A 72,089-nucleotide genomic window follows, 5' to 3' on the forward strand; every position below is an offset into this window, starting at 1 on the left:
GCGAAAAAGGCAGTCAAGGAGAAGTGTAATGAAATCTGGGTTCGGTGTCCTTCTTTTATGTATCCTCTTTTGTATTCTGACATGATGGAGAGGGCTCTCCCTCGTTTTGTGAGGCCCACGTAGTCTTTTTGTAATACATGCATATTATTATATTAAAAAAAAACTAAAATTTACTTTTTGTAAAACAAATTGTTTTTGCTGGAACTTTTTACTTGATAGCTTAGAAAAAGAAAATTTTTTTTTACTTGATATAGATGGAAAATAAGATGCAGATAGCTGGTTTGTAAGGATAAAGGAAAAACAATGGTTTGAGAAGTATTTATAGCATATGAGGATAAGATTTCAAAGCACAGACAATAGGTAGGTGGAGCTAAAAAGACAGTATTTCGATGATAGACATTGAAAGGTATTGAAATTAGAGAAGATGAGCAATATAATTTTGTACCAGGTGTTGAATCAACAATATAAAGTTTATGATACAAGTAGTTAAAGTGGGTAAAACCAATCTTGAAATCCCAGGTATCAAATAATAATAGAAACCCCATGATGGGGTAAAAAAGATGCACCACTGCATATAAGATAAGCCAACAGACCTGTAACCAATAAAACTTGAGCCAAAAGAGAGTAGGATACATTGTTGTAATCACTGATGCGGACAACACGTCTTCAATATTGCATAATTCTGTAAAAAATTGAGTCTGAAGTTAGCTTGGAGTAGGCTAGTGTCTGTAGCGGATTAATACAATGTGTATTCAATCTGGACTAAGTCCCGGGAGTTTTCAAATGCGCTGAGGAACATGGTTGGAAAATCAATTACGTCCTAGTTAAAGGTAGACAAATCCGAAAGGAGCGGGTTGAGATGATTTGTGAGAGAGTCGGGAAGAAAGTAATCAAGAAGAAAACATGTGCGGTGTATATTGGGAAGACCGGGAAAAAATATAAGACTAAAACAAGGAAGATAAATTGTCCCTTGAATATCGTCTTCAATTGGAACATAAATGAAAGAGTTTTCACAATGAATAAAGATATGGATTGTCGTCATAACCACCCACATCCAAAGGATCTTCATGGACATTATAGAGACGGAAGACTCAAAGCTCATGAATATGTGGAGGTAGATAAAATGACACGAGCACATATGCCACCCTCTAAAATTCTTAGCAAGTTGAAGGCGGATGATAAGAATAACAAGACTACGTTGCAACAAATCTATAACGCAAGAAGTACTTTGAGAAGAAAGGATTTGCAAGGTAGGTTGGTGATGCAACAATTATTGTGGTTGGCGCAAAAGAAGAACTATGCTTTCCAAAAGAAATTGGATGAATTCGGCCATGTAACTCACCTTTTTATTGCCCATCCAGGATGCGTAAAGTTGGCGTTATGCTTCCCACAAGTTCTCATATTGGATTGCACTTACAAGACCAATAAGTATGAGATGCCCTTGATGAACGTTGTTGGTCATACATCAACCAAGTCACCTTTCACCGTTGCTTTTTGTTTTTTGCATGATGAGTTGAAAGAAAGCTATGTTTGGGCATTGGAACAAGTGAAGTTAATATTCCGGGAGGATGCTCTTCCAAAGGTCATAGTAACCGACCAAGAGGCGGCATTGATGTTTTCTATACGGAAGGTATTTCCGAACGCGTAAAAATTTCTTTGTCCTTTCATGTATGGAATAATGTTAGGAAGAAATGCCAAGGGATAATTCAACCACTCAAGTTGAAAGAGCTAGAGAAGATTGCTAAATTACCGGATGGAGAACGAGAAATGGAGAAGAAAGAATTCAAGAAAGCATATGAGGTTAATGAAAGGATGTGGGCATGTTTCTCCAATGAATGGGATGCTTTGACTTGGTCAATCACCGAAGAAGTGTATGAAGAAAATGTTGCAAAACTCATTGTGAATTGGGGCGTCAAATACCCGGAAATCATTATATATTTACGCAAGCAATTCTTGGATACCAACAAACATAGATTTGTTAGTGCATTTAAAAACCACCACAAGCACTTCGACAACCAAGCTACAAGTATAGTAGAGTCGGCTCACTATCGTTTGAAGAGGAATCTATTTAGGTGTTTGGACACGTTCGTCACGGTGTTTGACGCAATGGAAGACTATTTCATGAGTGATGTTATAAGAATTAAAACGTTATTCGAAAAAAGTCTAATGATGAAGCATGATGATTTCCCGGATGATAAGTGGCTCCGGGGACTAACCCATAAGGTCTCTCATTTGTGCATTGAACTTATAATGAAGGAAGCAGATTTGATGGAAAAAATGGATGCTAACTCCAAAGAAGAGTGTGTTTGTAAAATGAGGGAAAGCATGGGACTTCCGTGTCGGCATGATCTACTTCGGTACAAGGATTGTCTTATACCTTTTGAGGATATTGATCCTCATTAGAAACAATTGGGTTGTGATCCTATGCCCGACGAGGACGATGATGTAGAGATTTGGGACACACTTTACGGGAAAAGGTTGGCCGAAATGTATCGTGGGATGTTACGACCTCAAAAACAAATCTTATGGCACAACATGATGCCAATTCTCTATCCTCACACCCAACAAGGTATACAAGAACCGGAAAAGGGGCCACAAAAAGGTAGGCCATCGTCAAAAGAAACCCGAAAAGAGCAAAGAGCAAAAGCGTATGCTCTTTCCAAAACAAGGGGTCCTACCACAAGGGATCCATCCTGGATCGAGTACCATAATGCAAAGTAGGAAGATGAGAAGAAGGCAATAGAGAAGTTAGACAAGATGGATGAAGTGAAACTCTCAAAGAAACGTGGTCGACCGAGTAAGGATAAAGGTGAAACAAGTAACAAAGAAGTTAAGAATAGTGGTTCTCTATGTCCCCCCCATTGGAAGGAGACGTCAAGCTTGAGGGTAAGATGTTTCCATCTCAACAAAAGGAAACAACAAAGACCACTCCACTTCCCAAGCAAAAGGAGAAAAAAACCATATATGCGGAACGGAAAATGAAAGGTCCTAAAAGAGATAGTTTGGGAAAGTATTTGAGACCTTCTAATATGATTTACAAGAACTACTTGGAGAACCTACCCGAAGCCATTCATGAGTTTATCATATCCATGGACGATGTCGAAGGGGATGGCAATTGTGGTTTCGATGTCACTGCGGAACAACTAGGACCTTTTAAAGATGGGAACCATCCGGTTGTCCAAGGGGACGAAGTAAATTATATTCGGCAAATATTGTTACAAACACTACGCCGAAACAAGGATTTCTACAAGTCAATGATGCGAGGCGGCAGAGATCACGGGGTCGCACCTGAGTTCATTAGTTTTGAACGGCGTTTGCATGGGGATGCCATCATCACAAGTGACCATTGGATGCAAATGCCGATATGTGGGTTTTTAATCGCGGAGACCTTTAACTGTGTTATTCATTCTTTTGCGAGGGCTGTAAGTTGTTACACCTACGCGCCGCCAACAAAACCTTTCCATGAGAGTGTGAAAGATAGAAGACTTGTTATTGCATTTGTTCAAGGCTGCCATTATATCGGTCTTAAGCTTAGACTCGGTTTGCCCAATACCTCCATTGTGTCCTTTAACCTTTTGGCCTCTTTTTAAAGAAAATTACTCGACAGATTGGTGTGCAAATTACGCTACGGATATGGAGCTTTGGAGAAATTTGCATCCACCGCTTCCACACGGATTGCGGAACTTCTCGGCCCGAGATTTTCTGCTGGAGTTCGTGTACTCCTTCCATGAGCTTAAGTCCGCGAACCCAGTCCGCGAACTTGAACAGGTTATATCTAAAGTCGTTTGTTCTTGAACTAATGTTTAAATAAACTAAGGAATGCTTTTGCAAACCGTGGCTATAAAGTTCATGAACCGACTCGAGTGAATCAAACCGATTTTTCTTCAATTGTGTCTTGTGTAGTTACATAAGATTTCATTACAATTGAACAACTCTCTAACTAGTTCATTTGAGTCATTTGAACTAGTTATGGTGGAGAAGGATAAGGTTGATAGTAACAGTTATAAGTGTTAGGAAAATATTTTGTTACAACAATATAATTGTAACAGATATAATTGTTAGTAAATTTTATGTATCAGCTATAATTATCACTAATATTTTAATTTTTCAAATCAATTACCAGTTTTTAGGGGCTTATCTTATGCCAAATAATAAGTTTACAGACCAAAATCTAGCTAAAAAAGCTGGAAAAAAAATTTGAGCGGCCATCGACCGCATAATTGGATCCAAATTATCATTTCGAATACATAATTTGTCTCCCTCTTAACTGAAATTCCAACTTTACCTTTGATTAGTCACCATAAAAAGCCCCATATATCATGTTCGCCTAGGGAACCCAAAAACTGTAAGACAGCCCTGTTCACAAGTACAAAAATTAAGTTTTATTAATGATTTTGAACACAACATACTTGAAAATTAATAAAAACATAAATTATGTTACCTACCAAGTCAGTTTGGAAGTGATCTTTAGTATCTTCATGAATGACATCAACAAGCGGTGGTTGATCCTCCATAGTTTCCATTTCAGGAACAATCTACAACAATATCACACAGGTTTTAGGATTAGGTTCGGCTAACCCGAAATAGTATTTGAAATCCGAGCTCAGAGTTCGGCTCATTCGTGTTTGACTTATAAAGCCGAACTACTTGTCATACATAGAATCGGCTTATTGGGCGCTGATATTATAAGCCGAACCATAAGACTTGAAATTTATGAAAACAAAAACTATATGTTCGACTGGATCACGTGTGAGCCGAACATTACATTGTAACTCATAATTTTTTTTGTATAAGGTTCGGCTGATATTAGCATATCTCATTCAAGCCGAACCATGAAAATTATTTGGCGCGAAAATAATTGAATGACAGTTCGGCGTATAAATATTTCAATCGCACAAACCGAACTGTTCTTATTTATCAAGGTTCGGCATACATTATATCTGCCGAACCTAACCCTGTTGCGCCGAACTGGATACAAAAATCCAACCTTTTGGTGAATTCAGGCTACAAAACGGACATTAAACAACGTCTACAACCATACTTGTGTATTATTAGCATTGGGTTCCTCATCCATGTACTCATATTCGGGATTTGGCTCAATAAAGTCATCATCTTGAGTTTGAGAAAAAAGTTGAGTTTGGGTAAAATCATTTTCATAATCCAACAAATAAGCCATCTCCGGATCTCCGTCGTAATTGATATGTATTTTGTTAGCTTTACGTGATGAAGATTCACCTTCCTCACTCGAATTTGTATCACACATCTCTCAATAATCACAAAAATCTCAAAGAAAAAAAAAGGTTTTTTCCTCCTCCTCTTCTTCTTCTTTTTCTAAAATAACTCACTAACTATCTTTAAAAAGAAAATTATTATTCTAAATTAACACTAAACTAACTACAATCATTAACAACTAATTAATCAAATTAACACTAATCAAACAAGGGTATTTTCGCATTTATTAAAATAGGTTGGATAAGGGATAGCCTAGAAATACTATTTCCAACCCTATTTTTGTCTTATTCTATATGCCCAAAATTATCTTGTATGCCCGAAATGATGGTTCTTCTACTAAATACTAATCTAGGAATTACTGATTGGTCCTATATACAGAACCCCGTTTAATGGGTGGTCCACCCACTGGATTGTTTTACTCGCTGGTCCGAAAATATGTTTTTGGATTAAAAATTTTATCTTCTAGTCATGTTCACGTGCGAGTGATATAAACCGTATTTTTTAAAAGGCGAAATTACCCTTTCGTAGAATTGCAACTAGCAAAAGCTGCGAACCAACCTATTTCATTTTCTCTCCCAATTTGAAGACTAAGTATGAAACCAGAAGAATTTATCACCGGCGAAATCAGGGAATCTCGTCATCAACATCAGTAAGAAAGCTAAGACTTCTTCTAATCTCTTTGATTTTGATTCTAGGTATATTTTTCTTTCAAAATAAATTGTTCTGGGAATTTCATTTTAGGGTTAATCAAAAAAATTTATTTCTTTTTCAATTCATAGAGCTAATTTGAAATTAGAGTGGAGATTCATAATCAATCTAACGTTATCATCGTTTTAATTTACAATTTTTTATTTTTTCCACAAAATTGTAAGATCGGGTCTTTGCTTATATTCGGCCTATCTCTTAATAGTATACACTGATCCTAAATGTGAATTTATAGTGATGCTTAGCATGATTTAGTCTACATACCCCTCTGAAATTTTCTGAAAATGATTAGATTAACATTATGACCTAATCTTCCTTGACATTATAAGACATCTTGAAGAGTTTCTTAATACATACCTTGATGAATTGGAAATTGTATTCCTAGAATTACCAAACAAAAAATGAAACTTTTTGTTGGTGGTATGCATTATTTGTCGGTATGAGGTCAAGGTTCCATATATTGCAGGAAAGTATACAATTTATTAAGTAACATTATTGATCACCATCACAAGTACGGGACATCTCTCAGTTGGATTGTCCTATATTGTAATTAGCATAACAGATTTTGAAGCTATTTAACATGTATTTGTTGTAATTTTTGATCTTCTTCAATTTTTATTTCTTAGAGTTCGTATTTTTTTGAAAATTTTTGTTACAAAATTACTAATTTCATTGTTACCGCTATGAATTTGGGTTTTTTGTCTGTGTAGTGGAATATTGGAAGTTTCACAAATTTTTTCAATTTTTGGATATATAAATTTAGGAGTTTTCACATTTTTTCTAAACCTTTAGTTCATGCTTGAATACATATAAATATGTAGTAAGGGAAAGAGTGATTAGTTGATGATATATATTGTATAAAATCCTAGCATTGTCTATGCTTGGATATATCGATATGTACTTAGGGAAAAGTGATTCGTTGATGTAATACATGTCAATATGTATCCTTGAATACCAAAGAAAAATATGCAGTATGTGTTAATACTATACATAGAAATACGTATTGTATTGTTGAATACAAGTAGAATTCATCAGCACTACATATCAATATGTATTATATAATGATGGATATGTAGTGTTGTCGAACAGATACTTTTGAAGTACACATACATAAGTACATATCACCATGTACTTGTTAATGTATTCTTGTTACTTTGTTTTCAACCAACTCTCATTACCTTAAAATGTCAATATGTACTGTTTGGATATATATGGATAGTTAAATTAGTGTTTTGTGTATAATCTAATAGTACATGTTGGCATGTACAACCCTCTTTTATGCTTGGATATGCATTAGTACATATCAATATGTAGATTAATGTTGTTTGTATGATTTAACATTACATGTCGACGTGTATTATGTAGAACATATTGACATGTATTGTGTAAGAAACCTCTTTATGCTTGAATAGGTATCAATACCTATTGACATTTACTGTGTAAAAAACCTCTTTTATGCATGAATAAACATCAATACATATTGATATTTTAGGTTTACTTAGATTTGTATTATCTTGTAAATATTAGTCACATATCCTATGTTTGAGTAATTGTTCTCACGTTATGATGTGTTCTTATTGGAAAAATTGGAAGTACGTATCATGCTTGAATTAAAGAAAAGATATAAACCTGTACACATTGACATGTACTGTTATGAAACACTATCTGTTGACATGTATTTTGCGAAAAACATCTACTTGCATAAGAATCAATACATATAATGATCTATATTGTTGGTACTTTATCTTACGCAGCTAATAGGCACGTATCAGTATGCGAGAACTTTACAATCCAGTGACTCGTGCCAATCCAGCAAAGAAGAAAGATCCATCAGTACATATTGATATGTACTACTGGATACTCAGATTACATATGTATTACCTTGCTAAAGAAAAATAAATAAATAAATAAAACGCTTTGTTATTTTGCTCAGGAAAAAAATTGTTGCATTAGAGTACTGTGCTTGTTGAACTATAATTTTATTATTTATATATGATCATGATGTTAGACTCTGACCACCTTTTTGAACTACAACACCTGCAAGAAGATGGCACCAAAGGAGATTTAGGAAGTTTATGCAAAATGCCATGGGAACGAAAGATGTGAGAGTAGATGTTTGTCGAACAAACACATCTGGGAAAAGATTTAGTGCAAAAGGAAGAGCTCTACTCACTTTTCACTGTAGCAGATATTCTCGCAAAAGGTTTGAAAGTTTTGGCACTTAGGTTTGGAAGAACTGATGATTGGACTTATTGTTGAAGAACTATGTTTATTTTTTCTAGCTACTAGGAGGACTGAAAGAAAGTTTTGAGAACATTAAGATTTTAGTACTTTTAGATTTATTTATTTTTTTGATTGGGTTCTTAGTTTTGTTTGCAGGAAGATTGACAATATCTTTTTGGATAAAATGTACGCACTATTTTGTCCATTATGTCTACAATGAAGTTTGCAGTTATGATGTCAAGTATTTGTCAAGAAATATCAGGTCTGTTTTATTGTATAACATACACTTTATCACTATCTACCAGGGATATAAACAGAAATATAAACGTAAATAGAACTCTCAAGAATGCTAGAAAATCAACACAATGAAAATATTGTATAGTTTAGCTATTAATTGGGATTGTTTACAGATATTGTACTCTCTCATGAATGAACAAGCAAGATATAGAGATATCATCCCTTTTGAGATGCGAAAATCAACTCCATCCAACTATTTCTGTTGATGTTTCTGGTTTTCTTCTTCTTTGCAATTCTAATATTTTGCATAATTCTGCAGTACATATCGATATGTACTGAGTAAAACCCTAGTGCATACCAATATTTACCGAGTATCAGAACTACTAAAAGACTGACACTAGAAACTATGGATCTCCATTTTCCAAGGACGTCATTGTGCAACTTCTGCAGGAATGATGAGAGTGCAATAAATTCCCCCATATTGTAAAGTGCACTATCAAAATGAGTCGCTCTTGCAAAGAAATGAGGGAGAATGTTGATGCAGTCCGGAGACTACTAGATAGAACAAATTCTGCAGTCGATATTTATGTCCACAGATTTTGCGAGTCTTTCATTCTTATAAATAGACTGTGCATTTATCTGATACATAACATGAGTTCTACGGGCAAATGACGACGGAACGACATCCACAATGCTTTCATATGTTATGACCACGGGTCGCAGATTCCTTGTTCTTACTACCACCAACATTCCTGCCACCCCCTACTTGGATATATTCAGAAAATTCGGCTGCAAAAACAAAACAATATCTAAATAAATTAACCAGGTAACTTTAAAAAATAGATGTCTTTCTAATAGTCACTCTCATAGAGGTTCATAGCTATTGTAAGATATAACCCATATAATAGGCAGAAATTCATATATTTGTAATCAATTTTTAAACAAAATCCCAAAAAAAATTAAAATCAAAACAGAAAATTGCAGCACGTATACACATGTACTGAAGATATTGAAATATACTGAGTAAAACTTAGTAGATAACAACTGCATGTTTAGTAAAAACATAATCAGTTTAGTGTTACTTATAGATACATAGAAACTACATGAAAACTCTAATTCAAGACAAGCATGATGCATAGAAACAAAGAGAGTTTCCAAAGTGTGACCAAACTAAAGGGTAAACTGAAACTATATTTAGTTCTGGAATCAAAACTGTCAAGTAGTGTGCAAGGGTTTATGCTAGAAACCCTTAGAGTTTGAGGTTAATGGTCAAAATACTCACGGTAGCACATGGAAGGATGTACATGGTATCACATCATTCTATTGAGAGAGCATACATTATTTTAGCAAAAATGGATACTTATAACATATCAGACAACACAATACTTAAGAGACAAAGAGTCAAAGCTTAGCATTCACCGGTACATATCGATATGTACTGGGTAAAACCTGATACATATTGATATATATCTTTTAGAGTCTACAACACCACCCTTTAGCTTTTTCTTCTATTAGTCTCTTTTGTTTTCTGCAATTACAAACTGCATTAGACCCAAATTTCTACCACATTATAAGCAACAATTTGCAAACTTCTTTAAGCGAGTGAATCTCGTATGATATAGCAGAATAAGTTTACAACGTTGAAAACTCAGGAAGGCTACTAAAAAACATGGTCGATCAGTTAAATCTCTTTAACAAGTGGTTTCAGTTCAATAACCTCCAACCTTATTATTTTTGAGAATAATCATTCTACCACTAATTCAAAATGAATATACCACTAATTCAAAATGAATATCCAAGTACATATATACATGTACTAAAGATAACAAGAATTGAAAACCTAACTAGTGGATATTGATATGTATTGAGTGAAAACCTAGTAGATATTGATATGTTAGTGAAAATCTAACCAATTTCTTAACCCACTTACTTCCTCTAATTTCCTGAACTATTTTTACTACCAACTTTCAAGATGACAACATTGCTATGACCACATGTTAAGACACCCATTAAAATGATAAAATAGGATTAATGAGCCTATAAATCTACGACATATCTCTCAACAAATAAGAAACAAGTGCACATTCACGGACCTTGGACTCAACGACAAACATGAATACATTACCTGCCATTTGAAAGCTTAGTAAAATCGACCTTTTCAAAAGACAACGATGTAATTGTGGTATACTTAATTCATGCATGAAACCAAATGAAAACTATCATGTTGTATGACGCAGGTGCTAATCCTAAAGACTTAAAAAGTACAAGAAAACATTTTAAAAAAAATCATCAAATTAATGAGCATGTCATTAGGAACAAAGCATAAAAGTCAAGTACAAAGAACGAAAAATGAAAAGAGCATCATGTTCCACTTATCTGACTTCATTGTAGTAGCATATGACGATCATCATCATAGGACAATCCAACTGAGAGATGTCCCATACTTGTGATGGTGATTATATTCATTTGCAAATGTTCTTCATGTAATACACTACAAACTTTTCATTTCATAATTGCTTTATTCCATTCGTAGTGTTTATAACAATGGTAAGTATTTAAGATTCTGATTGGATAGTTGGACTTCTGATCGTATTGAAAGTATATGTCTCATCTACAGTTGCTTCTAGGAGGCGGAGGATATAGTAGGCAAATGCGTACTGTAAGTGACACTATCAAAAACCATCCAGTTTTTCATGGTACAACCAAATATGTACTGCAATTTTTACCAGTACATATGGATTTTTCTTTCATATCACATGCATAATCAACAAGGGTATTCATAAGAAAACAAAGTAACAACATTACAACAACAAGTACATGGTGATATGTACTTCATTTTTCGCAATACAGACAAATACGTACTGGCAGTTGACACTATCAAAAACTACAGGCAAATACGTACTGGCAGTTGACACAATCAAAAACTATCCAGTTATTCACGGTACAACCAAATATCCATCAGTATTCGACAATACATATTGATATGTACCTGATGCATATGCAATCCAAGTATTCAATAATACAAATTGATATGTAGCGCTGATGAATTCTACTTATATTCAACAATACAAAACATATTGTTATGTATGTATTAACACATACTGCATATTATTTTTTTGGTATTCAAGGATACATATTGACATGTATTACATCAACGAATCACTTTTCCTTAAGTACATATCGATATGTTCAAGCATAAACTATGCTAGGATTTTATACAGTACATATCATCAACTAATCACTCTTTCCCTTACTACATATTTAAATGTATTCAAGCATGAACTAAGGGTTTAGCAAAAATCTGAAAACTTTTATATATCCAGAACTTGAAAAAAATTGTGAAACTTTCAATATTCCACTACACATACAAAAACCCCAAATTCATAGCAGTAACTATGAAATTAGTAATTTTGTAACAAAAATTCTCAAAAAAATACGAACCTAAGAAATAAAAATTGAAGAAGATCAAAAAAATTACAACAAATACCTGTTAAATAGCTTCAAAATCTGTTATGCTAATTACAGTATACATTGATATGTATTGCACCAACGAATTGATGTTAATAGGAGATTGAAAACATTAATTTTTCGATTAACATCAATTTCTTCAAGAAAAACTTGAAACTGAAAAAACCCCAGTTTTGATATAAAATTGAAATTGAAAAACTTAATACATACCTTAATTATATGTAAACCCATATCATCATCAGCATCAATAAAATCTTCTTCGTTAACATTAGTTTCTTCAAGAGTATCTGAGATTCACACGATTTTTCGAATTTTCTGTAACTTGTTTGATTTTTGATTTTTTTTTTTTTTTTTTGAATCTAGGGTTTTGATTTTCTTTTCTCTGATGAAGAAGAAGAATGAAATATCGATGAAAACAAGAAGAAAAGTGAAAACTGTTTTTTTGTACGCGTGTTTTCTTCTCTGCTTGTGACACGCGTGTTGTTAGGGTTACTTTGGTAATTTTACGCTTTTTGAAACTTTGTTGGACCAGCCAGCAAATATTTTATCTCGCTGGACTACACATTAACCCGGGTCGGGTTTTATGGACTAAATAACAAATTTCTCAATACTAATTGCACACTCAACCTTTCTATAATTCAGCACTTGCGTCGCTGAGCAAAGCACTAGCGTTTCCATGTGGGAGCCCCAGGCCCATCTACTCCAACATTCTTGTCAAAGTTTTTAATTTGGTTCGTTTGGGAGATTTTGTTGTCATCCCGCTGTTTTGATATTTGGTTGGTATTCCTTGATGAAATGGTTGACTAACCACTGAACCTAATTCCCCCAAACCCCATTAAAAATAAAACAATTACTATTATCCTATTCTGGTGTTTCGTGGGTGTTTGACTTGATATATACTCGGTTCATCAGCATCGACAGCATCACTGTCAAAGGCAACATTTTAATCGGCCTCATAAAATGCAGTCCAATAGTTTTAACACTGCAGAAGAACTTTTGCAGGAAATTTCCACGCTTGACGTGGAAATTATGCATTTGGAACGATATCTTCTATCAATGTACAGAGCAGCTTTTGATGATATAGTAGCAGAATACAACTTTGTCCCTGCTAACATGCCAAAGATCATGGAGAGTCAAGATGGCGGCGCTGCTAGTAGACCAAGTTTGCAGGATCTAATGGATAACGATCAAATTAATACATACATCAATCCTAGTGATACTCAGGGCTACTTAATGTCTCCTGATAAACTTTCTGAAGACATTGTCAGATGCATGATTTCCATTTACTGCAAGCTTGCCAGCAATTACTCCACTTCCACTCCTGCTGCTATCCCTGAAAGTACTAATAATAGTACTATTATAGGATTTTCGTCGTCGTCATCATCTATGTCGCCATCTATACTTACTCTTAGTCCACCTTTGGGAACCTCCTCAACTACACTTTTTTCTCCTCATCATCGACGCCATTTTAATCAGGATTACAGCTGGGAAATCGAAGAATATGCTTCCTCTTCCTCTTCGTCTGATTTCTTTCAAAATGGAGGAGCAGCAGCAAGTAGCTTAGCTAGTGGACCATGTACTTCTGATACGGTAGTGGTTTCAAGAGCATGTCTAGAATTAGCCGATGAAAGCAGGATTGGTCATGTTGTTCCCATGATGAAAAAGCTCAGGTACGAGTTATAATCCCAAGATTACCTCTTAATTAAGCGGTTTATCTATTAAGTACTAATTATTCGTTAATCAGGTCAATGCTTAAATATCTTGAAGACATTGACCCGAGGAAAATGAAACCAGAACAAAAACTTACCTTCTGGGTCAACATTCACAATGCCTTGGTTATGCATGTAAGTGCTCTTCTTCATCGCAAATTAATCAATTTTGCAGCATTAGTAGCAATGCTTAACTAATGTGTTCATTTGATACATACGAGGGAGGTTCTTCACAGATATTTCGACGCTAACTTTTGTGGCTAAACTAATACTCCCATTAGCATCCATGAAATCAAAAACATATTTCACCATTTGTATGCTCACACATCTAGCGATTTCAAACCAATAGCTGACGAGGTTACAAATTGCTGACTGTCTGTGGTAGTTTTTTCCTTGGAGTACACAGCTGTTTGGTAACCATTATTTTAATGGATTAGCTCATAATCCATTACGCAGATTATAATGGATTTTATATGCGTTTGGTAACCATCATAATAATTATTTATTTTAATCATAATTGAAAAAATCCATTATTTCCATAAACAGGAAAAAGTTGTTTTGAAAATTTATTATAATCAATTTTTTTTCTAGCAAACTCAAATTGAATTGTTTCTTCTTATTTTCTCTAAACTATCAAGAGAGAGGCAAAAAAACAATTAAGGACTAAAAAAAATCCTAGATCATTGTTCTTTCTTCTCCTTTTCGAGATCATCATTCTAAGATAATCGATTATTTTAAAAAAATGTTTGGAAAAATTTATTTTTAAAATGATTATACCAAAATCAATTATCTATTTATGATATAATCATAAATTTTACCAAACAAGGTCATTGAGAAGATGGTTCTAAAAAAGAGAGTAACTTCTAATTAAATTTCAATTGGACCTATAAAGAAATTAACATCAGAAATGTCATTCTGACGATGTCAAGGGGATGTACAGCTTTTATAATCAACTACAGTATGTGTATGATTAAAGACTGACTTTAACTATCATGATGCAGGCGCATTTAGACTATGAAATTCAGCATCAGAACCACCTACAAAGCAGTGGTATTACCTCCCTGCTTCTCCTGAATGTACTAACTGACCGCCAGCTAATTTTCTGGATCTTCACATGAATGAATTGTTGCTCTGCTTATTCTTGCAATCCTTATTGATATGATTCACTCTTTCAGGATGCCACTTACAATGTTGGGGGACATTTCACAACTGCCTATGAAATAAAGAGCTCCATTCTCGGGTGCTCACCCTCATCACCAGCTTCACACATTACAACTACTGTGACTACTTCCCCAACGGTATACCTGCATCATATACCTTTTTTTTATACCTACTTAAGCTTGCTAGTGTTTCATCCATCGATACTTCTCCTGAATTCTAAATAACAAAGTATGATACAGTGGCTGCAGACATTTTTCACACCAACAGGAGGAATAAAGCTCAAGAAAAATAACAATAAGAGGAACAGCGGCAGTCGTCACATCTATTCCCTTGATTACCTGGAGCCACTGGTTTATTTTGCCCTTTCTTCAGGAGCATACTCTGATCCTGCGGTATATATATTCATACTTTTTAACAAATAAATAAAGAATCTATATAATTATCAATCACCAGAAGGTGCTTCACCACTACCACATATAAACCTGTCTTCTGTAATCTGTCCATATGCAGGTTCGAGTATACACATCGAAGAATATATTTGCTGAGCTTAATATCGCCAAGCAAGAGTTCATTCGAGCTGCAACTAGTATTAATACTGCAAATGCTAATACCTTCTCATCATTATCTTCCTCATCATCCATTTACAACAATAACAACTACAAGCAAAAACATACAAAAGACGGGTGGGGAACAAGTGATGAATATAACAACAACAAGGTAATACTTCCCAAGGTTCTGTATTACTTTGCAAATGATGCTTGTCTAAATTTATATGGCCTCGCGGAGATGGTCCACGGATGCTTATCAGAGTCTCAACAGAAAGCTATGGAAATATGCCAGCAGCAGCTCTCTATCAACAGCAATAAGCGACTGATTACAAGGATGCTGCAGCCCGATAAGTACATACAATGGTCACCTTATAATTCAGCTTTCCGCTACATCATCCAAACTAAACAGCTATAAGTTCTCAGAACATATGATCTGTAAATTTGCATCATACATGAATCATTTAAACACACACACACAAAAATGTATAAAGACGACCGAGATCCCTAAATTCAAATAATGAAGTTTGCAGCATTTTTCTGTTTTCATTCTCTATGTCAACCATGGATCCTGCAGCTCCTCTCCAAGGCAGCTTTATGTGTATATGATGGACAGTGTGCTATCTAGCTGTGCATGCTCTGCTATCTATTATATATAGAAAGGCAGCAATAATAAATAATTAGATAAATGGTTGCACATGGCATGGGAATGAGGACAGTGAGATGAGAACATTAACCATTTGATTAAAAAGAAATATAAACGAGAGAAACAGAGAAGGCATCAAAGAATCTACATAAAAAACTGATTAAAAGATCTGGAGGGCATAAAATAATCTTAATTAATTGACAGACTCATCTTACTAGCATACATATATATGGGATCGCTATCAAGTTTGACTTTGCCCATCAACTCACCTGATAAACTATTTCTTCTCCAACTTCTGAACAATCAGAATTATTGAATGATAAGAGTGTCTACAACTCTGCCTAACTAAAATTTAAATAGTTGATACAATCTCATCACCCCTGGATCTATCTGTATCTATCAAAATCTATTTCCTAACTGATTAATCAGCCCATAGTAACGTAGCTATATATAGCTAAGCTAAAAATAAAATGAAGTCAATTTTCCACATAAAAATTTGAAATCCACGCCAGTAAAATCAGCTAGAATGCTAGATACTCATATACTATGAAATTCATCCGTGAATTTAGGAATTTGTGATTATTTTACTTATGATTTATTGTTGGTAAAAAAAATCAATTCATCAAAATTTCTATGTATAACTTACACTGTAAAAAGAAAAGGCAGAGAGAGAAAGAGAGAAAAAAGAAGATGAAAAAAAAAGAACACGACCTATGGAAGGAACACTAATAATACCACAGTGCTTAGCTAGAGCGAGTAGTACTATACTCGCCTATATATGTGTGCAGTGTAGTACTATATATACGGAACAACAGCCAGATTAATGGATGCTATCGCAAAAACGTGCACTACTCAGTACTGATACTAGAAGAACTGGAGCAGAAAACAGAGGACCTACAGAGTGGGCAGGTGAAGTGGTCAAGTTGCAGCCAACTCTTGATGCACCTTCCGTGAAACACATGCCCACATCCAGATAGCTTCAGTCTCACCACCTCTTCCTCAACTTCTTCATCCCTCCCACTTATGGTTTTGCTTCTGCTTAGGAATAACTCTCCCAAACAAACTGAGCATAATTCATCCTCATCATGATGATGATCTTCACCATTGATTCTGCCATCTACAACTACTACTAAATCATGAAGATATCCTTCCAAGTACTCCTGCTGCTGTCGATAATGGTCCAGCTGCCAAGTCATCTCCTCCAGGCATTCTGCTGTCACTACGATGGGTGATGATGATGAACTCATCAGCATCTCCATCTGATGTTCATGATGACGATGAAGATAACCACTGCTAATACTAGCAGTACTAGTACTGTTACTATAGGATGACCATCCAGCTGCTGAGTAGACATGCAGGGTTGCATAGAGAAACATGCTACTGACAGATTGTTTCATACGTTGGAATGGGATCCAAATGCAGGTATAGAAAATAATAGTAGCAGCACATAAATGGGACTGGCCTGAGAACAACTCAAGACAAAACATCTTAGCGATTTCTGATACTGGGTTGGCTGGTTTTTGTTGAAAGTTATCAACTATGTCTTTGTGGAGCTGAGTTGAAGTTGAATGAATAAATGAAAGATGGAAGTGAGGGGATCCATCGTTTATATAGTACAAAGGAAACCGAGTTAAAATGGAAGTAATGCTGGTATATGTTTATTTAATCAGACAAGGATTAACGTAATAATTAAGCTGTTTAATATATTTATTAAAATTAATTAATTGTTGTTGTTTAACTAGTTCGATAATATGCCAAGGTGTTTAGTGGCTTGACTTTTTTCGGGAGATGGATCATGGATAGATGGATTTGGGTGGTGTGGGGGCGGGGAAGACTTACAGAGAAAGATTTTAACATTAAGAACTTCAAGAAAACAGAGAAGATGATGGCTAATAATAAATCATCGATCCGTCCCCATTTTGAAATTGAATTGACTTTCTATTATGAATATGAAGAGGGTCGTCCTAATTAGTATTACTGATATTACTCTATGAATGATTGATCAATGATCCATCATTATCATCATTCAGCGTTACTAGTTCTACTTGGCTGCTAGCTAGCTAAGATATTCAGAAGGACGGCGCCTACCCCACAATTACGTATCTTACTTAAAATATAATAATGCTGATGATGATAATAAAAGATATAAATTTTACCACTAGCAACATATTATTTTCCATTGAAATTAATTGAACTTCTTAGAGAGTTATCAATTTGAAATTTCAATTTCAATACACATGTATGATGAATTGATGCATCCCCTGTACCAATCAAAAAAAGTATCTGATGCATCTCCCTTCTCCTACTCCTACACACCTCCTAGGTCATCCAGTTTGTCAAAAGTCAGCGCTTATACGATTTGTACACGTGATATCATCAAGACAGGTGGCTTCTATTACATCTCTACTTATGTTTTGTTTTTCCAAAAAGGTTTAGCTGGAACGCATATATTTTGTTATGTTTGTACCAGATATTACCTATTTCACCAATAATTTACTAGATATTACCTTAATGGCTTAATCTATCTCTGTAAAATTACTAATAGGAACTTATCGTACCTTAATCTATCTCTATACAGATTTATATCAACAGATGCACATTTTATACCAACTCACTGAAATTCACATACATGCAAACAGATCAAAAACTTCGACTCACATAAAAGAATTAAAGTCCAGCAGCTTATTACCTCATTCCATCCCATCCTGGTAGATGATGCTGAATTAATTCATGATGGCATTCACTATCTTTCATTATTTATTTGCTTATTGAATGAGAGTATATCATACATGGCCATGTAGGAGCAAAGAAATGCATTTGAGAATCATCTTTGACTTTAAAGAACAATGGGACCGACCAAATCCTCACAAAAAGATTTTCTCTTAAAACTTTGAATTGTTTTCTGGTTTTGGAGTTGGTGGGTGGGTGGATCTCTGACACATAATACAACACCATTTGGCTAGCCTAGCACCATAGCTTAGACAATAATTAATCCATTTCTCTCCCTGTAGGACTTAAAACCAACTGGGAAACCGACCACTTGGTGGTAGCAGTAGTAGTAGTACTGTAGCAGCTGTGGTAATGCTTAATAAATAATCGCTCTATTTTTTTAACAGTACGAATTTTTAATGTAGCACTTGTGTTTAAAGAAAGAACGACAGCTCAAAAAAAAGAACAGAAAATACACGAGAAGAAAAAGAGTTAGTTTTCCCTCGACGATTTATCTGAATGCTTCGCGACCAGAAGCGAAGCCTGGCCAGACTCCAGAGATCAAGAGATATCAGATACTTTAACTCGCAGAAACGGAAAATAATTTGCACAAATAGAAGTGGTAACCCTGGTGTGGTGCAAAGGAGACAAATGTACAAATAGGCAACAGCTGAAGCTGAGATATAAAGTGGCAACGGTACATATCCAGTGGAGATATAAAGTAGAAGAGCTAGCAAATGTTCGTGACCAGAACTAATGTTTTCTACCAAGGTCATGTACGTTGAATATGTATGCACCTGTAAAGCCTATCAGAACCAGCAGCATGGGTTTGGTAGTGGTGATGGTTCTAATCATATATTTTTCAATTGGTTTTTGTTTGAGCAAACAATGAGGCACAATAAGATGCTGGGTAACCATGTATGGGACAAGAACAATTTACATCTTGACATGGTTTCTTAGCTCAAATGCCTATTTACTTATGACACAAGTCCCTAGCAAACAACAAATTCATTCTTTACCTTAGGGTAGATGAATTTCAGAGACTGAATTTTAATACTATTGGTTGTAAAATAGAATTAGAAACACATTCGAAAATCATGAATAATGACCCTCTTGTGTATTACAGTATTTTACAATCCATTCAGTTGTGTATTACTCAAACCAAAAAAGCAATGGCCCTAGATCCCAGTTTAATTAATAAAGCACTGCGGTTTGTAAGAAATGTTTCAGAACATGCAAAAATCAAATCCCAAACTGACTAATAAAAAGCATAGCATCTAATATCGAAACACTGTATATTTCCATCTTTGAGCATGTACGCAAGGTCAAGATAAAAAAAACAAACATACCCTAACAAAATTGACCTACAACTTCCCAGCAGAACAGTTCAGAGTAAGAAAATGAGTAAAGACGAGAAGAACTTACAAGTTTTCGAGCAAACTACTAAGGATAGGAATGAAGCTGTCTAGAATGGCCTCTGTGAAATTTTCTTTCCAAAGATAGCCTCCCAAACAAATGAAGAAAAGGGCCCCTTCTTGTCGAGGTGTTCTTTGACTGCTCTATCATTAACAGAGAAACCTTTCTCCCTTAATCGTCCGATCATACTGTTAGCTTCTCCCACCCCCTTGTCTACGACATAACCTTCTACCAAACTCACAAATGTGACCACATTCGGAGAATGACCAGCTTCCAGCATCTCAACACAAAAATCCAGTGCATCCTCTAGTCTGCTTGTCATCCCTTCACACTTCTTCTTAGTAAACGGCAGTAGTCCCTGAATCAAGACTGTGTAACTGAATGCATTTGGAGAATTCCCATTGTTCTGCATTTTCCTGAATATCCTCTTAGCGTCATCAAACTTCCGAGCTTTGCAGAATCCTTCAACTACTGCAGTGTAGATGACAACTTCAGGAATAGTAGCTATCTCACGCATCAAACCAAAAAGTTTCATGGCTTCTTGGATTAACCCATCTTTACAGAGGCCATCAAGCATAGCTACAGCATTTGGGATCATCCCTGTTTCCTTCATTTTCTTAAAAATCTCATCCGCATCCTGCGGTGGTGGCTGTTTTGTAGGGTCTGTAGGCGCTTCAACTTCTTCTTTTCGTTCTGGCAACAATGCTGCTGCTGCTGCTTTAGCAACAATTTCAGGTGCTGCAGGTGTATTCTGATTTTCAATGAGGGGGTCGTGTTCCTTCTCGTCATGATTACTGAGGTTGAACTTTTCAAAGAAACTACGAACAGATTCTACATCACCGTTAGCATCATTAACTCTCTTTTTGGCACCCATGGTTTGTTTGTCATTAGAGTATTGAACCCTAGAATCTCTCGGAAAACGATTCATACCCTCTTCCTTTTGGGTTCTGCCACTACTACTATTATTAGGTCTGACTAAATTTCTACTACTACCACTACCAATAAACAGATCATCAAGATCATCATCTTCTAATGAATCATTTCTCGCTCTTCCTCTCATAAAAGAAGATGATTTATTCTCCGTGTAACGACCCTTTGGAATTTGTCTGGATTCTTTCATTTTAAAAACAAAATCTTTATCAATATGATCCCTACGTCTTTCTCCTCTCAAAGGTCTATTAGGAATAGGGACTGGGGGATCTTGATTGGCTCTAGTATTCTTCCCAAAAGTTTTGTCACTATCAAAATCGTCATCAGAATCCATGTTTTTAGGGAAATAATCTTGAGAAGAATTGTTCTTCATTTCTCCCCTTAACTTGTGTTTAGAGTAACTAGAATAAGATGAATTTGTGTTAAACCTTTCCAATAATGATTCAATTCCATAACGATTCAGTAAATGAGGAAAATAGGGTTTATAATTGAGCAAATTCTGCTTAAATATATGAAGTTTAGAAACCCTAGTACCTTGCATCACGATTAACCTTGAGGCCGGCCTCTTACCACTTATCTTCCTCCTCCTCCTGGTGATGACGATGATGATACAGAGGGTGAAAAATTAAGGGTTTAGGGCTTTAGAAGGAAACCAGGAGAAATGAAATAAAAACCGTAAAATGGTTTTGTCCGGGGAAAAAGATAGGGTAGTGTTGTCTTATAAAAAATTTATGAAGGGTAAGGTTGGGAATTGATAATGGATAGCTTCCCTTATCAAAAACATAGATAAGGCTTGTTTCCCCTTTAAAATTCTATTACACGCAGAGACGGACAGACTCTCTATCTCTGTTTCTTGAACCCCAAATATCTTGTGCTGTCATGGTTGGATAAACCTATTGCTTCAATTCAATTTCATATAGGTATCTACTAGGTGAGCATCTCTCTCTGTGGGAAGTTTGAACTTGCAAATTGTTCTTCAAAATGTTTCCATTTCTGGTTTTTGTTTTATAACTTAAAGCAAATTTATTGTGAATTCTTAAACCAATTATATATGGTATCCCGCATTGTTAATTGAATCATTTTCTTAGTTGAAAGTATGCCCTTTTTCCTTGAAACCTTATAGACAGAAGATATATGTATGGTATGGACGTATGGTGATGAGAAATGGCAAATAGTTTTGTGTAAGTGTTTGATTTTATATCCTTACCGATAATTCACTGTGGTTTAGTAATATTAGTAGTTACATTACCATTTTATCATTTTTAGCTAGTGATGCTCCAATTGTTTATCTCTATCAACTTGCTTTCATTGTGACTTTGTGCTGCAGACTTGCAATTGATGCATCATTTGTATTATGTTTTAGTGCTTGTCCAGTTCGCAGGATTAGAAGAACATGGAAGTTGTTGGATCTCAAAATGGTGGTATTGGTAGTAGTAGTAACAGGAGTAATATGGTCGGGTTCTTCAAGGAAAAAGGTTTCAACGATAAAAACATTGATGAGTTGTTTACTAAATGTAAGCGTTTAGAAGGTGCAGAAAGAGAGACAGCATCTGAGAATTGGGCTTACCTGAAGAGTATCGGTATTCAAGAGAGGAAGTTACCTTATGCTGTCTCCAAGTGCCCAAAGATTCTTACTCTTAAGTCTGAATGATAAGCTTGTACCTATGGTTCAGTGTCTAACTACCTTAGGAACAAAACCGCGTGAGGTGTCATCTGCTATAACAAGATTTCCTCACATACTGTCTCACAATGTGGAGGAGAAGCTTTGTCCACTGCTAGGCTTCTTTGAAGCACTTGGGGTTCCTGAGAAGCAACTGGGTAAGCTGCTGTTGCAAAATCCTAGGCTCGTTAGCTATAGCATTGATACGAAACTGACACATATTGTGGAATTTCTTGCTAGTCTTGGCTTGAGTAAGGAAGAAGGGACAATCGGTAAAGTCATGGTAAAAAAACCCATTTATTATGGGTTACAGTGTAGAGAAAAGGCTTCGGCCTACATCAGAGTTTCTCAAATCAGTAGGACTCACACTGGTAGATCTCCAAAAGGTTGCAATGCACTTCCCAGAAGTTTTATGCAGAGATGTTGAGAAGATTTTGAGACCCAATTTCTCATTTCTACAGAAATCTGGATTCGGAGATAGACAAATAGCATCTTTGGTGAGTGGGTATCCCCCAGTTTTGATCAAGAGCGTGCCGAACTCTTTGGAGCCAAGGATCAGGTTCTTGTTAGAAGTTATGAAGAGACAGATCGAGGAAGTAGTAGAGTACCCAGATTTCTTTAAGCATGGTCTAAAGAAGAAACTGGAAGTGAGGCAGAAACTTTTGAAACAGAGGGAATCATTGGCTGTAGCTTAAGTGAAATGCTGGAATGTAACTAAAGAAAGTTTGGTCTCAAGTTTGGTGCTATTAAAGCAGTTAACTAAGTCAGGTTTATTTCTTTTGTCAAATTGCTCCCTTCTCTTCTAATGGAGATAGATGTGCAAGATGTTCTTCCACCCACCAACGTTCTTCTTGTTCTGCGGTGTTAATCAGTTAAAGTAATGAGGGGTTAAGCTTTTGTATCAGTTTGGTTTTATTTTTTCCTTTAGTTATTGTAAGCAATTTATTTCCAATATATTAGTATGCATTTCGTCTTTGTCAGCAGATTAGCCACGAAGTGTTGATATAGTTTCGTCATCTTTGCCACAACTAACTGATGCATAAACAACAACAACTGCCCCGCCTTTAGCCCCAAACAAGTTGGGGTAGGCTAGAAATGAAACCCATGTTGTTGTTTTTTCTGTTTTTTCTTTTTCTAATAAAGAAAGATAATTTATTGATCAAATCTTAATGAAACATATTGTTAAGATCCTGTTGTAGGACATCATTCTAGAAATGAAACGTCATTCTTTTTTTTCTTGAACCATGAAATTTAATTGATAATTAAAGCGGAATTACACGTCGGAATGTTGCTCCACTGGGGTCATTTAATTGTTTTAGAAAAATGGGAACCATGTATTCCTATATTTTAGTTTGTAATACTCCTTGTTGAATATTATCCGATGCATGATTAGCAAGAGTGTCTGCTGTCCGGTTTGCTTCCCGATAATTGTGTAGAATTTTTTAATTGGGAATTTGTTCCAGTCTTTTGATGATCTCAGCAACCATGAAGAATCAATCAGTTTTTTGATGAAATGAACTAGGGTCTGCGAATCTGATTCAATGTAGATTTTAGTTCATTGGTAAATTGTGACCGTTTTTAGGGCCATAAGTAGTGTCCATGTCTCTACTAACAGCGTTGTTGTGATTCCCAGAGGCTGGGCATTGCAACAATAACTGTGGTTGTCGAGTCTCAAACCGCCCCCCCCCCCCCCCCCCCCCCCCCCGTAGATCCCGGATGGCCGCGGGCAGCTATTTTGGTCCAATGTGGTTATGGCGGTTTCCATCCAACTTGAATACTTCTAGTTATCCGGAGTGATGAAGTGTCAGGTGTTGTAGCATTCATGCCGGGCAGGGGAGGAGGTAGCACTGAATTTTCCCAATTGCATTCCTGATGCATGTGGATTGCTAATTTGACTATATCAGAAGGAGGTTTATGTTTTCTTTCATAAATCAGATCGTCCTGGATAACCAAAGTGCCCACAAGATGAAGCAAAATGAAGTCGTTGCCGCCGTAGATTGTTTGAGTTGTAGTAGTTGGTTGATTGTGGTTGATGGAGTGAACAGTTGAGGTCTTTGGTGTTGAAAGACAGTTTCTGCTTCATGGTGACTGAAGAGAAGGTCCCAAGCTTCTCTGGCGAATCGGCAGGTGAGAAGGATGTACAACTGTTTCTGGAGAAAACTTACATCTAGGACATAGGTCGGAGGTAGTAAGGTGGATTTTATGTAATAGAGTGAAGATAGGTAGACCTTCATTGATAGCTTTCCACAAGAAAAATTGTATTTTTGGGGAGCATTTTAATGTCCAGGTGTGAGTTGAGGGTTGTAGCTGATTTATGGAAGGGGTAATGGTGGATTGGTGGGTAATAAAACATCCTCACTAAGAAATCCATGTAAGAATCCACTTAAAACATCTAGTTGTTTAATAACTCAATCATGAGTCACAACCAACGTAAGCACAATAATGAAGCGGGTTGAAGGTTACATTAAAGTTTATATTTTCTTATTTTTCAAAGATATTTGCAACCAATCTGGATTTATTTTGTAGTTCAATCTGACTTAACTTTTACTCAGTAAATCCATTTGCGTCCTAAGATATTCGTATGATGAGGTTTTAAAAGAATTAACTTCCAAGTTTCATTTTTAATTGAAACATGATATTCACAGAACCAGACATTTTGTTGAAGCTGATTTGAAACCTTTCAGCCCAGAGGTGACAATTACCAAGGAAACTAAGATATATAAAAGCATATACTTTACTGAATGATTTGTGACATAATATACAAAGATTTTTTGTTTTAAAGTAATCCTTTGGCGTTTTAACGATCGTACCCGTAGTAATTAATTCACAAATAAAATGAATATGAAAGACAAATAATTCTCCTCGGGAGAACTTTTTTTAACAAACATTTAAAATTATCCCTCAATAACATTCTTAATGCTATATACTTTTCCAATAGTGGTACGGCTAGTTTGTCAGGCCACCTGGTATGACAAATAATTTCTTTTGGCACGCAAAAGTACGTGGAGGGATGGAATCAATTTTTATCAGTGCCACTTTTAAGAGCAACAATACGTCCTTGGACTATAATCAACCGTTGTTGACTAACCCTAAAAGAACAAAAAAAAAAGAAAAACAAGCCTTCCCGAATCCCCTCCTGTCCGGTGCTTCTACTTCTTCCTTTCTTTCTGGTATTACTACTGGTTCTTTAGCGTTTGCGTCCAGAGAGTGAGAGAGGATTTTTCAATTTAGAGATGAAAAGCGAAGATAACGAAGAAGAAGGTCTTTTATTATTGAAGCAATTGCAAGAATCCGTTGATTCTGATCCCACCAATGCATCTCATCACTACAATCTCGTAAGCTCCTAACTTCTTCAACTCTTCGATTTCAGTTTTTTCTGTTTTCTTTGTTTCAAATTTTAAACTCCACAACTTGTTTCATTACACACAAACAGGCACTATTCATATTGGAGAACAAACAAGAAGAAGAAGACAAAGCAAAAGCCGTTGAACATTTGGTTATCTCTGCTAAGTTAAACCCTAATAATGGTTCTGCATTTCGATTGTTAGGGCATTATTATAGTAGATTCTCTATCAAAGATACTTCAAGAGCTTCTAAGTGTTACCAAAGATCACTCACTCTTAATCCGGATGATTTTGAAGCTGGGGTTTGTGCTTAAATATACTTGTTCTTATTCTTTTGAAACTAATTTCTCGAGAAAGTTATGGATTCTTACTAATTTGTTGTGTAGGAAGCACTTTGTGATTTGTTAAGTGATGATGGAAAGGAAACATTGGAGGTTGCTGTTTGTCGCGATGCTTCAGAGAAGTCACCAAGGGCCTTTTGGGCGTATCGTCGATTAGGATATTTGCTGGTGGTGTTTCTTTACGATTACAGAACATTTCTTTTGTTTTTTGTGGTTTATGTACTTGTGGATCTCTGTTGTTACCATTGCTGTGAACACGTTAACTGATATATTGTTATGTAACTGTCCAGGCTCATCAGAAGAAATGGACTGAAGCAGTACAGAATCTTCAGCAGGCTATACGAGGTTATCCTACTTGTGCAGATTTGTGGGAAGTATGTTAATCGTAACCCCATTCTTTGAGTAATGGGTTTGTCCATCTTATATTTTACTCTCTTTCTTTCCGAACGTTTTCCATTTTGTTGATTGATTATTGGCTATGTTTGTTACAGACTCTTGGTCTTGCATACCAGCGATTAGGAATGTTAACTGCTGCTATAAAGGTACGCTTTCTAATTCTGGAAAGTGTGATGTTCTAAACTTTTAAAACAGAATATCACATCATTGTTTTGCACTACTGGCCTTTGCTGTTTCTTAGTATGGTGCTGCAGAACCTTTGAAAGTATGATAAGAATTTGAGAATGTGATATTTTGCTACCCGATACTCTTGACCAGCAATATATGATTAATTAAATTGTTTTTAACGAAAAACAACAACAAATCCTTAAAGTTAGTAACAAATAGCCAACTGGTTATCAGCAACTTGTATGCTGCAAATACAAATGCGAAATGCAACGTCTCACTTGAATTAATGTCAACTGCATATGCATGATGGGATCATAGATCCCTCCAAATTAGAGTTTCTTTGACATACTTGCTTATGCCTTTGTAGTCACTACTAACCATATTCCGGGACAAAGTTCTTATATGTATGTCTCTAATTTGACAGTCATATGGGCAAGCAATTGAGCTGGAGGATACTAAAATTTTCGCGTTGGTTGAAAGTGGAAACATATTGTTGATGCTTGGCTCCTTCAGAAAGGTTGTATTTATGTTGTAGTTTGCAGAGCGACCTTTGTGGCATCTCTTTTTCTCCTTTCTGCTTCTTTTCTTTGTTAGTTAGTCAAGCTATCTTTAGTAGATGGAACGTCCACAATTTTGTTTCTCCAGATGGTGGTGGTTTGTAAGGTTTGTGATGATCAGTAGGTCATCCAGTATTGGTGACAGTGTTGGTAAACTTAAATGATTGAGTGGTGTGACAGTGTTAGAGTTTGGTGGCAGTCCAGCGAATAAGTTAATAGTCTGTCAGTTGAAGCAAAAAGCATATGCTGAAATTCGTAGCATAATAATTTGTTGGAAATTTCTTACGAGGTTATCAAATTAAGTGTTAGAATGCCCATGTAGGTTATTTGCCATGTTTAGATGTAATAGCTTTTGTTTGATGTTTATATTTATTAAGTTTTGATTATAGTCTTATCATTGCATATCTGTAAGCAAGAGACTGGTTGTGTCTTAGGTTCCCGTTCCAGAATGTGCATTGCATTGTTATTTACTGGATCAAAATAGTTGGGCTTGGGGTGGTCAACTTGACTAGGAAAACACCCTTGTGCATGTAATGGGGATTGAGAGAAAGGAACACGAAGAGAAGGAGGGCTATAATTGGTCTGAAAATGTTTGTCACTGAGTTACTATCTGCTCATGTTGAACTTTTTCAAGTATGTTTATTCATATCCGAATGTATATCAATACATTTACTTAGACACACCTATTACATTTTAGCTTAAATTGCTTTCCTCTACAGGGCATTGAGCAGTTTCGGCAGGCATTAGATATTGCACCTCATAGTGTAGCTGCACACTGTGGGCTTGCTTCGGGGATGCTTGGGTTGGCCAAGGAATGTGTAAATTCTGGTGCATTTGCTTGGGGAGCGTCACTATTGCAGGTTTACCTTCAGCAAGTATACCTTTGTCTAATAAACTTGCTTAGTAAAAGGCAACTAACAAAGAGTAGAAGTTTCTGTATGATGGTTTTAGGAAGCATCTGATATTGCAAAAGCAAGTACTGGCTTATCTGGAAATGCTTCTTGTACGTGGAAGTTGCATGGTGATATTCAGGTATAGTCATATGTAGGTGTTTCTTGTGGTTATCTTCTCAATCTGTAAGAATTCAAATATTAAGATAGTTTCTCAAATTATGATGACTCAAATGTTGTCGGACTTCTGAAACAACAAATTTTCATCTCTGTCAGCTTACACTTGCAAAGTGTTTTCCTTGGATGGATGGAAAGATGTGCATAGATTATGATGAGGTGGCATTCAGAAAATCCATCGCTTCCTGGAAAAGAAGTTTGTATCTGGCTGCAGTTTCTGCTAGTCGTTCTTACCAGCGAGCATTGCACTTGACCCCATGGAAAGCTAATATCTATGCTGATATTGCAATCTCTATGGATCTGATTCGTTCAATGGAGGAGAGAAATGAACCTAAACCCATTTCTTGGTAAGATCTCTATTATGTCAAGCATAGCCTTCTTCTTAAGCTATTTAAACTGACTTTTTATGTGCACCAGGCAGCTACCTGAGAAAATGTCTTTGGGTGCCTTATTTCTTGAGGGAGACAGTAGTGACTTCTGGGTGATTTTCGGGTGTTTATCCACTCATTCTCCAATGAAGCAACATGCTCTGATTAGGGGGTTGCAATTGGATGCATCTCTTGCAACCGCATGGGCATACCTTGGAAAGGTAATAATCTACATGCTGTTTCTGTGTGGGTCGAGCAGAATTAATTTTCATATTTCAATGTTTGAAGAAGTGTGTTTTCTAGAACAGCTGTACAGGAAAGTGGGAGAGAAACAATCGACTGCACAAGCCTTCGACCATGCTAGAAGCATAGATCCTGCACTTGCATTACCATGGGCAGGCATTTCAACAGAGTTTGGATCCGGGTAAGTACTTATGCCCTTGTTGGTATGTTGATCTATTAGAAAGCTTGTATACGTGATAATATGTGAGTTAAAGTATATTTTGTTTTATTTTTTAGGGGATGCACTCTAGATGAGGCTTATGAAAGCTGCCTTCGGGCTGTGCAGATATTGCCTGTAAGTGTAGCTACGCTTTTATGAGCTAATCTTTACCATATATTATATATAATGCAATGAGTTATAATTTATTAGTTAATGATTTTTGACTTTTCCTCGAGTCTGGATGCATTCTTCGTCAAAGTCATAGTGTTGCAAGGATAGACCCTCTTAGACTCTTAAAAAGTAAAACACTTCTAAATATAAAAAGAAAATGAAATTGCAACCGAAAGATATACAGGAAATTTGGCGAGTCAGATGCGTGGGATCTGTGTCTGCGCATGATCTGCATGTCGCTCATAATTTACATCAGCTTGTATGTCTGTTGTTGTTCTGATTTGAATCAGAATTTAAGTCGTATTTGCATAAGTTATTCTGAGTATTTCTACAACAAATTCTCTGTACTTCTCTGCATGATTTCTCTTGTAAAATTTTGTGGTTTTAGATGTTGGAATTGCAAGAATCTTTCTTCTTCTTGTTAATCTTTATAATTGCCACTAACATGAAATGGGTTTGGAGTCGGTACTTCCTTTTTGTATTCTCAAGATCACGTATTTATCTCTTGCAGCTTGCGGAGTTCCAAATTGGTCTTGGAAATATTGCTTTTCTTTCAGGACATCTGCAATCCCCACAGGTATAACCATATATTGGTACTTTGTTCTAAGCGAAATTATCTGGAAATTGTAAGCTCTCTTGCTTAAAAGTGGGAATTTTGTATTGCAATTTGCTTCCATAGTTGTTTAGTTTTGAAGCCATTTGTTCTGACAATTCATAATGCAGGTATTTGGAGCCGTTTGCCAGGCCGTGCATCGTGCTCCTCACTGTCCTGAATCACACAATTTGAATGGTCTCGTACATGAAGCGAGATCTGATTACCAATCAGCAATCGCTTGTTACAGATTAGCACGATATGCCATCAATTGTTCTGTAAGAAAGACGCCCGAATCCCATCTCTCTGATATTTCAGCTAATCTAGCCAGAGCGTATTATATGGTAAACAAGTTCTTTCAATTCCTGGTACATTTTTATTTCAACCAAATAAGAACCCTTTAGCTCATACATGATACATGTAAGAACCCTTGTTTTTTTGTTTGACAACTTAGATCTGTTAAAAGCCTTTAATCTGTTACAGGCAGGGAATGCTGTTGATTCTTCTCGTGAATGTGAAGGTTTGAAGAAAGAAGGTGAGCAGACTGGTTAATTGCATGCCGTAGGCTGCTTTTAGATCAACTTTGCATGTCAATCATGTTACGATACGATGTTTGGACAAACTTTCCCTCATCATTCAGAAAATGTATCCTTAATCCATTGTTTTGAAGATATACAATCGTCGATAAGTTTATCAGACCTGTGCATCTGTTTTTACTATCTACACGTGAAAGGGTTTCCAGTAGGCCGTCACTTGTGCACCTAATTTAATTCTTGCTGCTGTGGCGGAGCAGTAACTGACAATCTGTCAAGTGTTAACCACTCAGCTGCTGACTCGCTCTACGTTATCTTGTCAACATTGCAGGTCTTCTTGATATCAGGGGACTGCAGATACATGCTCTCTCTTTGTGGAAACTTGGGAAGAATGAGTTAGCTCTCTCAGTGGTTAGAATTCTTGCTGCAAGCATTTCAAAGATGGATAATGATACTGCTTCTGCTTCTATATGTTTGGTATGTAAGTTGATGTACCACGTATCGGGGCTCGAATCAGCTTCATCAAGTATTCTGAAAATGCCAAGGGAACTGTTAAAAAGTTCAAGTATGAGTTTTATCGTATTTGTGATTCATGTTCTCGACCATAGTAATCGTCTTGAGTCGGTCATTCCAATTGGTCGTGAATCTCTGACATCTGATGAAGAAATAGCTGAAATGCATTCTTTAATTGCCCTTAGTAAAGTTGTAAGTTTCTCCTTTTGATTTCAAAAACCATTTCTTGTATTTTGTCGTAGGAGCAGTTTGTGGTTTGTTTGGTTAACTGAACTGGTTATTGTTTTGTATTTTGCAGGTCAAAACTGGACTAGAGCAGATCACGGATATTCAGAAAGGTGTACATCACCTGAGAAAAGCTCTTCACAGATACCCTCACAGTAGTTTGTTAAGGTAAATTTTTTATGTAACATGGAACCATTCAGTGGGCGAAAACCTTTCGAAGAAGATTCACTAAAAACAGTCAATCCTATGCGCCTTAGAAGCCCCAACAGAAAAGTGGAACCACTTGTTGAAATTAGATGTACTTAAGGGTTTGCAACTGCAACTGCAGTTTGCAACTCTAGACCTCAATTCATCAAAAGAAACCTCTAGGCAGAAATTGGTTGCAGAAACATGATTCTTGATGGACCAGTTTAGATGCCATGAGTAACGAATTTGTAAGCATAATGAACTCGGATGAATGCTGAAGCCTACATAACATACTATAATGTGTAAGACTAGCCCTCTTTTGGTTCTATGTTCTAGTAACATTTATCTCCTGACCAATATTACTCCGCAAGTTCCACCTTTTCAAAAACTTAAGCTCTCCTTTACCTTTTCTCCTTTTTGTTTCCATTTTGTTGCCGGGTGATGCCTAAACTATCGCAGGAGACCATAACCATATTGATAACTTGGTTGATGTTCGTGAAGTAGTTTCTATGGACTACTTTTGAGTTTTTTCCATTATTTTTTCTTATTTGCATTTGCACTTGCAGGAACCAACTGGGTTATCTTTTACTATCCAGCAAAGAATGGAATGATGTTCATACTGCGCCAAGGTGCACTGTTGTAGAGTCTCCGGGTTTCCATGTGGTTGATGGTCTAGTATCAGCACCTGAGATTCTTGGTGCTGCAGTTGTTGCATGCAACTCCAGCATTCCGACATGTATAGACCCCTGCATGCATGGGAGACAAACAATTAGTCAACTGCAGAGGTACATAGCTAGTATAATTTATATTCTTATATGAACTCTTTTCGATTATGTCATATAATTTATTTAGGAAGAGCCTGCAAGATTAAGCATTGATTAGAGTTCCTATGGAAATATGGATCCTGAATAGTATATATTCATGTTTCATGTATTGGTTTTCAACTCCTACTTTATTCCTTTGCGTTTTAAATAGATGTTGCTCATACGAAACTTCTCATAAACCTCACAAACCTAAATACAATTAACGTCTGTGCATGTGTTTCGATTTTTGGACAGATGGTTGCATCAGGAGCCTTGGAACCATACTGCACGATACTTGCTTCTACTTAATTTTCTGCAGAAGGCTCGTGAAGAGCGGTTTCCTCAGCATCTTTGTATTATACTTAGTAGGCTAGTTTGTGTAGCTCTCTCTTGTGAAATGTATTCAAAGAAAGATGTGGCTTACCAGCATCAAAAGTTCCAGCTTCTACTCTGTGCTTCTGAGATCAGTTTACAAAATGGAGCGCACAACGACTGCATTGGCCATGCTCTGGATTCGTTAAGACTTGCGCTCCCTGATAGCACCCGCTTTTTTGCGCACTTGGTACTATGCCGTGCCTATGCGGCATTGGAGGATTTTCCGAAATCTCAGAAAGAGTATATGAAATGCTTGGAGCTAAAGACAGAACATCCAGTTGGTTTGATAAGCCTCAAACTTCTGGAGTCCAGATTTAACCTACATATTGATACGAGTACCGTGAACTTGAAATTCGAGGAGTGCTTGAAAGAAATCGGAAGCTCAAGAAATATGTGGATGGCAGTGTTTCAGTTAGTGTTGGGTCAGAGCTATATTTGGGATCAAGATCTGCTTCATGCAGAAGAGGCTCTTGCACAGGGTTGCTCGTTGGTTGATACTGATAGTTGCCTCTTTCTCTGTCATGGTATATAGTAATAGAAAATTTGGCTCTTATTTTGTTTGTTTCATTTTCCGCTTTCTCTAAACATTAATGCGCTCATTTATTTATTATGTCCTTGTTGTTGCTTTTCTTCCAATGTAAACCTTAAAAACAGGGGTTATCTGTATGGAGCTTGCTAAGCAACAGTCTGGATCTCAGTTCTTGTCTCTCTCAGTCTCCAGCCTGCGCAGAGCTCAAGAGGTATCACCCATTCCTTTACCTATTGTCTCAGCATTGCTTGCTCAAGCAGAAGCAAGCCTTGGCTCCAGAGGGGAGTGGGAGAGAAACCTTCGACTCGAATGGTTTTCCTGGCCATCAGGTATCTTTTGTTTTGCAAAGTGTTATATTGTTTAATTTGCAACCAAATGAAATTTCATAGTACCAAAGGAGGTTGACCTTGAATGATTCAATCTCTCCCTTCTAGATCAGAACCGTCAAATCATTCTGCTGGTTTAATTTTTGAGTTTTATGAAGAGGATAACCAGTAAGAACGGTGACGGCCGATCGTTATGTTTCAGACGTTATCTTTTTTCTTCTTGATATTTCTTGTTGGTTCTTTTGGTATCTCAGACTTTGCTTTGTTTCCTACATAGACACGAGGCCTGCAGAATTGTACTTTCAAATGCACTTGCTCGCACGACAGCTGAAAGGTGGTCCTGACTCATCTCTCGGTGTTGGTTTTCATCGGACCCCTCAGACATGGATTCTGCGAGCGATACATGTGAACCCATCCTGTTCCAGATATTGGAAATTGTTGTACAAGACGAAGGTTTGACCTGTGTACAATTAGGTACTTGTATGTGTAGCTATTAAATCATGCAATTTTCAGCCCTACGTGTCAATGCTGTCATTTCATAATTCGGAGTTGCCAAGTACTCAATTGCAGCCTCGCTGCCGCTGCTGATTCCTCAACTTGGAGCTCAACTTGGAGCAGATAAAGTAACCTTTTGGCACTCCCAAGAGTGAGAATGAGTTAGTTTGCAAATGAAGGCTGCTGTTGACGCCGATTTAGTCATCTTGATAATTTAGACCTTCTGTATATTCCATTCGTGTAACCTAATATAGGATTTGTTCAAAAACTGTTTATATCACCCAAGGATTTCCTGTTTTCTTTTAGTTTCTTTTTGGCCTGGATATCAATTCACAGGTTACTTGGTGATGAAGTGGAGCGTTGGACCAATTCCTGAAGGGGAGGTACTTTTCAAATAGGAAAACCTACGGCCCAATACTGTTGGCCTACCGCCCAATAACGAACCTTCTTCCTACATGCAAAGAAAGGAACGATATTCTGGGGACCATCCTTTTTTTGGGACCATTGTTTTATTTTGGGTAAAGACATTAGAAGTAAATCTAGGTCACCCCATATCTGATATTTATAATAATACCTAAACTATCCTAATAATTAATTTTAGGTTATGATTAGTTAAATGATTTAGTTATTAATAATTAGTGAGATTATATTAAAAGATGGTATGATTATTAGATGGTGGAATTTTAGAGAGAGTAAAGTTAGAGAAGATGAAGGAAAAAAACATGGAAAATAATTTTTTTTTCCAATTCACTAAGTTTGGGTATTCAAGTGATGAAAACTCATATGATTCTTCATCTCCATCCTCTCCTAGAGTATTTGTTAATCTTCACAATGATCTAGATGTGAGTTATTTCTTAGATAGTGATTCTATTCTTCCCAAAACTCAATCTCAAGATGAATATGATGGATTTTATCAACCACAACCGGAGGAAGAGTATCTGGGTGTCCAGGTATGCTCCAAACTTAGATAATGTATGTTGAATTGGTCAAAACTTTGCTAAAAATGTAAATTTTTCAAGTGGATTTGGGCTAGTTCGGTTACACTATGTGAAGAACATCTAACCGAACTCATCTGGAAGTGCAGTTCGGTTGCTTTAGCTATACACGGAAGTAACCGAACTCACCTGAAAGTGTTGTTAGGTTACTTTCTTCAAACACGCAGGTTACCGAACTCTTCATTAATGAAAGTTTCTCAGATTTCAGTGTAATGTTCGGTTGGTTCGTAACAAATTAACAAACTGAACTTTACGTAAAAATTAGATCTAATTTAGTGTACAAAGTTCGGTTGGTACATAACCAATAACTAACCGAACTTACGTAAAAATAAGAATAACATAGTGTACAAAGTTCGCTTGTTTCGCAAACTGCATGTTTACGAACTAGATAACCGAACTCTACGTAATATTAGAGTTTACTTAGTGTATTAAGTTCGGTTGTTTCGCAAACTCGAAATAACAACGTAAATAACCGAACTTAGGAAAAAAAAATCTGAAGTTCTGGTGTATTGTTCGGTTATCTAGATAAAATAAGAAGTAACCGAACGTGTTATTTGTTACTTGTTCGGTTATATGTCAACTTTGCTTTATAAACCGAACCTCGAGTTCGGTTATTGCGATAAAATTTACAATTAACCGAACTCTAATGTAATTCCAATTGATGTTTTTACATTTCTTGTAGATGGAAAGCCAACCTATACCAATGGATGATCAACCTTCTCCAGTTAATATGTTGTTCGAAGATACATCTCATCACTATGCTAATGAGTTGGTATTTGACTTACCTATTGATGCGAAGAATTGGGCTAGAGAACATGCTAAGAGAGTCAATTGCGTCCTAGTTTTGAATGGAAAAGAAAGACAAACTCGTTTTGAAATAGTTTGTGAGAGAAGTGGAGATACCGATGCTAGTCACAAGAGGAAGAGTTATGAGTATAAAGGAAAGACGACGAGGAAGAACACAACATGCTCAAAGAAAATTAAATGCCCGTTCAAGTTAGTATTTAGCAAGAGCAAATTAACGAACAAATGGTTTCTAGCTATGGATAAGGTGGTAGGTTGTCATAACCACCCTCGCCCGAAAGATCTTGAAGGACTTGCAATGGCCGCAAGGCTCTCTCCTCAAAAAATGGAAAAAATTGCTAAGTATAGGAAAATGAGTATTCCACCTACCGTTATGCTTCGCTTATTAAAGGAAGATAACCCGTATAACGTATCATCTTTGTCCACCATTTACAATGCAATTGAGACAATTAAAAGGAATAAATGGAAGGATAGACAAGTAATGCAACAATTATTATTTTTGGCTCAAGAGAAAGGTTACGCGGTTCAAAAGAAGGTAGGTCCGGAAGAAGAAATTACTCATCTCTTCATTGCTCATCCAAAGAGTGTTCAATTGGCTCAATCCTTCCATGAATTTCTTATAATGGATTGCACTTACAAGACAAACAAATACGAGATGCCATTGTTGAACATTGTTGGTCGTACGTCGACGAAGTCACCGTTTACTGTTGCTTTTTGTTTTCTAAAGGACGAGAAAGAACCAAGTTACACTTGGGCGCTACAACAAGTGAAGGCGATCTACCGAGATGATGATATCCCCGGGGTTATCGTGACCGACAATGAGGTAGCATTGATGAATGCAATAGAGAAAGTCTTACCATTGGCACATAATATGCTTTGTACATTTCATATATGGTGCAATGTGATGAATAGGTGCAAGCCTCAACTTTGTCCACCTAAGAGGATATGATTGGAAGAGATTAGTAAGCTACCGGAAGATAAACAAGCGGATGAAAAAGAGGCATTCGATAAACAATACACCATAAATCATGCTAAATGGGTTGCCTTCTCCGGGGAATGGGAGGCATTGACTTGGTCTCTCACCGAAGAAGAGTATTATCTAAATCATGCCGAATTTAGAGAACATTGGTCTAGCCCCGAATATCCGGAGGATATAATAATGTATGTGGTGGAGCAATGGTTGGAACCGCACAAAGAGCGCTTCGTTTATGCTTTTACCAACCACCATAAACATTTTGGGAATCAAGCCACAAGTTTGGTAGAATCGTCTTACCACCGGTTGAAGAAAAATCTCTTTGGATGTGTCGATAATTTTGTGGTTGTGTTTAACGCAATGGAGAGTTACTTCAACCGCGATATTGAGAGAATTAATGGGAAGTTCCAAAAAAGCCGCATCATGAAGTACAAAAAGATTGTAGAGAAAGGTGGTAACATCAAGAAAATGGAGGACCTTCAGTTTTTCAAGGGACTACACTATAATGTTTCACATGCTTGCATTAAGTTTTTAATGGTTGAAGTGAATTTGATCGACATATGGGGAACCAAGCCGTACGAGGTGTGTGTTTGCAACATGATGAAGTCTATGGGACTCCCTTGTCGCCACATGATAGCTAAGTATGAACATGGCATAATCCCTTTAAGCGACATAGATCCACATTGGCAACAATTAAGTTTTGTTGTTGCTGAGTTCGGTTAGTTGACTAAATCTGCGAAAGAACTGAACTTGTTGTTTATGAAGTTCGGTTGTTTACGAAATTTAGTCAAATAACCGAACTGCCTAATAATTTCTTAAAAATTTGAATTTAACGAAACACATATGAGTCAAATAGCCAAACTAATCCCTTAAAACAAAAATTAAAACCCAAATTATGAAATTCATTTACTAATCCACATAACTAAATGTTGGAATCAATCATAAGCAAACAAACTACCAAATCCGCAAAACAAAAGTCTTCCAAACATAAGGAAACAAACTACCAAATCCGCAATAAAAAAGTCTTCCAAACATAAGAAAACAAAGTACCGAATCCACAATAAGTTTTCTAAACATAAGAAACCAAAGTACTAATTGTTGCAATCACTCATTTACCACGACCACTACGAGAAACTTTTCTACTCTTGTGTTTAGGAGCTTTAGGTCGTCCTTCGTCACTAGGAGTGTCATCTCCACTGCTTTGTTGTTGAACCATCCGACTTGAACCTTCCCCTTCTCGGAGACTCCTCTTCGACGGCATGGTCTGGCTTGGATCAACCTGGCTTGTATCGACAAGGTTGGGATTAAAAACATTAGTCCATTGGTTGTAGAGGTCTGTTTGTTATCGAGCGTCCATCGGCTCTCCACTCCGGATTTTTGCCATCATTTTCTTCAACAACTTAGCACTTGCCTTCGCCTTTTCTCATCAAAAACATAAGTAACTATTATTTTTCAATACTTTTTAACATTTTGAAAAACAAAAATAAGAGTAAATATCTTACCGCCGAATTCCACAAGTTCAAGGCCCTATCACCACACATAGGGGTATGCTTCATAATCTTCTGAGCCTCTTTCCCCATTGCCGTCGCTTTTGCTTTATCAGCACGGGCTTGTTGGACACTGTTTATTACACGAGGATGAGAAAAATGTTCATACCATTCCATATATCCATCGTCAGCGGCATTTGGCTCATCAAACGAATCTTGTAACTCTTCCACTGGAACAAGATAATCCCCAAAGTTCTTCCAGTGGTTCACTGATGGAGCAGGATCATATTTGGGGGTAAAATTCTTCTCGCTGTTCTTAGTATCGACCTTCTTTACCTTGAAGTTGAAGTTTTCCACTTGTGGGACACTTTGGACACAAGAAAGTTGTCTAAGTACTCTTCGATGATTATACATTGTACAACCCCCAGGATGAAACAACGGTCCATTATAACCCGCAACAGGTGAGAAATCAATAACATCAACATCCTCCTCGTTTTCATCTGATGCAATGTTGTAAGGATGGAAAACCACATATTCCACTGTTAACTTATCCAATGTCTCCCTCAACTCCAACACCTTTTTTTTTCTTATTCTTTTCCTGTGAGTTCAAAAATTCATACTTACCAACTGTAGGCTTCCCATAAGGCCAAGGAGTGTGAGCATGAGACAATTGCAGTTTAGGGAAGTGGTCGTACACCCAAACCTATGAGAAGAGGCAACAAATAATACATTCGCAATATGATTAGTAACAATACACATTCATTCACTTATATATTCAAACACACAAACGATAATTTAACGGGGTACCTGAACAAGGGTGTATAAGCCTCCAAAATATAGACTCCTAAGCCTCGAAGCTTTTCTGAGTTCCGCTTGAACGAATGAAAGAACTGCAATTCCCCAAGAGTAGTTGTTCACCTCATCCAAGGGGTCCAATAGCTGGAGGTAATGAGCATTTACCATGTGGCCTGAAGTATCAGGGAAGAAGATGGTTCCAAGTTGATATAACAAATAAGCAGTCACATGGTGCTTAGTCTTCTCCTCTGTCATCACCAACTTTCCTTGAGCAACCAAATCTTTCGTCCCTGAAAACTCATCAAACAAGGTTTTGAGCTTGATCTTTTTCAACTTCTTCTTGTACGTGCGGTCTTCCTCAAACTCATTATACTCATCACCTTCCTTAGGCTCTTTGTTATCTCGCCTAAACTCACATTGTGCCTTTTTATCGCTCCATCCTAGACACCTTTCGACTAGTTTTTCAAGAACTTCATAACTCATCGAGGGATCGTAGCCATCTCGGACACTTGTTCCTGTAATTGGTAGGGCTGTGATTCTAAAACAATCATCCATAGTTATTGCCATCTCACCAAAAGGTAGATGAAAGGTATCCGTCTCTGGATAAGCCCTCTCGGTAAATGCAGTAACAGTGACAGCATCAAATTTTTGGTGCGCATGTTGTATCCCGTTCCATAGTACACAATCAAATACCTCCAAGCGTACCTCATTACATTCAATTTATATTTCATACCTTGTTCTTTTTACGTTTCAAAACACGAACATCATTTTTATGATCCTAAAAAAACAACATCATATCTTATATACTAATATATACAGAAAAGAACAATATATGTCAAAATATAATAAATGATCGATAAATCTAAATCTTGATGGTTAAGATTGAACCATACCTTTGTCGCAAAGATCTTGGCAGCCCATGAGTTTTTGTAGCCCATCAATACCTCCCTGCCATCTCTTGGAGTACCATATGTTGGATTCTTTGGCGGAAAACACAAATCCTTATGAGGAATGTATGAATATCTAGCACAAGGCTCTTTAGGCGTCTTTCTAGGTCTCTTTACCACTATGTCTGCTTGTTCCTCTTCTTCTTCCTCTTCATCCGAGTCCTCCTCTGATTCATCATCATCCTTATCTCCATCCTTGTCTCCATCTTCCTCATCTTTTTCACCCTCATCATCGCCACCCTCATTTCCTCCTCCTTGAGCTGGTTCATCTTCTCCACCTTGATTATGTTCTTGACTGCCCATCTCTTCCACAATCTCTTCATTAACTTGTTGGCTTACGTTGTCAACATTATCTCTATTGACACCATCTTGGATGACAACACCCGATAATGACCCACCTCCATACATGGAATTTTTGGTTCCATGCTTACCGGCACCACAATGTACTTTGCCTCGAGGCGTGGGAGTTCTCAGATCTTCCAGTAAAGGTTGTTTTCCTCTAATCAAGAAAACAAAATATATTAGCTTAACCGATAAATGATTGACTAAATCATATGCAACATAAGGGTTGTCAGCGTAAGGTTCGGTTTGAATAGGTTTTTTGCGAATAAAGCGAACTCAACATTGGTCACTAATAGTAAAGAGTTCGGTTTGTCAAGGTTTTTTGCGAACAAGCCGAACTCCACATGTGTGCAAATACTAGAGAGTTCGGTTTGTAAAGGTTTTTTGTGAATAAACCGAATTCAACATTGGTAACTAATAGTGAAGAGTTCGGTTTGTCAAGGTTTTTTGCGAATAAACCGAACTCCACATGTATGCAACACAACATAGTTGGACAAGTTGGTTAAATTGAAAATCAACATATTGGGAAAAATAGCATAGTTCGGTTATATTGAAATTTTTTTTTTTTTGGTAAAGTTCGGTTACTAAATAGTTTTAGAATATTATGTGAACAACCGAACAAGATAGCTCGGTTCGGTTATACAAAAACTCAAAATAGCGGGCAAAATTGCACAGTTCGTTTACATGTGGAAAAAAAATTGCAAAACTGGTGAAGTTCGGTTAGAAAAAAGTTTTAGGCTTTTTTGCGAACTAACCGAATTGGCAGTTCGGTGACCCGGTTTTGAATCCTATAAAACCGAACTGTTCTTCGTGTTTTTCCTTTCAGGAAGTTCGGTTAACAAACTAGGGTTTTCTAGAAATTCGTCCTAACCGAACAACGCACTGTAACTTCCATTCGAACCCTATTTTGATGATTTCTATTCAATTAAACGAATCAAAATCAAATTAAAAGTATGGGTTTGTTGGAAAATACCTGCGAATCGGTTCCATAGCAGAATCAGGCTTCTTACTGCGTCTATTATACTGGATTATGGATTCACTTGGCTCTTCCACTTCTTTATGAATCTCAAAATCACTTGGCTGATTTGCTAGATGTCCTAATGGGGGACCTGTTCCTGGGAGTCTATTGGTTTTCTTTCGAAGAACCATTCTTATAGTCGATTGATTAATCGACGATGAAAATTTTATGAATCGACGATTAATCGATGAAGACGATGTTGAAATGGGGGAAGAGGAAAGAAGAAGAGGAGAACAGTTCCTCAAAACTGTTTTTCTTTTTGTTGTTGTTGTGCGGCTAGGTTAGATTAGGATTATGTTTAGGTTTTTGTTTTAGATTAAGTTAGATGTAGTTATTAGGTTAGGATTAATTTAATTAGGGTAAGGGCCAAATTAGTAATCTCATCTGATTTTAAGACATCCCTTAACATTGTAGGGTGGGTGGCCTAATAGGACCATGGTCCTCCCAAGAAAACCATGGTCCCCGAAAAATCATTCAAAGAAAGACACATAGTAGATCTATTCCAATCACTATAAAGTTATGGACGATGCTTCCCTTTACCATTGTATGGACAATCTGTTTAGATAGAAATAGATCATCATAGAGAGTGCCCTGGTTTAGAATGATCACCGTAAAAGATTGGATTTTAAGTTGGGAAGCAGTTATGGGTAGCAATAGATAGTTGGGTTGTTGTTTGGGATAGGCTAGAACCTTTGGGTCAAGTATTGTAAGTGTTTATATTTACTTACTTAGCTTCTTCTTATTATTCTTTTCCAATATAATTTCCTTATTATTTGTTTTTTTTTCCTTTTTTTTTACTAAATAAAAAGAAAATCATAACAAGTGACAAAACACCAAGGTGACCATACTTATAAGACAAAAACTCCGATCATAAGTTGGGATCCATTAAAACTACATATTTAACAAAATTGATACAGAAACCTCAAATTTTTGAAACCTTAAATTTTTAAATTTTTTCAAATTAGGTCATTTCAACTTTATGTTAATACCACAACTACCCTCCCCATACAAAATGCTTATTTCTCCTTTCTTCTTCTTCTTTTCTTTATATTTTCTTATTTCTTTCGTGGTCTCCACCACGACCATCACCACCAGCAACAATAGCTCTATCCGCCATCACCAAACCAAAGAGAAGAGGCGGATCCAACATCAACAACACCTCCGTTTCCTCCACTAACAAAGACCAATACCTCCCTTTTTCTTTTATTTTTTATATTTGAATATGTCACCAAAAGCACCTCTGCTGCCGCCAAACCAGCGAAAAGAGATAGATCTGCCACCAGTAGCTCCTTTGCCTCCTCCACCAACCTCATCAGCACCTCCTTCTCTTTTTCTCTACAACAACACCTTTTCCTCCACCGCCTCCTTCCCTCCCACCACTACATGTCAAAATCCACCACCAAAAGCACCTCCGCCTTCTCTTTCTATCATCTACAGCCACTACCGACACCTCTAGATCGGACACCAAATTCACATATGAATCCTCCTTTTATCCTATACAACTACTACCGAAACCTTCTTCTAATGTATCATTATTAGAAAATGATAATTCATCGTCATCGGCGAAATTATCATCATAAAATGATGATTCATCATCATTCTCGAAATCAATGTCTGTGTTGGTGAAATGACAGAAAAATGATGAAACCAAATTTGGTTTCAACAAATTTTACAAAATTAAACAACGTTTTGAAATCAATATTTTTGTTGGTGAAAACAGTAAGTTTATATTGAAACCAAATTTGGTTTCATCTTATTTTCGCTAGTTTTTTTATCGTGAAACCAAAGTCTTAATGGTGAAACAGTAAGTTTATGCTGAAACCAAATTTGGTTTCGTCTGATTTTTGCTTATTTTTTATTGTGAAACCAAAATTTTTAATGGTGAAATTGTAAGTTTATGTTGAAACCAAATTTGGCTTTAACTTATTTTTCCTAGTTTATTCAGTCTGACTTAATAGTTGGCGTGCTTGGTTTCATTGTTGAAGTTGTGTTAGATTTTTGCCTAGTTTTTATCCTTGAAACAAATGTTGCTGGTGATAAGGTAAGTTTTGAGTGGTGGTGTTGCTGGTAGGTGGTCGTTGATATGGTGAGTTGTGTTTGAATACCGCTGAGAGTTTTCAATGGTTGGATCCGGAAAGAAAGAGAGAGAAGCATGTAGCCAACATGGTTAATGAAATCAAGTGAAGCCTATAGAACAAATGTGTCTACATCACGTGGAATGTACAAACTTATTCAAGTGACGATGAACTTTATGTCCGAAAATAAAAAATAAGATGTATGGCCGTGAATAGAAAGTCACCAAGTCATCATTTTTTACTACAATTTTTGGTTTCATGCTATATATTTGAATCCTTTCGATTGATATGTAACATCTATAATATGCTGGAATCTTTTTTATTGATATGTAAAATGATATGTTAGAATTCTTCAACTATTTCTGGAAGGAAACATATAATGTAGCAAAATGCTATTAATTATTTTTACAAACTGAAATTATAAACTGTAATTCGCCACCATTACAATTAGCCGATAACATTTACAAGTAATTTAAACTGTAATTAAAACTAAAACTGAATTCTTTTTGGGCACGACATGCGATTCCTTTGTCGAGGAGCACTTATACGATTTTTGACATCTTTTCTCTGACTAGTTGGAACAAAATAACATTTTCAATACAAAGCGACACCATCAACGGTTGATTTCATCGACAAATATAATATAGAGTAAACAAATGAAACCTAATTTGGTTTCACCAAAAAAACTATAAGTAGATCACCAACAAAATTGGTTCCAAACATTAGTAAACCATAAGTAAAAATGATGAAACCAAAATTAATTTCATAAAAAAAAAAAACAATAAGTAAACTACCAACAAAATTGGTTCCAACCATAAATAAAAATGATGAAATCAAAATTTTCTTCCCACAAAAAAACATTAAGTAAAATTACCAACAAAAATTGGTTCCTAGCATATGTAAACCATAGGTCGAAATGGTGAAACCAAATCTGGTTACATCAAAGAAACATTAAGTAAAAGCACCAATAAAAATTGGTTCCTAGGATATGTATACCATAAATCGGAATGGTGAAAGCAAATCTGGTTAGATCAAAGACACCAATAAGTAAAAACACCAACAGAAATTGGTTCCTAGCATCTGGAAACCATAATTTAAAATGGTGAAAGCAAATCTGGTTACATCAAAGAAACATAAAGTAAAAACACTAACAGAATTTGGTTCCTACTATATGTAAACCTAAGGGTGTAAATTTTGCCCGGCAGCCCGAGGCCCAGTACCGTCCGCCCTGTCCCATGACAGCCCATGGGTGACCGTGGCCCTTTACGGGCTGGCCCGACCTAGCCCATTTAAATAAGAGGGCGGACACAGGCCACAATTCAAATTTTCTTGCCCGGCCCAATACCCTCCCTATTATCCCGTCAATGCTACCTGCCATGTTAGCCCGCCAGTGTTATCCATTTATCTAGCCTAAGTGACTGTTCTCATTTGTTTTATCCTAGAATATACTTGGTACATATACTTAATACAGTCAACCCTCATAGTTTTCATGTGTATTTCTTAACTTTTATTCCATTGGAGTCTAATTTTGTTAACCATATAGAGAAAATATTGAGCAAAATCTAAGGCAGTTTCCTTTTCTGATGATTCAATTCAGGAAAAATTATAGGAAGTCTGGTTTATCTTATTCCCATCTCAATTCTCGCATTTCATTATTAATTTTAAGTAAAACTTGTGTATTATTACTACTTTCTTTTTATTTTTAACAATATATATGTATAATATATATATATTTGTTTGTAATGTTCAAGGCCCTCCCGGCCCTACCCGCCCGAGCCCAAATTACAAAACAGGCTTGGGTAGGCCATGGGTACTAACTGTAGATAAATAATCCTGTCCGCCCGGCCCTTTTAATTTCATGGATAAGCGATGTTCTGGCCCGCCCTATACCGTCCCATTTAATAAATAGGTCGGGCAGCCCGGCCCGGCCCAATTTACACCCCTATGTAAACCATAAGTCGAAATGGTGAAACCAAATATGGTACATCAAGTAAAAAGACCAACAAAATTTTAAAATTGGGGATCGTGCCTAATCAAGTGAAGACAAAACCAATATCCAAACAAATGAAACCTAATTATGCAAAATCAATGATGAAACCAAAATTGTGAAACCAAAAATCACTGACGCATGTTGATTTCAACCTTAATAATCACTGAAGAACAATGAAACAAAATTGTGTGTTTCCATTTACGCCTTTTCTTGATCTTTTCATCTTTCTTTTTCACTTGTTTCTTCACCGTTTTAATTTAGGTTAATAATTTGTTTCTATTTAGGTTAGATTTCTGGTTATTGAGTTCATAAAATTATTTTGTGAAGTAATAAGAAGAGAGAATCGAAATTGGCATCAGATCTGAGTTTTTGGTTTTTGAGGGAAGAGGAGAAGGTTTTAGGTGAAATGGTCGTTACAGTATGAAAGTTACGTTGTAAAGTGATAAATAATGTGCGATTATTTTTGTGGGCTCAGATTTTTGAAAGGGTAGTTTAAAGAGTTTAGGTTATTTGGGGTATTTGTGATAGTTTTGTTTTGATGATTTTTTTTTGTGAACGGATAATGACACCTCTGGGGTTATAACCCACAGCCTACAATACCTAATCTAGTCATTGTGTTAAATTTTAAAAAGTACAAAGGGCTGCAGAATCAACCATAAAATCAACCGCCAACCTATTATACCATACCAGCCACAACAAATTTCACATCATATATCTGCATCCTCAACCATCTGTCATATTTGACGACCTCATACCTTCTTCACTCTGAAGCCTGCTGTTTAGATTCTCAACTACATTTTCTGGTGGGCCTTTATCGGCTGTATTTTTCGGGTTCATTTGGCAGAAACACTCGGGCCACGAATTTATATAGAATAATTCTGGAGGGATCCTTTTGTGGGGTCCCCCAAATGGTATGTTGTACATCACCTGTCTAACCGATTCTTCGAAATCAGCTGTCTGACCTTTCTCCCTCTTGATAAAAATAGGGGCAAGAGCCTTTCTGTCAGGCTGGATGATAGTCCGAAATCCGTAATACAATCGATGCCCCATGACGTTGTTGGCGAAGTTGCTTGGACCGTCATAAGTTGGCAAGAAAATGTCTGATAGAAGACAAACCATGTAATCCACTGCGGAACCTAACATCCCACGAGTACCCTCTGCTAGTTCATCTGCTGAGAGTCCCATGGTATTGTGGTTTGCAAGGTGAGGAAATAGCGCTCTAAATGGCTTCATGAATCTATCCCCGCCAAAAAGCTCGCCAGCAGCAAGGTAAATGCGGGTAGAGTTATTAAATCCCATTGCACGTAAGATGAGACCTACCTGCAGAAAAAAGCGCCTTTAAAATGCAGTTATCAAAACAAGCAAACAAACACTGAAGTTTCAGGCAATCTCAATAAGAGAGGTAGACAACATTGAAAACACATTATATGATGATGACAATATCAAACAAGTGTGTGATAATTTAAACTAGGTTTTCTCTGGTGGCGTATGGTAAAAGTTTACCAAGTTTTGTCACACAATAGTTAATTGGCAACAAACTACATCCCAAAATAATACTGTTACTGCATATATCCAAAAAAACAAGTCTTCACAGACCTTGTGGCAACCTATGGGAGAGCCTCCCATCGAACTTGAGGCGAGCGGATATATCAGTGGACTGGGAAATATTGGTTGATAAATAGATGTGTAATCTAATTTAACTTGAAAATAACTACTGGAGGCTCAAGACTGCATGCCGTGATTAAGGTGGCAAAAAGAAGAAAAAAAATTGTATTAGCACTCGATAGGAGAGGAAAATTCAGGCTTGCATGTTATCTGCATCCACACTTCTAACCTATTGAAGCTGAAGAATGCACAATACTAAAATTTCAAGTTGATAGAATCTCATGGTAAGGATGACAACAAAGACTTGCCTCTTCTGGAGTTAACGGACATTTCCCAATAGCCCTTCTTTCATCGTAAACGAGTTCTTTCGGTGCAAAATTTTCTTCTCTGTATTTCTTTAATATTTTCTGTTCTGCAGGTGTAAAGATATCAAAGCACCTGCAATTTTGCACAAATATGAGATGGTTAGAAAGACGAATTTTTGTTGGCATCAATCAAATCTATTTATCAAAAAAAAAAATAATAATAATAAATTTCAAAAAAAAAAAAAAAAAAATCTCCAACAGAACCCAAATGCTGGTAATGAGCTCATATTTTAAGGATGTTGAACAGAAATGCACACTGACTCCATATCTCGATTGACATAGTGGTATAATGGTATGATCAATTGCACAAGATTGGACTAATTTTGCAAAACCAGGTGATAAGCGCAATACAAGCTAAGCACATCGCCTCATTGATACAAAGAGGAAGAACCTATTTGTCAAGGAAGAAAGCGCTATTCTATATTATCAAGAAAATCATATCTATGGAGTGTAAAGGAGAAGTCTAGTGTGATGATTACTTCTTTCCACTGTCCCGAAAATATAGAGGTCCTGGAGAAAAATGGATGAAAGAGTATTATACAATTGATCCACAATTATTATATACATGTGTTCTAACGTATATGTTTATGACCCACAATTATTATACAGAGTGTTCTAACGTACAGAGCCAAACTCCATGAAGATGAATACTAACATTATAATAAGACGAAAACTTACCCAGCAAATGAAAGCATATCCATCTCAAACCGAAGATGTATTGACATGAAGTGGCCCTGCGAGCGGAGTTTGCTGACTATCGCCTGGCTGAGCTTCATAATGTGAGGCTTAAGCCGAAGGGCGTGATAATTAACTCTGCATCTCAGCCTCTGATACTCAGCATTGCTAATCTCTTCTTCCAAATGATGTGAAAAGGGGGTGAGGTAAATGGCACCGTGTTCCTTCATCGCTTTTAAAGCAACTGTTTTATACCAACTAACAGGAGCATCTCTAGGGGGCGAATCTGAAAGGGACAATTCAGAAACAGGCAAGAATTTGAGAACCTAAAGGACAGGGCTAAATACAACTTTTAAGCAGTCATAGTCACACTGAATGTTATCTATTTCTCACCTGATGTGCTTTCAACTTCTTGGATTTTCCATGCTTGCTAATTTCAGGAAGGGTTTCCACAATACGCACGTCATACCTTAGTGATTTGATGAAATGCTCAACATCGTAGATTCCATGGAAACCACTGGATGCAAATAAAGTGTCATTAGAATTGTATTCAATATTAACACTGAAATGGTTGAAAAGAAAGAGAATACTCTTTTTCGGTCCTGAAACACATTGTCTTTAGACACATGAATTGTCATCATAACAATTGCCATATAGCCTAACCTCGTACATGAAAAGGAATGGCCCGCACTTTACACTGTTTTGAACAATATATATGAAAAGAAAAGAAAAACGGTGCTTTCCTTTGGGATGTACTACACAGGCTATTTTATTAGTTACCGTTTGAACAAACTCAAGACCAGTTTTACCTATAAACACACTCATAGAACACTCCAACAATAACTCTTAGAATTAAAAAGAAAGGCACCAATAGGCTATCACGCATGGATCAAACATACTAATATTGTCCATCAGATTAGATAACAAATAGATCGAACTACATTAATCTGACAAATGTAGTACAGGTTAGGAATCTGGTACCTATTATCATTCCAGTAAGCATTTGCATCTAACTTTGGCAATACAAGTGTTGCATCCATGATCCGTGCAGCAAGAACTGCATTACATATCTAGAATGTCAAAATGAAAAAAAAAAAAATTAATCATCTGATACAGACATAAATGCACGAAGAAAACGGTTTTTCAATTATAACTGAATAAATAACCGATCACCTCATTATAAAATTTACCAATATAATAGAACACTCACTTACGCATTTACAGCATATAAATTGCAGCATATTATCTAGTTTGCACATGCATATTATGCGATTCATGTCTGACTGTTAACGTGTCATCTTACATTTTTTGCCAATGTGTTTGCTTACAAATTTGTCCTATAACTATACAAAAGCAGAGACACATTTGAAATAGCAATGGTTGACCAGCCAATGGCTTAAGAAAGAGAGCCATGGGCTTACCATGGTTGGACATGTTATGCTCTGTCCATGTAAGTCGCAACTCATGAGTCATGACCTGCCGAGGTGAGCCACATTCAAGTAAATGGTTGGGTACATATACCTTGACCATCTAATGGCAGGTCATTGTCTAGTATAGGTATGAGCAAAAAAAAAACTATTGATTCAGAAGATTATATCTCCAAGACGTTAAATATCCACATTAAAGTGATTAAGGAATTCTAAAAGCTGTAAGGCGTAAACAAGGCAAACACAAACCGCAGTTCTTTGTTGATTCAAACCACCATTGCAACGCACACGCAAATAACCATTAGTCTCAACTGGAGGGGCTGCCACAAGAAAACAAACAGATTGATTTAGAGATTGGGGCTCTATAAACATGTTATATTCCTGTTAATAACTCAAGAAAACACATATTAACAGTTTTCCTACGATACGATGAACAGAAAATTCTACAAAAGGGTTAAAAGGAACTACGTAACATACGAGGCCAGTCAGATCGTGGAGCAGATGATGGTCTCCAACCACCAGATGCAGCAGTTTCCCATAGTTCATCCACGCTAATTGGTTTCTGATTATGGTCACATTTGTCAAGCTCAAAACTCGTTTAGAACAACAAACAGAAAAACAGATGAAAAGTAATTAGCTAGATCACAGTATGGTTCATGAACTTTTTATTTCAATAAGCAGACAGGTTTAGTGGTTAACAAGGTGAACACCTAGGTCATTCTATTCATCTTCATTGTTATATCAATTTAGTGGCCCATAATCTTCACTGAATTTCTGTTCTTAATGAACACCACACCACAGGATAAAAGGGTATTTAGTCAAATTAGATATAACGATACATTGCATTTTCTCCAAACAGGATAGGTTTATGCAAAAACGGAATGTGGCATGTCCATTTACTGTTTAGTATAACTTCTATACTACTAAGTAGTCATAACATTTTCCAGTGAGCTCCTCTAATCTAGTGTTAGAGTCATTAGAAAAAGAAAACGAAAATAGGTTTCCATTCATATCATCATCATCATCCACTCTATTTCAAATCATTAAAATTGTGTCCAACACACAATACAACAACAATTTGACTCATAATGATAATTTCTTCCTAAATCTGATCACATATAGGAATCTTAATTCGGAGTATAAAATATCGAAAAATATTTTCTGATAAATATCTAGGGCTTAACTTGATTCCTGTCTATGAATGCAAACTGAAACAGAAATGAGTAAAAGAGTGAGATAGAGAACTTACACCGGAGCGAATTCCAGAGCGATTACTGGTACTCTTGAAAGTAGTGAAAAGAGAGATGCAACAGATCAAAAGAACAATGAGTGCAACAGATAATCGTTCCAATAATCCACGAAGTCCCCTGAGTTGTTTAAGCTGTCGATTTCCTCTCCTCCCAAATACATCTCCAGCCCTGAAAAACAAAAGCAAATACTTTATGAAACGAATCGTATATTGAATATATGTTTAAATATACACATAAGAACAAATTACATATAAATAAATATAAATATACACATAAGAACAAATAATATCCATAAATATAAGCTTCATTCATCAATTTAAGTGTCACAGACTCAAAGTGATATAGAATCTATGTTTCACTATACAAAATATGGTTAAGTCTAACTATCCCCCAAAATCCCCAAAAGTATGCTTCTTGTGCCGAACTAACCTTACAGTGTTAATACATTCTTATTACCAGCGTTTACTACCTTACAGTGTTCCCAAGTTGGATCAACTGGTTGCTTCGAACCACCAAAAGAAATCTTTGATTGTTTCTGCTTGGTACTTAAAAGGAAAGAATTCAATGAACACAACTAGACATGCATAAATTCAATGAACTACACGGGAATTAAACTAGTAAATTAATGAAAAAAATTGAAAAACATATTATTAGAAATCAATTCCCATAATAACCACTTCTGTTAACAACCCAATTTTGAAAAAAAAAACAAAACAAAACAAAATAATCAATTAAGATTATACAATTTCAAACAAAGATCACTATATACATGATTATGATTTCAATCACCGTGTACAGTGACTAACTAAACCAAGCACTACAAATACATTAGCACTTTGTAATGATTTCACAGTGTACTTACATGATTTCAATGATTTAATCTTTTGATTTCAATATAAACCATTCAAATAACTGATGGGTTTGGGGGATTCTTTGGTTTCGATATTAGAATGGTAATGAATCTAATGATGAAAGAAGAAGTTGGATTATTTTAGGGGATTTCTTTGATCCAGAGAGTGGATTTTTTTGGAACCCTAGAAAGGAAGACGAAAGGTCAAAGTATCTCATCCACATTTACTAAACTTGTTGCAACCATTTTTTTCTGTAAAACTGACCTACATTATGTGGTGTTTGCTAATCGTATAGGTCGTCCTCTACCTCAGTTGCATAAGGCTAAGTACTAGGCCAGATTGAGACGCTAGATTGGCACCTAGATTAGCAATCCACGTCAGTTAGGGCAACCTCTTAAGTTCTATGGGAGTGCTAATCTAGTAGCTAGATTAGCATTCCACGTCATCTGAGACCACTATCCAGCGTTGTTTGGTTCAACGTTTTAAATTTCAGCCGTCAGATCAAATTTTGTGATTTTTGTGATTCGTGTGATTTTTGTGAGCGTTGAACCATTCAGCGTTATGGTCACTTTTAGACCACACTTTTTTTTAATTTGCAACACTTAACTGCCAATCTAGCACATAGGACTTAGCCTAAGTTACAAATAGGTAAGTGATGTTCAGAGGACATATTAGCGAACCAAAACACCCTTCTAAAGCCCATCAACTATTAACTGTTGCACTTTTAAAGAACGATTTTTTTGGGACTATTCGAAAAAGGTGGGGGACTACTAAGTGATAGGAACATCCATCCTACATTTTAAGGGGTGTCCTAAAGATTAGGAGAAGACTAATCGGCTCTTACCCTAATTAAGATTATAACTAATCCTAATAACCCACTCATCTAACCTACTAATCTAACCCACTAATTAAAACCTAAATAACCCTATTGATTAATTTCAGTTTCAAAAACTAAACCCTTCCTCTTCTTTCATCTTCATCTTCTTCTTCATCTTCTTCTTCTTCTTCTTCTTTTCCTCTTCTTCGTTAACATCGATGTTAATTGTCGATTCGAAAAAATTTCATCGTCGATTAATCAATCATTTATAAACAATGCATTCCAAGCAGACTCCAAGAATTCCAGGATTGAGTCCGGGACTTGCACATATAGCGAATCTCCCAAATCAATTACAAATTGATAAACAACTCGAAGCAAAGTTGAGAGACAAAATCAAGCATCCAACAGGAAAAAAGAAGTCTGATTCGAGTCAAATGCAAATTCGCGGGTAATTTCCTTCATACCCATTCCTTTTAATTCGTTTTTTATTGAAGAAATCGATTAGAAATCATCAAAACCCATTGAAAATGGTAGTTACAGTAGACATTTCGGCTAGGAGAATTTTAGTAAACCCTAGATTTTGTTAACCGAACTTCTAGAAATGAGAACAGTTCGGTTAAGCAGCCTAATATCTGGTAACGAACTGCATAGTTCGGTGATCTCGCAAAAGAAACCTTCATAACCGAACTCATTGTTTCAATGGAAAAACTGAGTTCGATTTTGTCGATAAATGGATTTGGGTAACCGAACTTTGGTAATATGTAGTTCGGTTACCTCGCAAGTTTTTACTGGTAACCGAACTTTAGTCTGGTAATAGCTAAATTTTTGATTCGGTTATCTCGCAAATTATACCATTTAACCGAACTTTTGTCTGTTGACACCAAATGTTGTGTTTACTTCATTCTTTATTTCTATTTTATTTGATAACACTATTCTATTATGTTTAGCTCATACTTTGGTTTTCGTTCATTAGGAACAAAGGAAAAAGATCTAACCCACACCTGGATGGGGATTTGAAAACTCTCACCCCTCGTGGTAGAATACATTTGGATTTCCGAAACCGTGGTTCCAAAAATGCTAAACATGGAGGGGGCTCGTTACCGGAAGTCAACCAAGAGAATGTTCGTAATGTAATCCAAGATGTCAATGAAGAAGTTACGGATACAATTGATCATGTTGTTGAAGAAGAGCAGGTAGATGAAGAGCGAGGCAGTCAAGAGGATGAAGAAGAGGATAAAGAGGAAGAAGAAGATGATGAAAGGAAGAGGCAGAACAACAAGAACAAGGAAAAGAAGGAAAAGAAGAGAAAGAGTCGGAAGAATAAAGAGAGAAAGAGTCCGGAGAAGAAGAAGGACAAGAGGAAGAGGATGACTCCGAAGAAGATGAAGAGGCTGAGGAACAAGAAATTCAAGAAATTGTTACTGTTAAAGAGAAGAAGAAGCCGAAGCCGCCTGGTCCAAGAGATTCACACATTCCTCCGGATAATTTGTGTTTGTCACCTAAGAACCCAACTTATGGTACTCCAAAACACGTAGGAGAAACATTGTCAGGCTACAAACACTCATGGGCTGCGAAGATTTATGCGACAAAGGTATTCTTAACAAACTAAACTAGTTATATATACATATATATATACATATATGTACATATATGTATATATGTATATATATATATATATTTTGGACATGTGTTTCGTTTCATTAGTTCTTTCGTTAAGTATTAATAGTGTGGTGTTCTTTTTGTAGGATCATAATGATGTCCATCTTATTCGTCCTCAAAAGGCAAAACCATAGGATCTTAAGTACGAGTGTGACGAGTTTGTTGTGAAGGTGAAAGAATGTGTGTTATGGAAGCTCATCAGTTACGCACATGAGCAATTTGACGTTGTTAGCGCATATGCATTTCTTGAGAGACATTATCCGGAGACAACCACTATGCGTCTTCCATTTGGAGAGATGGGTATTACTCCCGATTATTGTATGAGAATCACCGGCCTACCAGTGAAAGGTAAATCTCTTCGAGAAGGCTACAACCCCTCGATGCGTTATGAAGCTCTTGATGCATTGGCTCTAAAGTGTCTAGGTTGGGATGCAAGAAAGACCCGATGTGAGTTTAGACGTTCTGTGAAGGAGCCTGAAATTTGCGATGAGTATAAACCCACGAAGAAAATTTAGCCTTGAAGAATATGAACAAGAAGTTCAAGTTGGTAAAGTTGAAGGAAGCATTTGAAAAGACAAAAAAGAAGGTAAAGAAGGGAGAGTTGGTGATGGACGGGAAGACGCTTAAGCGCCATGTCACTGCTTATTGGTTATATCAGCTAGGAGCTGTTATTTTTTCCGACACTTCTGGAAATAGGGTGGATGCACGTTATCTACAGATTTTGGAGGACCTTAATGAGGTCAACGAATAATCTTGCGCCACTGGGGTGGTTGCATTTCTTCAAACAAAACTGAACAAAGGGTCAAGGATTAAGACAACTCAAATTGGAGGCTACTTAACTCTTTTTCAGGTGACCTTATACATTATTAATTAGCAAATTATTCTATAAGATTTTGAGCTTCCAATTCAATTTTCATCTATGTGGTTAATATTTTCGTTTTTCGCATAGGTGTGGATCTACGACCACTTCCCTTCTTTGGGATTGGATAGGGAGAAGACACCTTATCCGTATGGCGATCCTACAGCAGGAAATTGGGTGTTCTTGGAGAACCAGAAGAAGTCTAAAGAAGATAAGTTGACTTCATTGAGGAAGAAATTGGATAATATGACGGTGAATGATGTTGTATTTCACCCATACGTCGTACCCAATGATATAGATGTAGATGAAGTTGAGGTGCGGGATTTCTCTTTGGCCTCGGGCTACTATGGACCAATTTGGTATACTAATGGCTACTTAATGTATAATCCACGGAGAATACTACGACAACTTTCTTGTATCCAAATGGTGCCAGACGTGGAGAATGAAAATTTAAATTTGATGGTTCAAGGAACAAAGAACATCGAAAACTATTTTATCCCAAAATACGAGCCAACTCCTACGGTAGAACATTAGAATGAACTTGAGCAGCACTACTTACCTTTAGGTGATTGTGTACCTTTAGACGAAGATGTAAATGCATGTGACGAAGATTATATGGAGTGGTATGAAGGTATTAGTCATCCACTTGTGATAAATAGAAAACAACAAGCTCGTGCTGATAAGGCGAAGGCGAAGGCAGAGGAGAGGGAAGCTAAGAGAGCTCAGAAGGAGATGCCTATTTGTGGAGAAGAAGTAAAAAAGTTATGGGATAATGTGGTAAGAAAATGTCTTCTCTTATACTTCTGGGTTGTTTGAAAGTATTGAAAATATATTTACATGTGCTTAAAATTGGAATCAGGTGAAGAAGGGTACAAAATTGTTAAAGAAATGGATGACTAAAATCCGTAGTGGAGAGTCGATGTCGACTAAGGAAAAAACCGTCTACTACGGCCAGTGGGAGGATCTTATAACTAAAAGAATGATGGAGCCAAGTCGGTCTAAGCGATTGAAGAAGGGTCGACAACAAGGAGAAGGTTCAAATCGCGTCATTCGTACCACAGTGGAGGAAACCGGTGGAGGAGATGAAACCCCAAGTGATGAGGAAGTTCAACCTAAAACTCGTGGTAAACAAGGAAGTAAAAGGGTTCTTCGTAGTGGTCGTTAGTGATTTCATATGGTTCTACTTTCAAAAAACATCTTAGTTATGGATTTCGTATGTTTGTGTGTTTTAAACAATTAGTTAAGGATTTCGTAGTTTGGTATGTATAACACGTTTATATTTGTTTTAATTGGGCTTGTGTTTCAATTTTATGTTTGTTCTATAAGTAGAGTCCAACAACTCATCAATCTGTTGGCTACAGGATGTATTTCGGCAACCTGAAATTTTTGGTCAGATAACCGAACTTCAAGTTCGGTAACCTGTGACAAATGCCAGATCACCGAACTATGGTTTGGGGTACCTCGCAATATTTACATGGGTTGTTGAACTTATCTGTAGGCTGAAGAACAAAGCCCACATCCATTTTAGGCTAAAGAGATTAGTTCGGTTAACAACCTATATTTTATGAGGTTGCCGAACTATTCTCTGGAGACTCAAAATTTTGTTTTTCCACAAGTTGGAAAAATCATTCTCTTGATTCTGAAATCACAGAACTGCCCTCTTAGGTTTGTTTTAGAGTGGTTTGTGTATCATATATATGTTCAGTTTGTGTTTTAGCCTTCAAAGCAAAGTTCGATTACCTCTTACTTTTTCCTCGTAACCGAACTTTATAGTTCGGTTGGCTACCTATAATTTGTGAGGTTGCCGAACTATTCTCTGGAGACTCAAATATTTTTTTTCCCACAAGTTGGAAAAATCATTCTCTTGATTTAGAAATCACAGAAATGCACTCTTAGGTTTGTTCTAGAGTGGTTTGTGTATCATATATATGTTCAGTTTGTGTTTTACCCTTCAAAGCAAAGTTCAGTTACCTCTTAATTTTTCCTCGTAACCGAACTACACTATCTATAGTTTGTGAAGTTGCCGAACTATTCTTTGGAGACTCAAAATTTTGTTTTTCCACAAGTTGGAAAAATCATTCTCTTGATGCAGAAATCACAGAACTGCACTATTAGGTTTGTTTTAGAGTGGTTTTTGTATCATATATATGTTCACTTTGTGTTTGAGCCTTCAAACCAAAGTTCGGTTACCTCCTTATTTATCCTCGTAACTGAACTTTGTAGTTCGGTGTGTTCGCAGAGTTTTTTGTGGTAACCGAACTTTTAATTTTGAATTTAAATATAGTCGTTATCTGACACAAATATCAACGATATATATATGTATCTCATAGTTAACATTTTGTTTCAAAATCTCATAAAAATGGCAGCTACTAGTACTAAATTTACTCTAGATGAAGATCTTTCACTTTGCAAAAACTACATACTATATTATCCAAAGAGGGGTGAAGAACGAAGAATGAATGGTATTATAAGTTAAAGTTATTGGGGGGAAATTCATGAGAAATTCTGCTTCGACACAACAAACCCTCATAACCGTTTGTTCATTAGGTTTGGAAAGATTAGAGATAGAGTTGTGGAATTTTTGGCTTTATTTCGGATTGTAAGGCGGTATCGACTTAGGGGTGAAACATTCTAGGAAATCATTTTAACATCAAAAAATGAATGGCGAAGATGGAAAAGAAAGAATTTCAAATATGAAGATCATTTCCGCATCCATATAGACTTCTTCATAGCGCGTTTCGGATATTAAATGTTATGTAATTTTATTTCGGCAATGTCCTGTAATTTTAGTTCCTAACCGAACTTCTATTTGTGAGCTCGAATTGAGAAGTTGAAATCTATCCAAAAATTTCATTTTATCAAATCCAAAAGAAACATACATTTAATATAAAGTAAAATTGAAAGAAATGACAAAGCTTACTAAATTAAAATTTCCTTAGAAACACTTATTCATATAATTTAAATGGAAAGGTGCTTTCTTCCAAGATGCAATAGGGATCGGAACGCAAAAACCCTTTGCCATACTTGGTTTCATAACCGCGGAGAGCCGCACACCACTGCAACAGATGAATCAATTATAAGTTAGCATCATTAAAAAAAATTTAACCAAAACAACTATTGCTCCTATGGATACTTGGTTTCATATACGTACTCTTTCGGTACCCACTGCACGGGGGTAACGATCAACTATGGCTTTAATCTCATCCATCACAGCCTCACGTTCCTTAAATACCTCCTCGAATCTAGTCTTCATGATTTGTTGTGTCCTCCTATGAATATTTACGTCCAACGCCTCAAAAATCCTATATATACGATTCCACCAAGCATCGGATGTTTGATCCATGTTAAGGTACATATCTTGGCTATTGTCGTGGTCAAGAAAATTAAAGCACGCTTTATCGTAATCGTGCTTCGTAACCATGTCCATGATCTAACAATAGTGACATCTTCATCATTATTGAAGGGAGAATCCATTTTTGGTGTTTGAAAGAGATGGATGAAGAAGAATAAAAAAGATGAGAGAATAAGTTGAAAGGGATAGGTGAGTGAGATAGATATTTTGAAAGGGACATGTTTCCTTTTATATAAATAGGCGAGTGAGATGATAAAGACCAACGGTTATTTTTTTTAAAAAGTAGTCGTTCAGTGAGTAATAACGGGGTAGAAATCAAAACTAGTCATTGGGTCAATGTCAAAATGAGTATTTAATGATGTTTGGGTTTTGAACCAAAAACTTCGGCAAGCTAGAAAATTTAAGTTCCTAACCGAACACACTGTTCGGTTACCTGGTGAATTTTTTCAGGTTGCCGAACGGTAGTGCAAAAACAGAAGGGGCCAAAAACTAAAGTTCCGCAACCTGAAATATTTGCGCAGGTTACCGAACACTGTGTTCGGCAGTCTCTGTAATCATACTTTCTAACCGAACTATTATCTATCAACTCAATAAAATACTAAAATTAACCCAATAATTAATACCACAATTCAAAAAACATAGTATTTGATTTATAAGCATACTTAGTTCCATTACACGTGTCATTTAATCATCCTCAAGAACAATTTGAGCTTCATGTACAATTTCATCTGACTTCTTCAAAGCTTTCCACATCTCCATGTTATGCTCATACATAATACACCAACCCAACATTATATCGGGGTTAAATGCAGGCCAATAAGAGTTTTCGGATATTGGAGGCAATGGACAATCGAGTTTTAACCGGAGGCCTATAAAGTGGTTGTTCTTAAATCAATGCCATCACACATCTCCTTCATTTGAGTTGCTCGACACATACAGTTGTTTTCGGGGTGAATGTGAAACTAGCATATTTTGAGAAATAATGAACCACACAATTGAATGACTCGGCGATTAAGTGTCCACATATCGGCATGCTCATCCAATAATCCGTTGTCATCGGATTGCCCCCATGAAGACGAAGTTGATACCTAAAAAATTGCTCATTGAGACTACCCTCCCCATCGCACAACATTGTCTTGTAAAATTCCGGATTCTCCTTTAGTTTGGACAACAACCTTTGCCTTATATGAGTGATTGCACACCCAGTATTTCACTTGGCACCTTCGATGAAAGGCCCTAGTTGTTGATTGACAACATGAAAACCACAATTACCATCCGGAGGAATGTCGTCGGTGGATATAACGTATTCTCTAATGTATAGAGGTAGTTCATTCAAATAGTCTTTATTTGGAGCCTTAAGCTTCGCGTCGCCGGAAGATGGTTGGATGGGTAAAATTGGAGCCTTAAGCTTCACGTCGCCGGAAGATGGTTGGCTTAGTTGTGATGGACACATCAGACCCTTTTTCTTCAAATCTCGCTCACTTGTTTCGCCTTTCTCCTCAATACTCCTACCCCGTTTCTTGGCTTGCTCCAAGTAACTTGCCGTGGTATACTCATGGCCGAAGGATCTCTAATATTTGCGTTTTGCTCACTTTCTTCTTACCTAACACCTTTGCAAATTCTCTTAGTTGTTTTTTAGTTTCTTTTTTGCTTGGCCTACCTTTGCGTTTTCCTTTTGCCAATTCATAAACATTCTTCGAAGTTTGTGGATATATGATTGTCCTCATGTCATCCCAACAGATTTGTTTTTGGAGCTTGTTCATGCCCCGATATATCTCTAGTACGGTTCTACCCATTTCATTATCACCAAACTCTTCTCCGGCTTCTTCTCCCTTTGGAGGAGGGATGAAACTTAGATGCTTCCAAAATGGATCAATGTCGCTTAAAGGGATTTCGCCATGCTCGTAGTTTATTATCATATGGCGACAAGGGAGTCCCATAGACTTATTCATGTTACAAACACACACCTCATCCCCATTGGTTTCCCACTTATCAATCAACTCGACTTCTATAATCAACAACTTCATACATTGCCGAGATACGTTGTGATGGATTCCGTTGAACAATGCGTGGTCGGCATATTTTCCGGTCATTTTGAATATACGGCTTTTTTGGAACTTCTCTTTAATTCTATCAAAGTCGCGCTTGAAGTAGTTTTCCATAGCATTTCACACGGTTACGGAATTATCAACACATCCAAAGAGATTTTCTTCAACCGGTGGTGAGCCGACTCTACTAAACTTGTCGCTTGATTCCCCAAGTGTTTATATTCGTTGGTATAGGCATACAAAAACCTCTCTTTGTGCGGTTCCAACCATTGGCGAAGAACATACGATACAACACCAGGGTAATCGGGAGTATCCCAATGGGCGATAAACTCCGCAAGATTTAGATGATACTCTTCCTCGGTAAGAGACCAACACAATGATTCTCATTCACCGTTGAAAGCAACCCATTTAGTGTAATTTAGTTCGAATTGTTTTTCAACTTCCTCTTTTGCATCCGCTCGTTCATGTTCCGGTAGCTTCTTAATCTCTTCATATCCTTTTTTCTTGGGTGGAAAAATTATTGGCTTGCACCTATTTATCAAATTACACAATATATGGAACGTACAAAACATATTATGTGCTAATGGGAACACTACCTCTATTGCATTCACCAATGCGACTTCATTGTCGGTCACTATAACCCCGGGAATATCATCACCTCGGAAGATTTCCTTAACTTGTTGTAGTGCCCAAATGTAACTAGGTTTTTGCTCGTCCCTTAAGAAACAAAACGCCACGGTAAACGGTGACTTTGTCGAAGTACGCCCAACAATATTAAACAATGGCATCTCGTACTTGTTCGTCTTATAAGTACAATCCATTATTAGAACTTCATGAAAACATTGAGCCAATTGAACACTCGTTGGATGCGCAATGAAGAGTTGTGTTATCTCTTCGTCCGAATCCACGTCCTTTTGAACCGCATAGTCTTTCTCTTTGGCCAAAAAAAAATAATTGTTGCATGACTTTTCTATCTCTCCATTCCTTCTTTCTAATTGTCTCAATTGCATTGTAAATGGTGGACAAAGATGAGTGGTTATCCTTGTTATCCTCCTTTAGTATTTGGAGCATTTGAACCGGTGAAAGACCCATTTACCTCATTTTAACTACCTTGTCCATCTCTTTAGAAGTTATCTTGGCCGCCATGAAATGTCCTTCAAGATGCTCCGGACGAGGGTGGTGTTAGAGCATTGCTCGGTAGAACTCGCATGCGTTGTTATCTCAAGCATGTTTGACAAGTTTAGTTGTCAAAACTATATGTCTTGATTTCTAGACTACTTATAGCTAAGTCTCGGTTTAGGACAGTTTAGTGTAGTTGAGCTCCAGACTCCATGGCGATCATCTTACGAAGACGAAGAACTACTCAAGGAACCAGTGGAACTTCATCCGACTAAAAGGTATGCGGAGACTTGAACTTATCTGTCACTCAAAAGTCTATCTACTCTATCTCCTACTCTTGAGACAAAGTCGTATAAGTATGATAGTTTTCATACATACACATTTGCTATTTCGAGCCGAGTTTACTCGCCTATCTTTTTCTCGAAATATGTGTTGGTAAGCTTTCGCTTTAACCACTTTTCATCTTTACCCGTGACGAAATTCATGATGACGTTTCAATCTTGAAAATAGCTTTGATGATGATAGTTATGAATAACGACTGTTATAACATTATAGAAGAATGTTTCAATGATTGAAATGTAGAGTTGAGATTACGTAACCAACTATGGATATAATCATATATAGTGTGTTCGCACATTAGTGTATAAATCCATGTGCCGTAAACCAAGTGTGTGCATATGTGTGCATACGATATTGGTGAAGGAGACAGGTTGAGTACGCGTACCCGTACGCATACCAGCGAAAGTTTTCGAACCGAAAATTTCTGCTGAGTTTGTAAGTTTGCAAACTGTTAAATCAGTCACCTTAGGTACGCATACCCGTACGCATACCCACATAAGTTTTCGAACCGAAAATTTCTGTTGAGTTTGTAAACTCAAATCCGGTAGCTATGGTATACATACCCGTACGCGTACCCAAGCTGGTTATATTTCTCAAATCAGAAGTTCATGAACTTAAAACAACAAATCAATAAGGAATGCAATCTTTGCAAACCATGGCTATATTGTTCATGAATTGATTCAAGTGAATCAAACAGATTTTATTTCAATTCCGTCTATTCATAAAGACCTAAGCAATTGAACAACTCTTCAACTAGTTCTTATGAGTCATTTGAACTAGTTATGAGAAAGATGAATACAGTTAATATGAAAGTGCTCATATGGCTAACCATTGGTTAGCTATTTGTGAACCAACTAAGTGTACACATTTAGGTACGGTTACTCAAACCTAAATGAAATACATTTCATTTGTGTGTGACAAGCTAAGTTTCGATCTAACGGTTGAAATATATTAGCTTGGTTAAATCAGGTTTTTCATCTAACGGTGAATATTTAATTCTTTGTTACCAAGGTAACTTGGATTGCAAACCCTGATTTGAAAACTATATAAAGGAGACATCTAGCAACTGGAAAAACTAATCCCCACACCTCCTGTGTGATACTAGTTGGTTTTGCTAGAGTCGATTTTCCTTTAACCTTAAGTTTCTTCTCGAGACCCTGTAGGTTAACGACTGAAAGACTTCATTGGGATTGTGAAGCCAGACGAAAATACTTCTCTTATAGTTGAGCATTGTGATCTTGCCATTTTCTATCATACGAGTTCAACTGAATAATTGACTTGAGATTATATCTCCGATAGGGCAAGATAAAAAGAAATCACAAACATCTTCGTATCATCGTTTGTGATTCCGCAATATCTGGTTTCGCTACCATACGATTTAAATTATTGTGAGGTGATTGATAATTCTAGGTTGTTCTTCGGGAATATAAGTCCGGGTTATCAATTAGTTCATCTTCACCTTGATTTTATCACAAGACAGAACAAAACTCATAGGTTTATCTGTGAGAGACAGATTTATTTATTATTGTAGACTTTTCTGTGTGATACAGATTTGTTTATTAAAGTCCTCGAATTTGGGTCGTAGCAACTCTTGGTTGTGGGTGAGATCAGTTAAGGGAATCAAGTGCGTAGTATCCTGATGGGATCAGAGACGTAAGGAGCGCAACTGTACCTTGAATCAGTGTGAGATTGATTAGGCTTCAATTACAATCCAGACCGAAGTTAGTTTGTAGTAGGCTAGTGTCTGTAGCGGCTTAATACAGTATGGTGTTCAATCTGGACTAGGTCCCGGGGTTTTTCTGCATTTTCGGTTTCCTCGTTAGCAAAATTTCTGGTGTTTGTGTTATTTCTATTCCGCATTTTATTTTGTTATATAATTGAAATATCACAGGTTGTGCGTTAAGATCAATCAATTAGAATATCCAACCTTTGGTTGTTGATTTAAATTGATTGACACTTGGATATTGGTCTTTGGTACCATCCAAGTTATCTCTCTAGTATTTGATAAAGACTCGCAGATTTCTATTTGCTTGAGTATATATCAAATCGAGAGATTGAGATATTAACTCTTTGATATACTTTCAGCTAAATTGAGTCTGACTGTCTAGTTGATTCTCTAGAAAGTATATTGGAGTTAGTCCATACAGATTGCTAACCGAAATATTGGGTGAGGTTGTTAGACCTTCCGCTTTTTCAATTGGCATCAGAGTAGGAAAACACGTTCAAGACCTCAAAAGTCTGTGTTTGTAGCGATCTGACTCTATGACAAAGTTACTATCTCTGATAAACGCGTCACCAGAAATAAAGACTCTGTTTCTAATAGGTCTATTAAAGAGAAAGATTCTTCAATCTCTGGTATAGGCGAACCTAGTGTTCAAATGAAACAGACCAACACCGACATGTGTTATCCTGATGAATCTAACTCTTTTATTCAAGAGGCAACAACTAGTGAGAGTAAACTAATTCTAAATCTCGTTAGAATTCAAGTTGATAGATTCAAACAGTTGAAAAAACATGTCAATGTTCTTCGTGGTGTAGTTAAAGACTGTGACTCAATAAAAAAGGCTTCTTATAAGGAAAATCCTAAAGTTCGATCTACTCGTATCTTACTTGAGGAAAAACTTAAAAATTATTCCTTAGATATTGAACATCTCTTGAGTAAATTCTCCATTCAAGGATGTTCAGAAAAGTCTTTTATACCATCTACTTCTATACAAACTGAAAGAGCTCCATTTTCAGAAGTAACTTCAGATTTTCTTCCTACTTAAACTGATTTACAGGGGATTCACACATCAGTTGGAAGAAAAAAAATTCCAAACGATAGTGTTAGGTCTGCAATCTCTAATCACTTCTGTGATCATAAAGTGGTCTCTTTTGTGAATCAAAAGGGCATAAAGTGCAAAAAAGAAAACCCAAGTTGAACAAAAAAAATCGTTGGCTCAACTTCAGCACACCTTGGATTTGATTCTTAAAGGTGTAATTGACATTCTTATGTTTAAACCAATTGGTTTTAGTACACGTCCTGTGTGTCTTACTAGGAAAGTCAGTTCAATGAGTTCCTCAAATGCACAAAAGTGTGATAAACCTTTTGACAAATATCGTCCAAGAAGAACTCATGTTCTCTCTCCTATCAAAAATGGAGATAATGATAACCTTGATGTGAAACATGTATCAAGTGAAGAATGCAGATATGAGAAGATGCAACCTTAAATTGATTATTGAAGGATATAAGAAAATCGTCAACAGGCTGACTTCCCCATCTAGGCAACACTCTTCAGGTAAAAATCCCTATTATGCGTCGTATTTTGATGATAATAAATTTTACGATAATTTTTCACATCATGGCAGTCTTCCTCCAAAGTACATAAGGAAGAAATTTAACCAAAAACAATATTCATTTGATGAGCTAAAAGCTCATACTTGTGCTACTTAATCACAAGGTTGAAATCTCTCACACAAAAATCCTGGTTGAGAGATATGCTCAGGTATACTTGTTGGCAATAATATTTTCGACTTCTCAAGCTATTTTCTTATCGTCTTTAGCATGAGTATCTCTGTGGAAATGCTTGCACAAGTATTTGTTTATGCGGTGATCAGTTCTTTGGTTAAACTTTGTGTTACTCTTGTACTCTAAAATTTCTTCTCTTATGAGCTTTTTTTTTTGGAGTCTTTTTGATTTCCTCTTGTGCAAAGAGTTCTTTGCAAGGTCGTGTGCAAACGACTCTTGTCTTTCGGTTGGGCCAAGATTGATCTCGTACGAGCTACCCGTGTGTCCGACACGAATCAATTAAGGAAACCCTAAAAACTTTTTCCCAAAGAAACCTTTAAGTACTCAACCTATTGAGTTGCGTAAGTCACGTAGCATACTCTAGGTTTGGGTTGCCAAGAATGTCTTCTTCTTCATCTCACTGTGGTGATTTTGCAAAGGGATTTCTTGAGAAAGGTTTCAGTTTCGAATCAAAAGGGAGGAAGAAAAGAACTCTGGTAGAAGATGGTGCACCCAATGCCTCATGCTACTATGCATACTCACATAAATATGTTGAGAATGAGGATATGGTCTCTGCTGAAGTGGTTCATGACTTTCTTAAATATTTTGAGAAAACAAAGATGCAGCTTGTTGATACTATGAAGGATCTAGATGTGATTAGAATTGAGTTGAAAAAGGTTACTACTGACCTTGGTCTCATAAAGTCACATGTTAAAGGACTTCTCAATGAGGATATGTGCTCTGAAGATGCAGTTGAGGATATGAATCACAAGCTCAAAGGTCTCGAAACCCGTGAAGCTGCCGAACGTGGACTTTGACGCAACTTATGATTAGTTTTTCTAGAAGACTTTGTTTATGTTTTATTTTTCTAGGAAACTTCTTATGAGAATTTTTATTCTTGTTTTTGTTTAAGAAGGACAACTAGGGTTTGGAATAGCCATTATTGTGAGTACACATAGTTATGTCCAACGTTTTCATCTTGTAATGTTTTTTGATTTATTTATTTAAATTCTAAAGTGATTTGGAAGATGATGTTTGCAGTATTAACCTTTATGGTTTCATATATTGCAATATGTTATAGGATATGTGTGTTTGCGTCCGTGAACTATTATTGTCACATACATGTCAAAAGTTATCTCTTTCATATGTCGATATGCAAGTATTGATACAAGATCGATGAACTTTTGACAAACAAAAGTTAAGCCTATTATGTCAATTCTTTGATGGAAGATAGATTAAAATCTTTTGTATACAAAGAACATGTCTATTATATGTCGTTATGCAAATAGTAATGAAGATAGAATGAATCTTTGTATATTCCGCAATATTGATTTTCCCTGATCCATATTTTATGTATATACTGTGCGGCTCCATAAGTGTTCTTATGTGAGCATTTCCGACTAGACTAATCATAGATTCGTTTGTGATTAATTTGGTTGTGTATTCCGAATAAATTAATCATGGGTTCTCTTCTGATTAGTTTGATTGAGAATTTTTGGATACAAAATCATTTTCTTATGGTTTTTGGTGTCCAAAGAAATCCTTATTTTCTTGTAAAAGTAAGGTCGCTCTTATTGTTATTTCGGGAATGACATCAAATGGGGGAGAGTTCTTTTGAACTTGCGATTAATTTCCATATCTTTGTGGGGAGTGCGGCTTTGGTATATTTTAGGGGTTATCTTGTATCTTTATAAACTCCTTGATGCATGCATTTAGCTTCGGCTATATGATTGCATCTAAACAAGTTGATATGTACTTTTCTTTGGTCTTGAAGCATCTCCATGGAAATTTCATTAGGATCCCCTTTTCGTACCTTTGCCAATTTTATTGACAAAAAGGGGGAGAATTAATATGTAGTTCACACTACAAATACATATGGTTTACGTGTTTTACAGATCATTATGTAAGGAGGAGTGGTTTTCATGTTGAGATGAAAGTATTGACTAAGGGGGAGTGATACATATCACCATAGTATTGTTGTCGAAGTTGTGATATAAGAACTTTTATACTGTGTAATAATACTATGACATTGTATAACAATGATCGAGAGCTTTTGTTTTCTCATTATTATGGCCACGGATCTTCAACAACTATGATACTGAATTGAACATCTACGGAATCATGGGAGTACTTGGAAAAGACGAAGTTTTCGAGTAATGTTGAAGCACCAAGGAGATCAAGCATGTGGACGAGAAGCTACAAAGTTTTATTTATTTTGTAATCCACATGTATTGATAGTTTTGCCACTAAAATTGACAAAGGGGGAGATTGTTAGAGCATTGCTTGGTCGAACTCGCATGCGCAGCTATCTCAAGCATGTTTGTCAAGTTTAGTTGTCAAAACTATATGTCTTGATTTCTGGACTACTTATAGCTAAGTCTCGGTTTAGGACAGTTTAGTGTAGTTGAGCTCCAGACTCCATGGAGATCATCTTACGAAGACGAAGAACTACTCAAGGAACCAGTGGAACTTCATCCGACTAAAAGGTATGTGGAGACTTGAACTTATCTATCACTCAAAAGTCTATCTACTTTATCTCCTACTCCTGAGACAAAGTCGTATAAGTATGATAGTTTTCATACATACACATTTGCTATTTCGAGCCGAGTTTACTCGCCTATCTTTTTCTCGAAATATGTGTTGGTAAGCTTCCGATTTAACCACTTTTCATCTTTACCCGTGACGAAAGTCATGATGACGTTTCAATCTTGAAAATAGCTTTGATGACGATAGTTGTGAATAACGACTGTTATAACATTATAGAAGAATGTTTCAATGATTGAAATGTAGAGTTGAGATTACATAACCAACTATGGATATAAGCATATATAGTGTGTTCTCACATTAGTGTATAAATCCATGTGCCAGAAACCAAGTGTGTGCATTTGTGTGCATACGGTATTGGTGAAGGAGACAGGTTGAGTACGCGTACCAGCGTAAGTTTTCGAACCGAAAATTTCTGCTGAGTTGTAAGTTTGCAAACTGTTAAACCAGTCACCTTAGGTACGCATACCCGTACGCGTACCCACGAAATTTTTCGAACCGAATTTTTTTGCTGAGTTTGTAAACTCAAATCCGGTAGCTACGGTACACGTACCCGTACGCGTACCAAGCTGGTTATATTTCTCAAATCGGAAGTTCATGAACTTAAAACAATAAATCAATAAGGAATGCAATCTTTGCAAACCGTGGCTATATTGTTCATGAATTGATTCAAGTGAATCAAACCGATTTTGTTTCAATTGTGTCTATTCATAAAGATCTAAGCAATTGAACAACTCTTCAACTAGTTCTTATGAGTCATTTGAACTAGTTATGAGAAAGATGAATACGGTTAATATGAAACTGCTCATATGACTAACCATTGGTTAACTATTTGTGAACCAACTAAGTGTACACGTTTAGGTACGGTTATTCAAACCTAAATGAAATACATTTTATTTGTGTGTCACAAGCTAAGTTTCGATCTAACGGTTGAAAGATATTAGCTTGGTTAAATCAGGTTTTTCATGTAACGGTGAATATTGAATGCTTTGTTACCAAGGTAACTTGGATTCCAACACTAGTACAGAAATGGCCTTTAGCCACGCCAGATATAAATTTCCCTATCACGCCTTTTTGGTTTTGGCGTGTCTATAGGGTATACTTCTACCCTATAGACATGCCATGTTCAATGGGCGTGTTAATATAAGTGCTTTCGGCCACGCCAGGGCTAGTAGCGTGTCAAAATATCAACTGTTTAGTCACGTTAACTTTAAATTTTTGATTGGGCGTGTTTATAGACCAGTTTATGGCCACATTAGGTAGTTGTGGCGTGTCCAAAAAATTAGTCACGCCATTTAAGGTGTGGTTTTAAAGTTGGTTCATTAGACACGCCAGTATATACGTGTCCATAGTGTACGATTGATTGACACACCAGTATATGCGTGTCGATAGTGTACGATTTATAGACACGCCAGTATATGCGTGTCCATAGTGTACGATTTATAGACATGCCAGTATATGCGTGTCCATAGTGTACGATTTATAGACACGCCAAATTCAAAGTGTGGCCAAAAAGTTCTTTTTTTAGACACGCTAGTATATGTGTGTCCATAGTGTGTGTTCTATAGACACGCCGGTTTTATAGCGTGGCTAAAAAGTTCGTTTTGAAAAATTAATAAAAAGCTTTTTCCCATATTCGAACGCATGACCTCGAAGGAGTTAGGTAACGTATCAATCCACCAAGCTGCCCATATTTAGATGTTTAAAATTAGTGTTTTGAAAAAACTAAACTGGTTCAACTACTCAACATTTTAATAAACACGCCAAATTCAAAGTGTGGCCAAAAAGTTCCTTTTTTGGACACGCTATTATATGTGTGTCCATAATGTGCGTTCTATAGACACGCCGAAAAGATGTGAAAATTCCAACAGGTGTGTTGTGTGAGGACACATATTGCATCCATTGGATGTGTATATAAGCTTTACTCCTATCTTCTAATAGCATTCAACAAAAACAAAATCTTAAATATTTCTACATTTAAAAAAAAGTACATCATCAGTAATAGTAATGGAAATATTACCGGATTTAACTCCCGAGATACTACACCTCCTCCCAAATACAGAACGTATTTTGGCAAGCAAATGTGTATGCAAAGAGTGGAATTCTGTCCTTGCAGACAAAAGAATTGGACTCCTTTTCGTTTTCACTAAAAAAGTGAGAGAAGAAAATGTTACACAACTCTTCTACAGAGAACAAATTGAGGAGGAAGATTATTACACGATGATGGGAGATTTCAATCATATGTTATTTGGAAAACATGTCACACCCAATCATTGGATCTTGTAATGGTCTAGTATGTTTTTATGTTTCACACCACGGCATACAAGATCCTATTTATATTATGAATCCATCAACGGGTGAGCACCTCCATCTTCCACAAATACGCGATCCAACACCAACGCCACAAATTAGTGGGGATCCACGATACGTCGTAGGGGTTTTCGGCTACTATGAACATACCGGTGAATACAAAGTAGTTCAAATTCAAGTGGGCGGTAAAGTGGACGTACACACACTAGGAGACAACAGGGGACGGAGGAACATCGGGGAATTTCCTTTTACTTTTCGGGATTCAGGTGTGTATGCACATGGTTTTATTTTTTGGATAAATAATTATATTTATAACAATGATCAGATAATATCTTTCAATTTGGACAATGAGACATTCCAGTCACATTCGCCACCCCCGCATCATATTTATGAGAATGGTGGTTTCAGTATTCCAAGACTTGGAATGGTCTTGTCTGGAGTTCGCCTTTTATTTTACAACATTCACGATATTTATGATATCCGGATTGATTTTTGGGCTCCCATTTCTGATAATCAAATTCATGCACGGGCACCCGGTGTAGAATGTAATTGGGTACTTAAGAGGAGAATTGTCTTGGAAGAGCCTTTGAATCCATGGTGGACGCATTATATGCTGATAGCCTTGGGAAATAACAACGACATCCTATTGCAAAACAACCGTAGTTTAGCGCATTATAATGAACTCACCAGAACTTTGACAGAAATTGGGGAGACAAGGTGGCCGGTAAAGGTTAGAGTTATTCCTCACATGAGGAGCGTTGTCTCGTTGAGAAATTTTGGAGGACAATCGGAAACATGTACTAACGAAGTCCATGCCACAAACATATTCCGTGTGTAGTGTTTTTGTTTTGATCGGAGTAATGTAGTTTGGTGTTTCATATATATATATTTAACAGTACTATTTCTCATCTTTGATTTTTTTTTTCTTATCTTGTCTGGACTAAAAGTTGTTTTTGAAATTTGAAGAATCGAACTTGGTCTTATTTTGGGTAATAATGGTTGGTGTTTTTATTTAATGGAGTTGATTCTTTTAAACATATTCCCGGCGAGTTTAGAGGGGGACTTTCTTTTTATGGTGGTCAATTTGGTATAGAGGGAGGCATTTCTCTATTTTATTTGTATTTATCGTTATAAATTTTGCGAATCTACAGGGAGACATAAAAGTAAATCCGAGAGAAGAAAAATGTAAAAAGAAGTGAGAATTAACTGATTGATAGATAAATCAATAATGATATTATTGAAAATGTAAACGAATGATCATATATTATGAATCCAGAAACTGGTGAGCACCTCCATCTCCCAGAACTATGCATCCCAATTTCACTGGATCCAGTACTTTCGTGGTATCCACGATACAACATAATAGGGGGTTTCGGCTACTGTCAACGTACCAATGAGTACAAGGTAGTTCGAATTCACATGGATGGTAAAGTTCAAATACACACTCTAGGAGACAAGAGGGGATGGAGGAACATAGCAAAGGAGATTCCTTATGCTTTTCGGAGTTCAGGTGTGTACGCACATGGTTGTATTTTTTGGAAGGATTGCTGTCAGCAGGATATTGGCATAATATCTTTTAATTTGGACACTGAGACATTCCACAATCATTCGCCACCCCCGCATCATATTTCTGGGAGTGAATTTTGGATAAATACTTACCCATCACTTGGGATGGTCATGTTCGGAGTTCACATTTTATTTTACTACATCCATGAGGGGATTGATCGGCCCCGAGTAGATTTCTGGGCTCCCATTTCCGAAGAAAATATTCATACATGGGCACCTGACGGGAAATGGAATTGGAATTATAAGATAAGCATTTACTTTGAAGATGATGAATGGCCGACTTATAACCCGATAGCCTTTGTAAATAACAAGGACCTC

The 72,089-nt window shown here is 36.5% G+C and overlaps 4 protein-coding genes and 1 pseudogene across 9 annotated transcripts; 3 read left to right on the forward strand and 2 right to left on the reverse strand.

Moving 5' to 3' along the window:
- The first annotated feature begins 12,764 nt into the window (after window positions 1-12,764).
- LOC113299580 lies at window positions 12,765-16,031 on the forward strand. 4 transcript variants are annotated; one of them, XM_026548623.1, is made up of 6 exons: window positions 12,765-13,535; window positions 13,610-13,709; window positions 14,576-14,650; window positions 14,750-14,872; window positions 14,975-15,127; window positions 15,246-16,031. In XM_026548623.1, the coding sequence occupies exons 1-6, from the start codon at window positions 12,826-12,828 to the stop codon at window positions 15,696-15,698; spliced, it is 1,614 nt and encodes a 537-aa protein (XP_026404408.1). In that variant the 5' UTR covers window positions 12,765-12,825; the 3' UTR covers window positions 15,699-16,031. The 4 variants fall into 4 exon arrangements, with proteins under 4 accessions (XP_026404408.1, XP_026404417.1, XP_026404426.1 ...); XM_026548632.1 differs by having other exon boundaries at window positions 14,984-15,127; XM_026548641.1 differs by lacking the exon at window positions 14,576-14,650.
- Window positions 15,325-21,644, reverse strand: LOC113299602. Of its 3 annotated transcripts, none has more exons than XM_026548675.1 (2): window positions 20,061-21,644; window positions 15,325-15,670 (listed from the first exon to the last, which is right to left on the reverse strand). In XM_026548675.1, exon 1 carries the CDS (start codon window positions 21,520-21,522, stop codon window positions 20,101-20,103), a length of 1,422 nt encoding a protein of 473 aa, XP_026404460.1. In that variant the 5' UTR covers window positions 21,523-21,644; the 3' UTR covers window positions 15,325-15,670; window positions 20,061-20,100. The 3 variants fall into 3 exon arrangements, with proteins under 3 accessions (XP_026404460.1, XP_026404452.1, XP_026404443.1); XM_026548667.1 differs by having other exon boundaries at window positions 15,325-15,684; XM_026548658.1 differs by lacking the exon at window positions 15,325-15,670 and adding an exon at window positions 15,788-15,926.
- A 163-nt stretch (window positions 21,645-21,807) lies between these two features.
- Window positions 21,808-23,624, forward strand: LOC113299626 (annotated as a pseudogene).
- Window positions 23,625-25,780: 2,156 nt separating this feature from the next.
- On the forward strand, window positions 25,781-34,377 carry LOC113299619 (tetratricopeptide repeat protein SKI3-like). Its single transcript, XM_026548686.1, has 21 exons — window positions 25,781-25,976; window positions 26,075-26,287; window positions 26,372-26,494; window positions 26,617-26,700; window positions 26,818-26,868; window positions 27,315-27,407; window positions 28,167-28,307; window positions 28,399-28,479; window positions 28,614-28,861; window positions 28,932-29,103; window positions 29,191-29,306; window positions 29,402-29,459; window positions 30,007-30,072; window positions 30,219-30,431; window positions 30,571-30,622; window positions 30,952-31,325; window positions 31,432-31,526; window positions 32,111-32,329; window positions 32,603-33,246; window positions 33,377-33,580; window positions 33,855-34,377. Exons 1-21 carry the CDS (start codon window positions 25,875-25,877, stop codon window positions 34,034-34,036), a joined length of 3,531 nt encoding a protein of 1,176 aa, XP_026404471.1. The 5' UTR covers window positions 25,781-25,874; the 3' UTR covers window positions 34,037-34,377.
- An 11,770-nt stretch (window positions 34,378-46,147) lies between these two features.
- Window positions 46,148-51,949, reverse strand: LOC113299637 (O-fucosyltransferase 1-like). Its single transcript, XM_026548703.1, has 9 exons — window positions 51,683-51,949; window positions 50,820-50,988; window positions 50,048-50,132; window positions 49,820-49,890; window positions 49,125-49,213; window positions 48,532-48,660; window positions 48,147-48,425; window positions 47,412-47,541; window positions 46,148-46,818 (listed from the first exon to the last, which is right to left on the reverse strand). Coding segments are annotated over exons 1-9 (1,551 nt in total). The 5' UTR covers window positions 51,685-51,949; the 3' UTR covers window positions 46,148-46,221.
- Between the last annotated feature and the right edge of the window lie 20,140 nt (window positions 51,950-72,089).

Source organism: Papaver somniferum, chromosome 1 (assembly GCF_003573695.1).
Source record: "Papaver somniferum cultivar HN1 chromosome 1, ASM357369v1, whole genome shotgun sequence".
NCBI classification, from domain to species: Eukaryota; Viridiplantae; Streptophyta; class Magnoliopsida; order Ranunculales; family Papaveraceae; genus Papaver; species Papaver somniferum.

Excerpts from the sequence above, each read along its gene's own strand:
- LOC113299619 (XM_026548686.1), top strand. The coding sequence starts at position 25,875 with ATGAAAAGCGAAGATAACGAAGAAGAAGGTCTTTTATTATTGAAGCAA. Across the intron at positions 28,480-28,613 it reads AGTTGCATGGTGATATTCAG|CTTACACTTGCAAAGTGTTT; the intron begins GTATAGTCATAT and ends CATCTCTGTCAG. Across the intron at positions 29,307-29,401 it reads TCAACAGAGTTTGGATCCGG|GGGATGCACTCTAGATGAGG; the intron begins GTAAGTACTTAT and ends TTTATTTTTTAG.
- LOC113299602 (XM_026548675.1), bottom strand. The coding sequence starts at position 21,522 with ATGCAAGGTACTAGGGTTTCTAAACTTCATATATTTAAGCAGAATTTG.
- LOC113299580 (XM_026548623.1), top strand. The coding sequence starts at position 12,826 with ATGCAGTCCAATAGTTTTAACACTGCAGAAGAACTTTTGCAGGAAATT. Across the intron at positions 14,651-14,749 it reads CCTCCCTGCTTCTCCTGAAT|GATGCCACTTACAATGTTGG; the intron begins GTACTAACTGAC and ends TCACTCTTTCAG. Across the intron at positions 15,128-15,245 it reads GAGCATACTCTGATCCTGCG|GTTCGAGTATACACATCGAA; the intron begins GTATATATATTC and ends GTCCATATGCAG.
- LOC113299637 (XM_026548703.1), bottom strand. Across the intron at positions 49,891-50,047 it reads TCCACGATCTGACTGGCCTC|CCCCTCCAGTTGAGACTAAT; the intron begins GTATGTTACGTA and ends TTCTTGTGGCAG. Across the intron at positions 47,542-48,146 it reads GATATGCTTTCATTTGCTGG|GTGCTTTGATATCTTTACAC; the intron begins GTAAGTTTTCGT and ends GCAAAATTGCAG.